Source organism: Eurytemora carolleeae, unplaced genomic scaffold, assembly GCF_000591075.1.
Source record: "Eurytemora carolleeae unplaced genomic scaffold, Eaff_2.0 scaffold447, whole genome shotgun sequence".
NCBI classification, from domain to species: domain Eukaryota; kingdom Metazoa; phylum Arthropoda; class Copepoda; order Calanoida; family Temoridae; genus Eurytemora; species Eurytemora carolleeae.
In genome coordinates, this window is record NW_019396336.1 from 1 (window position 1) to 67,991 (window position 67,991).

The 67,991-nt window shown below is 30.9% G+C and overlaps 3 protein-coding genes across 4 annotated transcripts; 2 read left to right on the plus strand and 1 right to left on the minus strand.

Annotated features, from left to right (window-relative positions):
• Positions 1-97: 97 nt before the first annotated feature.
• Positions 98-10,506, minus strand: LOC111701185 (MFS-type transporter SLC18B1; the record flags this gene model as incomplete). Its single annotated transcript, XM_023472358.1, is given in 10 exon segments — positions 98-255; positions 1,102-1,264; positions 2,431-2,554; positions 2,695-2,876; positions 2,948-2,988; positions 3,057-3,166; positions 5,034-5,107; positions 7,950-7,999; positions 8,660-8,705; positions 10,382-10,506. Coding segments are annotated over 10 exon segments (1,047 nt in total), but the record flags the coding sequence as incomplete, so codon positions are not given.
• A 9,358-nt stretch (positions 10,507-19,864) lies between these two features.
• Positions 19,865-30,568, plus strand: LOC111701187 (MFS-type transporter SLC18B1). Its single transcript, XM_023472359.1, has 11 exons — positions 19,865-19,918; positions 21,674-21,747; positions 22,418-22,527; positions 23,457-23,497; positions 23,558-23,739; positions 24,001-24,035; positions 24,469-24,557; positions 24,695-24,857; positions 26,143-26,300; positions 29,526-29,660; positions 30,187-30,568. Exons 3-11 carry the CDS (start codon positions 22,458-22,460, stop codon positions 30,253-30,255), a joined length of 942 nt encoding a protein of 313 aa, XP_023328127.1. The 5' UTR covers positions 19,865-19,918; positions 21,674-21,747; positions 22,418-22,457; the 3' UTR covers positions 30,256-30,568.
• Positions 30,569-39,501: 8,933 nt separating this feature from the next.
• Positions 39,502-58,890, plus strand: LOC111701177 (uncharacterized). Of its 2 annotated transcripts, none has more exons than XM_023472350.1 (9): positions 39,502-39,534; positions 50,398-50,943; positions 51,771-51,845; positions 52,249-52,295; positions 53,773-53,868; positions 54,441-54,472; positions 56,222-56,528; positions 57,251-57,319; positions 58,618-58,890. In XM_023472350.1, exons 2-9 carry the CDS (start codon positions 50,412-50,414, stop codon positions 58,699-58,701), a joined length of 1,242 nt encoding a protein of 413 aa, XP_023328118.1. In that variant the 5' UTR covers positions 39,502-39,534; positions 50,398-50,411; the 3' UTR covers positions 58,702-58,890. The 2 variants fall into 2 exon arrangements, with proteins under 2 accessions (XP_023328118.1, XP_023328117.1); XM_023472349.1 differs by having other exon boundaries at positions 51,765-51,845; positions 58,618-58,889.
• The last annotated feature ends 9,101 nt before the right edge of the window (positions 58,891-67,991 follow it).

Sequence of the window (67,991 nt, forward strand, 5' to 3'; positions counted from 1 at the left end):
CTACACATTAACTTACCGTTGTCTGATCTACACATTAACTTACCGTTGTCTGATCTACACATTAACTTACCGTTGTCTGATCTACACATTAACTTACCGTTGTCTGATCCGTGTGAGGGATTCCGCCTTGTTTCGTACTTTCCAGCATACCAAGAAGAGTTGCAAGGAATGCAGCTGCAGTACCTACGCCATGAATGACAAGCGCTAATGCCGCAATCGGAACACTCTCAAGGAATGTTAAACCCGGGAAAGGGCCTGTAAAAGAAAAGGTTTGTAATGCAGTAGTGCACAAGAGAATCAGTTAAACCACGTAGATCAGACTTATTTGAACCAGTTCTCTTTGACTTGAACCAGCGCTAAAGAGAGCTGGTTGAACCAGTGGTACCTGGGACCGAATTTAATGAATTGGCGAGGACGCAGAAAAACCTACGGCCGGTTTAAATCTTGAATCAACGATTCAAATCATCTTGATTCAAATTTGAACCGGCAGTATAGGTAATAGGTAGTTCAGCACCTAGCTTAAATTCAATACATTTTGTCCCCGGTTCAACTTCATCTCGCAATTCATAAAGTATGGTCCCAGCATTAAGATAGTATATCAGAAGAAAATGTCTTACATAAAAATTTCTTATGAAAGTTATTCTATTAAACCTTTGAACCTTTGCCACAAACTATGATTTTTTAATCCTTATATCTTTGCAACCCAATGTCGTAGACCTTAGATATTTCAAACTATGAAGTCTTTTGATTTTGATATCTTAGTTCGAAATATCTAAGGTTTACGACACACTGAGAAATAGACAACTTTGAAAGATTGTCACCAAATTTTTAGACACCCTCGATTTTGTTTTACATCACAAACTCACTTTAATTTTTTTGTGACCCTAGACATATGTATTTTAAAAGAGTAACGCACTTGTTTCTAGCTTAAATCTAAGAGAAGTCTTTTTCAAAATGCTGCTCGATATTTGGGTGAGATCGTGCAGATCTTGATTTGCAGTGGACATATATAGGGATTAGAAATTTTGAGTTAGTGGCAAAGACTCAGCTCCTCTAGCATTTTTTAAATTTTGTTAATAAAAATGAAAGTTTAAACCTCACCAAGTAAAAACATTGATAAAGAGATGGTAAGGTTTCCCATGAGAACTGCGACTATAGGAGTGAGACCGCAGTCCATGATAACTCCAAATATGGGAGCCATCACAGTGTAGGCAATAGAGAACCCCATGAGCAGTAGACCAACTTCAGCAGCATCAAGCTCATACTTTAAAGGGAGTGTCTGGCTAGACATGGTAGTTGAGCTGAGAGTGCAATATTGTAGAGAAATCTTAAACAACTAATTATTTTAATGTAGAATTTTTGTTACATTTTTGTAGTCTTCTTTTCATACATTTTTTAAAGTCGATTCTTAAAATTATCCCTCTAAAATTGACTATCCATGAGGATATTAAAACTTCCGCTTTTGCTAAACAAATATGCACTGTTAAAACGTCTGATAGGTCTCATGTCTCTACAATACTGCATTCTCAGCTCAACTACCATGTCTAGCCAGACACTCCCTTTAATCAACATATTTATTTAAACATTTATGCAAGTAAAAAAATCAGGAACAATAGATTTTTTAAAGTGACTGTAAGGGTAATTTCAAGTGACCCTCCATGCAAAGATGGCAATGCCCGAGTCACAACGGTATCCTCTAAACCTTAATCTGATAACAAATGTGGAAGTTTTTCTGACTCGGAAAGTGTTTAATTCTCATAATTCTCCATTGCTTTTTACAAGCAAAAAATACGCAAGTTACTTTCGAATATGAAAATGAAAATAAACAGTTTAAAGAAACAAAACCATGAACATCTAATTCATACTTGATCAGACAAAGCTTTTAATGAGGGTACTTGAAATCCCGCTTACAGTATCTTTATCATTACATAACATAACATTTCTGAAAGCAAAATATAAACCAAACTCGGCTGGATCAGCATTGACCGATAAGCAATTGTAAAGTTAAAATTTTTTTGATAAATTAACGGTGAGACTAAAACTTTAAGTACTGTAAGTGAATAATTTGTAAGAAATGGAAAGCGAGCATTGAAAGATCATTTTTTTGTGTGGAAAATGGTCTTAGAATATTATTGGGTTCTTCCTGTTCTATCAAGCCCAACTTGTCTTAGTTCATTAACTTTTCAAATATCGAACCAAACAACATTATATTTGTTAAAGGGACTGTATAGGCGTAATTTCAAGTTAATGTTCCTGCAACAATGACAACGCTGATTCAGATTCATAACAGCAGCCTTAAAACCTTTATCTGATCAATATTGTGGAAATCTCGTTGATTTTAAGGGGATCGAGTAAATCGGACATTGCCACCATTGCATGGAGGCCGGAGGGTCACTTAATCTTACGCTAACAGTCCCTTTAAGAGTGTACCTTCTCTACAAAGTATGGTTCAAGTGCAGCTGAATACCAGTTTGTGGCTGAACCAGCAATTAATAATCCGCAAATATTTGATTTCATCCCGGGAGCAGACAACAAGGAGCGCCAGCTTGTTGATCTGAAACATTTTTTGGTAAAATAAAATAAAAATAAAATGACTTAGTCCATACCCTGGACATTAAAGTCTCTTTTTCATAAAATAATCTAACAAATAATTTATTAATTTTTTCCTTTTTCTAAATTGAAATAATATTTCACCTTTCTTCCTCCTCTCTTGTATGAGGTTTCAGTTTGAAAAAGAAAACTGTCAAAATAACAATAAGAACCAGAAGAACACCCAGAAACCAAAATGGAGCAGCAAATCCACCAAGATTGTAAAGAAATCCTCCAAGCGCGGGACCAGCCACCATTCCAATTCCAAAACTGCATTCGATGACAGACTAAAATAATAATCAAAAATTTAATCTCATTCTCTAAAGTTATTATTTAGTTGAAATATTAAAATACTTACAATGGCTTTTCCTTGATTCCTATCAGAAACTTGCTGAGATCCTAAAAATAAAATATCCTTGTTGAAATATAAAATGGACTCAAAATTAAAAAATGGCAGCATGACTGACCTAATGGATACGCAGTCGGAGAAATGGCGGATTCTCCAACAGCTGTTAGGATTCTAAAGAACAAGGACAACCAGAAGAAAGCATCAGGATCTTGAATGTAGCGCAGCAAACTAAAATAAAATATGAAACCAAAAATAAAAAATAATAAAACTGAGAAAAGCAAGAATAAACTTAAGTTAAAATTAACTGTGAGAAAGCTTTAGATACAGAATATTTTTTTACAATGATGAAATTCTTTAAAAGTTTCTTTTAACAAAATTTGTCCGAACATTTTGTTTACCCAATGTGAAAGAAGTAAAATTGGAATAAAAAGTTCACAAAAAACTTGTTTATAAGAAAATAGAAATTACAATTTAAGAAAAATAAAAATGAAGTATTGTACTTTAATTTACTGTACTTTACTAATCTGTACTTCGTTCTACCATATACACTGTATAGTACCATTGATCTAAATTGTACAGTACTACAATGAACTAAATTGTACAGTACTATAAAAAACTAAAATGTACAGTGCTAAATGGACTGAATTGTTCAGTACTATATTGAACTGAATTGTACAGTACTATATTGAACTGAATTGTACAGTACTATATTGAACTGAATTGTTCAGTACTATATTGAACTGAATTGTACAGTACTATATTGAACTGAATTGTTCAGTACTATATTGAACTGAATTGTACAGTACTTTATTGAACTGAATTATACAGTTCTATATTGAACTGAATTGTGCAATACTAAAATGAATTACAGTGCTATATTGAACTGAATTGTGCAATACTAAAATTGAATTGTACAGTACTATATTGAACTGAATTGTGCAATACTAAAATGAATTGTACTGTACAGTGCTATATTGAACTGAATTGTGCAGTACTAAAATGAATTGTATTGTACAGTGCTATATTGAACTGAATTATACAGTACTAAAATGAATTTAATTGTACAGTACTATATTGAACTGAATTGTAAAGTACTATATTGAACTGAATTATACAGTACTTTATTGAACTGAATTGTGCAATACTATAATGAATTGTATTGTACAGTGCTATATTAAACTGAATTATACAGTACTATATTGAACTGAATTGTAAAGTACTAAAATGAATTGAATTGTACAGTACTATATTGAACTGAATTGTAAAGTACTATATTGAACTGAATTATACAGTACTATATTGAACTGAATTGTGCAATACTAAAATGAATTGTATTGTACAGTACTATATTGAACTGAATTGTAAAGTACTATATTGAACTGAATTGTACAGTACTATATTGAACTGAATTATACAGTACTTTATTGAACTGAATTGTAAAGTACTATAATGAATTGTATTGTACAGTGCTATATTGAACTGAATTATACAGTACTATATTGAACTGAATTGTAAAGCACTAAAATGAATTGAATTGTATAGTACTAAGATGAACTGAATTGTACAGTACTAAGATGAACTGAATTGTACAGTACTAAGATGAACTGAATTGTACAGTACTAAAATTAACTGAATTGTTCAGTACTAAAATGAACTAAATTGTACAGTACTAAGATGAACTGAATTGTACAGTACTAAGATGAACTGAATTGTACAGTACTAAAATGAACTGAATTGTACATTACTAAAATGAACTGAATTGTACAGTACTAAGATGAACTGAATTGTACAGTACTACGATGAACTGAATTGTACAGTACTAAAATGAACTGAATTGTACAGTACTACGATGAACTGAATTGTACAGTACTACGATGAACTGAATTGTACAGTACTAAAATGAACTGAATTGTACAGTACTAAAATGAACTGCATTATAAAAGCAATGTGCAAAATTTGTTTTGTTATTTTGATATCCATTAATTAAAATAAGTGTTTTGACTTGATCAGGGTGGATTTTTTCAGAAAACATTTTCAAAACTGACACACCCGGAAGGATTTACTCTGATAATATTTGTTGAGAATAAAAACCTACCCGAAGGCGATGTTACCCACGGCACAAACCAGAACACCGAGAACAAAAACCAGTTTTGCTCCATGCCAGCCTATCTAAGCAAAATCGTTTTTTTTTGCATCTATTTGCAGTAGGGGTTAAAGCGCAATGGGGAAATAGTTTCACAAAACATTAGCATTTGTTCGCATTCCGTTCGTAGAAAATATTTTCGCGTTAATCTGTTCAGTAAAATTTTAAGCCTTTTTCACGAAACAGATTAATCCAAAATTTCACGCAAAAAGCGATAAATTTTACGAAACAGATCAACGCAAAAGAAGCGAAATACGAAAGAAAATTTTCAGACACATACACACAAAAATTATGTAGCTCTAGAAATTTAGTTTAGTGCCAAATCTGGAATTGAACAATATACCATGTATTACGAATGTTATAAACTTTTGGAACCGACCAACAAGAAAATATGTTCTTTCTAACAATTCATTTGAAATCAAGAATTGATGTAGGAGTTTTCTGTTTGCAAAAAAAACATTTTTACTACAATTAACACCAGAACTTCAGAGACATCGAAATAATTTATAAAATGTCGTCTTGACAATTTTTCAAGGTTTTATACATTGATATACAAGAATATAGATCGTTAATGCAGACTATAAAGCTAAAAATTGTACAAAACCTTGTAAATCATGAATTCGACATTTAAAAAGTGCTTAGAACAATATGTTTATGTGAATATAACATATTTCTTGAATTATTTAGTTAGGCTAAGTTTGATCATATTTGTGTGGAGTTCCTTAATGTTATGCAAAAGTATTTGATTTAGGGTTTAAACGCTAAATTGGATTTTGTGGTCAAAACACTAAATTGGATCAAAGTTTGGGGAGAAAATAGCTTTGTTTTATAGAATTTTTTTATCCACAATTCTTGGAATTGCTGGCGCTTTTTTATGAATAACTTTTAGTAATAAGTAGACAAATAAATTTTTTTTCATAAATGTTTCTAAAAACATATTTGTTTGTTAATTTTCTTTCTAGTTATTGAGATATTTAAAGTAAACAAAACTCTATTATACCTAATTATTTTAAAACTAATGCCGTTTTTACAAGCGCTACAGATTTGAAATTCATATAGATCGAAAGATAAATACATTTTCTTGAATTTGAGCATCACTGAAATTGCTTTTTCTCATTGTAAACTGCATTATTTTGCTGGTAAATTAACTTCATGTAAATAATACGTTATCGCGTCTTCAAAACTAATTTCATGTAAGTTTATGCGCTTACGTAAATTTCTTTTTTTACAAGTTAAAGGATTTGAAGCTGTAGAAAATTTCAAATATGGAATTAAAAATCGTTAGGTTCCGAACGTTGAATGATGTTCTCAATATTGCTTCCGAACCTTGAGGGTTGGAGACAGTATGGGGATTCAGGGCAATGCCGCAAATCAAAACGAAACACAAATACAATTTCAAACAAAATTAACAAAGTTTAAGTTTTTTCCAGCCCGAACTTTGATTAAAAATATTATGCAAATGTTAAGCACTGCTAAAATATTAGTTCTTTTAGATTTTTTAAATTGTACAAAAAATCTTATCATTTTATGTTTTTCCTTGACTAAATGTTGATTAAATCACAGTGAGAGCTAAATCTAATTTGTACATCCAAGAAAAAGAAATACATAAGCAAAAATTGGCTTGGTTTGTAGGTTATTTAGCTTTATGCGCAAATAGAAATATGTTCAAAAAGCACATTTCAGCTTTTCCCACGGTCAGCTTTAGTGCTAGAAATTTTATAATGTTAGTAAATTATCTTAAAGCCATGATAAACACATTCACCAATTTATTAGCATATATCTTTATGGGTTTTTGAATGAGAGGCAAAGATGAAAATTATTTTTTCTATTTTTAACCTTTTTTTAACAACTATCGGTCGATTTTGTAGAAATTAGTAAAAACCCAATAGGAGCATTTACTAAACGAATTACCAAATCTGTTTATTATGATTATTAGATAAATGGGCTCTTGCATATATTTCTTTATGCGCATAAAGCTTAACATGAATACAAACCAAGCCAAATTTTGCTCTTGCTCTTTGCTATATTTCTTGAATGTACACATTAGATTCAGTTCTTAATGTGAATTAACTAATATTTGGCCAAGGAAAAACATAAAATGATCAGATTTTTTGAACAATTTGAAAAATATAAAAGACCTATTATTTGAGTAGTGTAAGGATACTTTAGATCAACTACCATACTTAAATAATCAAATTAATCCCGTTTTAAGTAGAAATTGACGATTATAAATGGAAACTCCTTCCGGCCCGGAGAACTGTTTGGGAGAGGTTGGGAAGCCCTCTGGGGACGTGCACTGCCGGAAATAGGTAAAATGAGGTTCGGAAGGTGTGCGTGGGAGGTTGCCTTCCCTCCCTATATCCACTTTAAGTGTTTTGACCCCAAAATCCAATTTAGCGTTTTAACCCCAAAATCCAATACTTTTGCATATACTTTAAGGAATTCTTACTTTAAAAACAATTTTAAACAAAATCAACAAAGTTTAAGTTTTCCCAGCCCGAATTCTGATTATGCAAATGTTAAGGATACTATAGATCGACTATCGTGCTTAAATAATCAAATTAATCCCGTTTTAAGTAGAAATTGACGATTATAGATGGAAGATTTTCCCTAAAGACTGTTTGGGGGAGGTTCGGAAACCCTCTGGGGACGTGCATTGTCGCAAATAGGTAAAATGAGGTTCGGAAGCTGTCCGGGGGAGGTTGCCTTCCCTCCCTCATTGGATAAATCAAGCAAGGAACATTGTTTTGACATTTGCTATAGGTTTGATTGATGGCGACAAAAAAACGATAAAACGATAAACTAAATGAAGGCAAGCATTGAAAATATATGAAAAATGCATGAAATGTACGCGTAAAATAAACTCACCAACTTTCCACATAAAGGAGTTGCAATAACTGTTGTTAAAAAAGCTGAACCTGAAAATTAAAACAAGTAAGAATTTGTTCATTCAAGTTCGTGGTTGAGTTACGCTCATGTTCACTGTTCGAGTTCAGTTCTAGTTCATTTCAGGTTCAGTTCGAGTTCCATTCAGATTCAGTTGAGTTCCATTCAAGTTAAGTTGAGTTCCATCTAGATTCGGTTGGGTTCCATTTAGGTTGGGTTGGGTTGAGCTCCATTCAAGTTCAGTTGAGTTTAGTTGAGTTCATTTCAGGTTTAGTTGAGTTCATTTCAGATTCAGTTGAGTTAATTTCCGGTTCAGTTGAGTTAATTTCAGGTTCAGTTGAGTATCATTCAGTTTCAGTTCAAGTTCAATTCAGATTCAGTTAAATTAGGTTAAAACAGGTTAAATCAAAGGCAATGTTCAGGTTAAGTCCCAGGTTTTGGTTTGGTTTAGTTTATTTATTTAAAAAGGAGGGCAGTTTTAGGCTTATTTCAAATTTAGAAAAAAGGTATGGATAACTTTTTGATTGTTATGTAAAATGTTTTCACTTTTATTAATTTATTTGGAGGATGAACCTAGAAGTATAAACACAACACTTCACATATCTATAGATACATATTTTCAAAAATATGTAAATAATACTTTTATATTGTTTTAAAATGTGAAAAATAAGAATTAAATTTTAAAAAAATACCTAAAACTATTCCGGATTGAGTGACACTAACTCCTCTTGATAATGCCTTAAAAAATCATTAAAAAAAATCTTTAACATTGGAAGGAGAAAAAATTGTCTTCTATTTAAGACTTAAAGTATCCATATTTCGCTAGTTTGTTTGTATCCAATAAACGTCAAAACGGCTGAACCGATTCTGCACAATTTTTGTACGTGGAAAGTCTGGTTTCTGGCCGGTGAGAAAACCACTTTTAAATAATCCCCAAATTAAAGAACACAAAGGAAAACACCTTGACGGGAATATAGGAGTAGGAATTTACCTCTGATGGGAATATAGGAGTAGGAATTTACCTCTGATGGGAATATAGAAGTAGAAATTTACTTCTGATGGGAATATAGAAGGAGTAGGAATTTAACTTTGATGGGAATATAGGAGTAGGAATTTACCTCTGATGGGAATATAGGAGTAGGAATTTACTTCTGATGGGAATATAGAAGTAGAAATTTACCTCTGATGGGAATATAGGAGTAGGAATTTACCTCTGATGGGAATATAGAAGTAGGAATTTACTTCTGATGGGAATATAGGAGTAGAAATTTACCTCTGATGGGAATAGAGGAGTAGGAATTTACCCCTGATGGGAATATAGGAGTAGAAATATACCTCTGATGGGAATATAGGAGTAGAAATTTACCTCTGATGGGAATATAGGAGTAGGAATTTACCTCTGATGGGAATATAGTAGTAGGAATTTACTTCTGATTGGAATATAGGAGTAGAAATTTACCTCTGATAGGAATATAGGAGTAGGAATTTAACTTTGATGGGAATATAGGAGTAGAAATTTACCTCTGATGGGAATATAGGAGTAGGAATTTACCTCTAACGAAATTTAGGAGTAGAAATTTACCTCTGATGGTAATATAGGATTAGGAATTTAACTTTGATGGGAATATAGGAATAAAATTTACCTCTGATGGGAATATTGAAGTAGGAATTAACCTCTGATGGGAATATAGGAGTATAAATGTACCTCTGATGGGAATATAGGAATAGGAATTTAACTCTGATGGTAATATAGGAGTAGGAATTTAACTTTGATGGGAATATAGGAATAAAATTTACATCTGATGGGAATATAGAAGTAGGAATTTACCTCTGATGGGAATATAGGAGTAGAAATTTACCTCTGATGGGAATAAAGGAGTAGGAATTTACCTCTGATGGGAATATAGGAGTAGGAATTTACCTCTGATGGGAATATAGGAGTAGGAATTTACCTCTGATGGGAATATAGGAGTAGAAATTTACCTCTGATGGGAACATAGGAGTAGGAATTTACCTCTGACGGGAATATAGGAGTAGGAATTTACCTCTGATGGGAATATAGGAGTAGGAATTTACCTCTGATCGGAATATAGGAGCAGGAATTCACCTCTGATGGGAATATAGGAATAGGAATTTAACTCTGATGGGAATATAGGAGTAGGAATTTAACTTTGATGGGAATATAGGAATAAAATTTACCTCTGATGGGAATATAGGAGTAGGAATTTACCTCTGATGGGAATATAGGAGTAGGAATTTACCTCTGATGGGAATATAGGAGTAGGAATTTACCTCTGATGAGAATATAGGAGTAGGAATTTACCTATCATGGGAATACAGGAGTAGGAATTTACCTCTGATGGGAATATAGGAGTAAGAATTTACCTCTGATGGGAATAGGAGTAGGAATTTACCTCTGATGGGAATATAGGAGTAGGAATACTAAACGATGCTCCTCCTAGCGCCATCCCAACACAAACAAACACGAAGTTTATAAAATTTCGAAAATTCATGTTTACTTCTGAAAACAGTTTTAATTCTAGAATAATTGATGCTTGGAATTGATGTATTATAAACATAAAGACATCTTAAAACTAAATCGAACATCGACACTTCAAGATGCACCTTAAAGAAACTGTTTTAAAATCTTGCCATTTTTATTTTTTTTAATTATTATCCTTTGCAAAAATCAATGATTAAAAAAATTATCTTCGTAAAATCTAAAAATTTATAAAGTTTTAAATAAGGTAAGCTTGACCCAGAATCGTAAACTATTACTTTAAATTGCATAGTAATGTCTCGAGAAAATCCAATATGAAATGAATTAGTATCTAGTTGTTAACCCATTTAATAAAGTGCATTTTAATGATTTCTAAAAAAAGGCAGAGATTAGAAAGTAGGGTCGGAGAAAACTTAAAATCATAAGAACCGCAAGAAAATTCACATTTTCTTATTTTTTTTCTGTATATTTCTAACTTTTTCCATATTTTGATGTCCAGCTAAGGCCGTTTTGCAGAAAAATGATTTCAATTTTATCCTTTTACAATGTAAAAACTCCGAAAATCATTAAGTTTCATAAATTGTTAAATATCATGTCTGTATAATGCAATGATGAATTCTGCTAGGCTTTGTACTGTGGTGTGCAAAAACCTTTACCATGCTAATCATTTACAGTTGCGCAACTAGGGGAGGGGGGCGACCGGAGTGCCACCCTCCCCTAGCAACTTAGGGGGTGGGGAGGGCATTCCCCTTGCATATTTGAAAGAAAGAAGGCGAATATTAATATCATAGGAAACTAAAATAAGAGAACTATTTCGCCCCCCCCCCCCTTCATCATGATAATGAATGTGAACAACATTTTTCTTTTTGAGCTTCTTTCGCAACATTTCTGATAGAATTTCCTGCTATTTTCTATTTTAGAATTTTAAGAAAGTCATTTGAACTTAATTTATCTCTCTCCCGAAAGGACTATACACATGTTACTTTTTATGGGTATTTCAAAACATGACATTTAAACAGAAAACCAAGAAATTGCATATTGCGATAAAAGAAAATAAGGATTATATCGACCATACAGGAATTTTGTAGGCTATAAGGGAAGTAAAGGGGTTATAGCCCCCCTTACTTGAAAACAAGAGTAGAGTTGGTTTGATTTCAATTTCCCAATAATTTCTGGGATTAACAAACTCTATCAAGTAGAAGGCTTCTTTTACCACCTTTCAGCTTTCACATTTCTTAATAAATACCCTAAAGGTTGTCAACTATAAATTAAGACTTTTTAAACAGTTTCTAAAATAGCAAATCTATCATGAAAAATCCGCAATGATCAGCCACCTGTCCCTGGGAACAAATTAGTTGCAGTGTTTTGAAGAATATACATCGTAAAGAAGATTAAGAACATGAAAGAGCACATGGATGAAAATGCTTTTTGGTAAGTTCTACACCAAAAACTACCATACCAATTATAATTCATAATTTTCCACTGAAAGTTAAGAGCTTTACTGAAAAAAATATTTCATAGATGCACAGAGACTGCCTTTGGAGCTATAGTGATTCTCATTAAATTTGTATTAAATGAAAATCCAATCACCTAGTGTAGATTTAAAACTGATGAGCTTACTAGTAACGGCTTTTTTTCTAAAGCCTCAATTTATAGTGGACACCTTTATGATATATTCACTTATTACATTGACTACATTTATTTCAATCATTGACCTTTAAACTTTTTATTTTTGCCCCCCCCCCCTCGCCGGAAGAGCTATTTTACCTAATTTATATGGACGGGTACATTCTGAATCGGACAAGCCAATCTATTAATAAAGTTGGGTAACTTGAAATAATTCGTATCCTAGAGTCTCTTTACAGGCAGAAAAAAAGAAAAACAAAAAAGAATGCAAAACAATTGTAGATAAATACTCGAGGTCTTATTCAGTGTACGTACGGTGTACTAATGTAAATGTTTACTTTGACACTTGAGCCCGAATCTTCCCAACCGTACGTTTTGCCAACATATGAAGTCTTCACTTACTCACTATGAAACACGACCCCTCTCGGCGAATACAAAAAGAAAGCATAGTAAAATTAGATTATGTGCTGACACCTATACGTTGTGTGGTATCCGGCGTCGACAAACACTGTAGAGGTCGGCGACATGCAATTAAAGTACGTCTTAAATAAGCCAGTTTTAGGAAGATTTGGCTTTTGTAAATCACGTTCTTGGTGTCCATTCGTCCCATGAAACATGACAGCAGAAGACAACCTAAACATCTCCTTTAATTTTTGACATAATTTTATGCATTTATTTGTCAACCTTTATGTTAGTAAAATTATAGAGAAAGTAGGGACAAAATATCTTAAGTCTGGACATTTCCATATTGTGGTTTACCTTTTTTTGTGCTTTCAATATTATGAAGAATTTCTGTCAGATATGGACAATGGACAGTGTTAGCTTTATTTAACAAAATTGAAATCTGAACAAAATTATGTTATATCTCCGGTTCTATTGACAGCACAAACAAGGCAGACCATATTTTGGAAATGACAAAACTAGGAGAATCTTGTGGTTATTGTTTCAAGCATCATACATGTGAAATTAGGTTGACGGCTGAATGTCACAAATAAATTCAAAGTTCTATGACGACTTTCGAAAGTCGTCATGTCACTGTCATGTTTAACATCATAAACAAACAATGTACAGGGTGTACATTGTTTGTTTATGATGTTATGTTTTTTTTAAACCGAACCATCACTACACATTAAAGAATTACTTTTATTTCAGAGAAACTCTCTCATAAATAAAATGTTTTCCATATGATTAGCAATATAGTACTCATAGTACAATATTGGTAAATCCGTGTTATGTAACTTAATCCTTATAAAAGGTTCGTTCACTACTGTATCAGACATATCATAACTACGCGTTATCACAGTTTTCGGTCAACTGACCGACAATATCTAAATCCCTACACTGGAAATATAAACCCCCTGGAAAGATATCTGAATCCCTCCAGTGGAATTGTAAACCCCCAGGAAGGATATCTGAATCCCTCCAGTGGAATTATAAACCCCCAGGAAGGATATTTGAATCCCTACACTGGAAATATAAACCCCCTGGAAAGATATCTGAATCCCTCCAGCGATATTATAAACCCCTAGGGGAGGGAGTCTCCAGTGGAAGTCAAAATCTTGGTACGAACTTCCGTGACTCGTAAAATATCACACTGTGCGACTAGTGAGTAAGGAATAGAATATAACTGACGCGGTTCGCCATGATTATACATGCTTTGCAGACGGGTACTTAACATTTAAATAAGAAATATTTGTCTGATGTACATTTACTGCTTATAAAATGGTCATTGGAGCACCCGTCTGCAAAGCATGTATAATCGTATGGTAGGGCGAACTGCGTCAGTTAAATATCTTTTCTATTCCTTACTCCCTGTGTCGACCCATAAAATTGGAAACAGAAAACGGCATTTGAATAATCTTAAGAAGCCAACAGTTTTACTAACTGAATAAAATATGCCCTGTACCACTGTACAGTAAATAATTGATGTGTTTTTTGATTGATTATTGAGTATAACTTTTTCTACCGTCCGGCATCCATCCATATATTGTTAGTGTTACTAACTGGTGTTTTATTTACATATGTAAGACTTTATTGTAATTTGGTACCAATTGTTCCGGAAACCGGAACGATTTCCCGGAAAATTTCCGGAACGATATTCCGGAAGGTTCCGGAAATTTCCGTTTTACGGAAAAAAAATCGTTCCGGAAATCGTTCCGGAATTCCGGTTTTCCGGAACCTTTGTATAGGCCATCAACTATACCGAGAGCGTACTGCATATTTGTTTATTATAAGTTGATTATGGCCTAACCTATAGTATATCGTTATAAGAGGACACTGTCATCCCCCCTCATCTTAAACTTTTCAGATACTTTAAATACCAACCATCATTTGCTTGTTATTCAAGTATAAACATTTTTCTTGATTTTATAATTTTGATTGAAAAACATTGTCTTGATTATGGTTTTATTATAGTTATGGTCTTATTGTAGAATGGCATGTCCAAGTGACAATGGTACTCTTTGAACATGTGCCTAATCAACATTTGTCCAATTGCATGAGTTGTGGTCCTCTATAAAATGACATTTTTTTCCTGTTAATCCGATGAAGGACTGGTTGTGAAGCTTCAAATTAAAGGTCTTCTGAATTCACGTCGAGAATCCATTTAATTTCCACTTGCAAGAAAAGTGTGTATAAAGGGGGGAGGCAAGGGGGCTTGCCACCCTCTAGTCCTGTGAATGGGGGGGGGGCTCTTAGAACTCAGAGCTTTTACACTTTTCAAATCTGAATCTGAAGAGTGAAGAACATAACAAGTAGTTTGCTGTTCTGAATTAGAGGTTTGAGCCCCCCCCCCCTTCCACACACACCACAAAAAATATATTAATGCAGTGCTGTAACCCAATTTTCCCTTTCAAGTTCATAGAGTTGAGTTGAGTTTACAGAAATTCATTTTCAAAAAACATATAATAAAATGTAGATTATTGAAAACATGTTTTTTTTTGCTAGTTTCTTAAAGGCGAGTAATGGAGTATTTGCAAGGTAATTTGTGTATGGGCAGTGTACCTTTAAAGGATCTTTTATGCCTAATATCCAAGATGCCAAATGTTTTTAATTTACAGTTTAAATTTTGCCTCCCCCAGGGGCTCATAACGAGGGGGGGGGGGGCAACATTTTTTGTTTTTATTTCTGTAGACGCCCTTGTGGCAAGATACTTAAATATGGGAAAGTCAGGGATAAGGAAGACGACATTCGTTTTTTCTACAGTGAAACCCTTTATAACGAAAACATCGAAAGAAATCATCAAATGTCGTATTCTTCACTTTCTGATAATGGAATGCTGCAGATATTTAGTTTTTTAATCAAATGATCATACGGAACTCTTCAAAACTGTTCCCGCATATTCATGGCTACTTATTTATTTTTGCAAATACTGAAATTTACTTAATATAGTAAAAAACTCATTGAAAAATTGTCCAGACGACATTTGATAAATTCTTCCGATGTATTCGTTATTAAGGGTTTCACTGTATGATATTTTTTGTTCAGCAGGTGTTTATCGATGCTTTTCGATATTGTGGGGAAGTGTCAAAATTATCAAAAAGGACAAAACTACCCGGGCAAAATATTTCCGTGCTGGGTTTTAACGCCACACCGCCGGCCCTGTTATTAATATATTCGTGTTGTTCTTGGATAAATTTCTCTCCATGATTTTCACAGTTTTCATTAAATAAATCAACCATTAAAATGTGACTTTTACTGCATCCTGCCGCCTAGTTTGCTCTGTGACTAAAATTTACATCTGTCTAATTTAAAATGTGGTTTTTAACGTATCCTGCCGCTTTATAATTTGCTCTGTGACTAAAATTTACATCTATCTAGTTCAAAATGTTATTTTTACCGTATCCAGTCGCCTAGTTTGCTCTGTAACTAAAATTTACATCTTTCTAATTTAAAATGAAGAAGTATTTTCGAAAACCTTTTCTTCGGGCTAGGGTTTCTAGTGAAGAAACGTTTCGCGAAAAAATGCGAAAAATATAAATATAAATGAAGCGAAAACGAGGCGAAATTTCGTGAAAATTGTTTTCGCGAAGTACGAAAATTTCGCAAAAATGCGAAATGCAAAAATATTTTCGTAAAATGTCAGATGTCTCCCAGTCGTTCTTAAAATATATTTATACTTTGTGTTAATCCACCAATTGGCTCGCGGATAAATCCCTCTTTGAAAATGAGTCTTGCATTCTCTAAATTTAATCTTTTTTGATGAATTTTTGCAACTTTTTCGTTAAAATTTTGCACTTGATTTTAAACATTATTTTTTTCTCGATATTTTCGTATTTTTTTCAATAATTTTCAATAATGCAAAATTTTTGCAGAAAGATTCTTCCATTACGCTGGAAACCCTAGTTCAGGCTCTCAGCAAAATTTGAATATCTCAAATTTATTTCTAGTTGAACAATAAATTTATTCAAAATCTTCAAATACATTCATGGAAATTCTTGTAAAATATCATAGACGAGAATTCCGACTATTTTGACAGATTCTTCCCACCTTTATTCAATTTGTTCTAAAAGATTGTTTTGTTTTCATTAACTTGATTTTATTTTAACAAACTAGAACTTCATTCCAACAAAACCAGCCTTTTTATCAAACAAAAAAATTGGAATCCTTTTTCTTTTACGATTGTATTTTTACTCTAAAAAACTGTAAAATGCGCAGGTCTGTAAAAGGGGTTATCATGTAAATTATCCAATGCGAAAACGTCTTGGCATATTTTAATATTCTGTGTGAATAGATTTTAAGGTTTTCTATTCACTGCATTAAGTGTATGAGAACCCAACATGTGCATGTATGATATATATTGCATATATATACCCACACCTAAAAGGGAGTGTCTGGCTAGACCTGGTAGTTGAGCTGAGAATGCAGTATTGTAGAGAAAAATTTTAGGATTAGTTTGAGGTGCATATTTCTTTAGCAAGAGTGCAAATTCAGTCTTTAAAATCATAATAGATTGCTCATTTTGGATGGATAATTTTGAGAATCTTTTTTTGAATTATTCAATAATGACGACTAAAAATGTAACAAAATGTCTACAGAAAACTAATTAGATGTTTAGGAACATATATTTCTTAATAAAAATTTGTCAAAATATCAATGATAGAATCAATTATTTCTTTTTCATTTTTATATTTAATTTCTAATTCTTTGTCTATTTGTTCGCAGATTTCTTTAAATTCTGTACATGTCGTCTTTTCAATAAAATTTCAAGGAAATCTACGTAAAATGTATATGAAAAATGAGACATTACAGAAACCAAAAACTAAATTAGATTACTTAATTTCGTTTATAAGAGATAATTTTGATTTTCTAAATCTGTTCCTATACATTTAATTTGTCGAACTGTTGATACATTTTTCGTGTCCGTAATCGAAACATTAAAAACACGATTATCATAATCATCCCTCCAACATCATTAAGGATTTCAAAGATTGAATTTGTACTCTTAAATATGTACGTTTCATAGGTCTTTATTGAATTCAAAATATTTCTCAACAATGTTGCATTATCAGCTCAAGTCTATCCAGACACTCCCTGTATATATATACAATTTTTGCATTATGATCAAATTAATATCTTTGTTTTTTACAATTTATTTTTTTATGAATTTTTATAAATTGGGTACAGTTAATACAGTTAATACAAAAAAAAATCTAATTTGATTAAATCCTTATAATCATTTCTCTCCTTCTTTCTTTTTTTTCTTATTCTTCTGTTGAATGTCTCTGATTCTGATAATTTTGAAAAAAAAAAATTTTTGTCGCAACGAATTAAAACTATAGAGCAACTGCTAGGTCACAACGTTGTAACAGTGGAGTGTGATCTTTGTAAATCTTTGTTAGCTAATGTTGCAAACCTTTGGTATTTCAAACTATGAATTCTGCTGGATCAAATAATCAAAGTTTGAACTATCAACTGTTTACACCATCAAGTTGCAAATGTTTAGAGATAAGAAGAAACGACTTGGAGACAATCGTATAGTTCCTTTTCTTTTGATGTGTAATATTTGCAAAATTTATATGAAATTTTAGAAAGATAAGAATGCAAATATAATAATTTCCAGTATTTTAAATACGTTTCTTCGACCACATTCCATCCGGATAAGAGATCATTGGTCAATTAATTACCAGTTCCTCTAAACCCTTCACTGAATAGCATAGAAGCAAAGTGATTAATTGATTTATCATATCTTACTCCCATATCATATTGGCTTATCATATTGGCTTATCTCCAAGCTTTAACACAAAAATATGCATATAATACTAGCAAAACCTAATATTTTCTGCAATTAAATTTTCATATGAACATTATACAATTTCTTTATATGATTTCTTTTAAAATTTTCTGATCAGTGAAGAAAACCCCGATATAAAGCAATACACGATCCAATTTGATGTGTTACTACTGCACCCTGTAGATGACACATACACATTCAGGACTAGAGATCCAGTCTTTCTTTAATGTGACCCTTGTTTGGCCAGTCCGAACCTTACACAGTTTCTTAATGACCAAAAAGAAAAGAGATATCCATGTTTTACTTTAACATTTCTTTTCTTTAAATTTCGGTTTCTCTATAAAGTATTTTTTCAAATTTTTGCAACAGAAACAAAAAGAAACTGATGAAAGCTAAAAAGACAAAATTTTCATTTTTGAGCGGTCATAAACTTTACATGACCCAATTCTGTTTTTTTGCATATTACGTTTATTTGCAATACAATTTATTATAGAAGGTGATATGACTCCGCAAAATGTGCTCAACTTTGTTCTGGTGTGCTTGGGAATGATATTTTCAGGGGCATCATTCTCAATAACAACTCCTATATACCCATCAGAGGTAATACTAGGAACATACTTCTCAATAACAATAATGATAATAATGCAAATAATAATGATGATAATAATATCGAAGAGAATAATAATGTTAATATTAAGGATGCTATAATGATAATATTGCAGAGAATAATAATGGAAATAAAAATAATAATAGTTTAAATATTGCAGAGAATAATAATGAAAATAAAAATAATAATAGTTTAAATATTGCAGAGAATAATAATGGAAATAATAATAATAATAGTTTAAATATTGCAGAGAATAATAATGGAAATAATAAGGATGCTATAATGATAATATTGTAGAGAATAATAATGAAAATAATAATAATAATAATAGTTTAAATATTGCAGAGAATAATAATGGAAATAAAAATAATAATAGTTTAAATATTGCAGAGAATAATAATGAAAATAATAAGGATGCTATAATGATAATATTGTAGAGAATAATAATGGAAATAAAAATAATAATAGTTTAAATATTGCAGAGAATAATAATGAAAATAATAATAATAATATAGTTAAAATATTGCAGAGAATAATAATGGAAATAATAATAATAATNCTTGAACTTCGAGAGCTGCAGTTTATAGTTAAAAACTATATTTTATAACCTAAATCCTAGTTTAGGGTAGGGGTGAAAATTCTAAAACTAGCATATTTGAAAAGCAATAAAAATATAGAATTTTTCACTATTTTTTTAAAGATGTGTCCCACTCCCATACTTGCATAAGAAATTAAAATTCAAAAGGCATTTTTTACATTTTACTACTAAATTCTATCATCTTTTTTTCCACCTAAAAATCTGAACCATTATGGCATTAAATTTCACTACTGGGTTTTGGTTTATTTTGGTTTATTTTCAGGCCCCTGTTTAGGTAGAATTGATGCTTATAAATCAGAAATAATTTGTGAAAAGTAATATTTGTCTGATTGTTGTAGGATCTGCATACTTTACCTCAGTAATTTTTACCCCGCTCACAGGAAAACTGGTAAATATCATATCATACTTGTGTGCATCTTTAGTGGTCGTAAACCAATAGTGCACAGAATATTCAGAAATATTCATAGATGTTCATGAATGTTCAAAAATATTCATGAATGTTTATAAATGTTCATAAATATTCATAAATTTTCATAAATGTTCATAAATGTTAATAAATGTTCAAAAATATTCATAAACGTTAATAAATGTTTATAAATATTCATAAATGTTCATAAATGTTCATAAATGTTCACAAATGTTAATAAATGTTTAAAAATATTCACAAATGTTCATAAATATTCATAAATATTCATAAATGTTTCTAATTCATAAATATTCATAAATATCCATTAATGTTTATCAATGTTCATTAATATTCATAAATGTTCATTAATATTAATAAATGTTCATTAATATTCACAAATGTTTATAAATGTTCAAAAATATTTACAAATGTTCATAATTGTTCATAAATATTCATAAATATTCATAAATGTTTATAAATGTTCGTAAATATTTAAAAATGAATTCTGCATTTGTTGTGGGTAACCCTGTATTCAAAATCCTAAACATTTATCTTCCATGAATTTCTCTTAAAGACATTTCGATCTGAATAAATGCATAAAATTATGCTTTTCTCCAGACAAAAGTAAATAAACACAACAAAATAGATTTATTAACATAAACAATAACATACACAAACTTCAGAATTGGATACCCTGAGTATTCACTGCAGGACACTTTTGATTTATGTTTAATCCGTTCTTTTGGATATTCATACCGAATTCCGACCAATATCTCTCATTAAATTGCGCGATAAATTGCGCGGCTTGCGTACGCCATGGTTTAATTTTAGACACTTTTCTGGATACAAACTAAAGCGGAGATCATGCATTTAAATCGATTATAAAGTGTTCACCTCTCTGGACGATCATAATACACAAATTCGACGACGAAAAATCGAAAACAAAACGATCGATTTTAAAACGATAGTTTTTATAAAACTCGTCATTTCGTTAACGATCGTTAATGACGACCCTTCGTAAAAGTTCGTTAATGACAACCATTCTTTAACGATCGTTAATGAAGAGAGGAAACAAAAACAATCGTTTTTCCAAAAGAAATGAAAGTGGGAACATTTTTAAATGTACGTTGAAGGTACTAGGTACACGTACCGGCCTTTATATTTGCAATATTTAATATTTATCTTTGTAACGACACAGCTACCCATGTTTAGCTGAATTTTGTCAGGTTGTTCTCCTCGAAATCTAATATTGCCAAACTTGAAACAAATTCCTGATCTTTCAAATTTTAACTGAAAACTTTTTTAGCAGGAGAGTTTTTAGCTCTGACACTAAACTACTATTGAAGAATATACAGAGGAGGGTTATAATGCCCAGGAGGTTAATGGAATTAATTGCAAAAAGTCTAGTTTCTGTTCTTTAACCAAAAGACAAAAATACAAAAATAAAATAATAAAAAATAATAATTCGAAACTCAAAGAAGTACAGATCCAATAGAAATTTATTTGACTCTTGTGAAGTTGTAGGCACAATTTTCTCTGCCAACCTTACAGTCATATCCTTGTTTTACTGCAAACAGATAATTTCTACTTTTGGTTTCTTTATAGCGGATTTTCGTGGGCAAAGACAAGGAAGAAAATTGACGGAATTTTTTGATTTACAAAATGTAAAAAACGATGATGTCTTCCTCATTTGAAATAACACTGACAGTGATTTTAAGAACTATTACTTATTTCTAGATTGGGTTGACGAGTGCTAAATCTGTATTTGTTTACGGATCCCTTGTCTGCGGTCTTGGAAACCTGGGTTTTGGGTAAGAAGACTAAAGCAATCATTTTAGATAACTCCAATTTCCAATCAAACTTTCGGAGAATATTTTTTATTTTAGTTTTTCCGCCCCCATGTGATTTCGTTTAAACTTTAAACGGAGTGACCTGCAATGTATGGTAGTTTAGCTGAGAATGTATAGTCATGTGGAGAAATTTTTAAGGATTCCTTTGAGACATGTAAAACGTTTTAATGATGTATAATTACTGAGTTTGAGCGCAACTTCGACAATTATAATCATCCATAACGACGACAAAAAATGTAAAAAAAATCTACAATAAATTTAGTAACCGAATAAAGTGCAATTGGGTAAAGGAATTGAGTTTTTGCTTAAACTCAAATCTTCTGATCCCAATATCTTTGTAACCTTATGATGCAGACCTTTGATATTTCAAACTTAGATTATTTTATCTATACGTATTAATAGTTTGAAATATCTAAGGTCTACGACATTGGGTTGCAAAGATATTGAGATTAGAAAATCAGAGTTTGTGGCAAAAACTCAACTCCTTTTATAGAATATTTTCATCTTTTCATCTTCTTAACCATGAATATAAAGATAGAACACCAAGAATATAAAGATAGCAGACCAGGGATATAAAAATAGCAGTCCAGGGATATAAAGATGATATAATCTGACTCTATGCTTACTTTAGATTTGTTTCCTATATTGAAGATGGGGGAATATATTTCTGGATGTCCTTATTATTTCGTATAATTGCTGCTGTAGGAGAATCTGTGGTTGCACCAACTGCTTACCCTTTAGGTTGTTGCAATATTAAAGGGACTGTACACGTAATTTCAAGTGACCCTACATGCAAAGATTCACAACGGGACACTTGAAAATTTAGCTGAACAATAATGTGAAAGATATTGTCGTAGTTCCTATATATTTTCCTGCAAAAGAAATGCGCAAGCCCCTTTTGTCAAGAAATAACAATTTAAAAAATCGGTTTTTTATTAAATTATAAACATTGATATCTAATTCATACTTAATCATACAAATCGCTTGAAATTACGCTTACACTCCATTTAATACTTTCCTCCTAAACACATCCTTGCAAAATACTAAATTATATTTTTCATTTTAAAGCATTGAAACACATATAATTATTTGTATAATGTTTCTAGTACAAAATCACTAACATTTTATAATTACTGTTACCATTTGAAAGTGGTAATCTAAAGCCTGGAACTGATGCCAGTAAATCTACAGAGTATAGGAAAAATGTATTTACAAGTAAGAAAAGAACAAATAAAATGATACTAATGAATCATGGAAAGCTGGAGCTTTCTGGCAGGCATTTTTTATGTTGAATGATTAAATGATGTGAAAAATGTTGTTCATCTTTACTTTTCTTTCCTTAGCAGGTGGGGCTATTTGTTTTCAATAAAATGTTCAAGCCATTCCAAGTAATTCTTTATTTTTAAATCTTAAGTCAAGTAAATAACTCCTCTAATGAGAGATGGGTAGACAATAAACACTAAAATCTGATCAAGTTAGAGTTTATGTGATAGCTTTGAAGTTGATTAGCCCATGTCAAACAAAGTATTAAAAAGGGGTTTTCAATACAAAAAGTTCCAGTCTCCTGAAACTGGTTCCTATTTTATTTTCTCCAATCTTTGCCTTGGACTGAGGACAGTTTATATGTTTGATTAGAACAAAGAAAACCCTTGATATCTTTTATTATTTAGGAGCACAACAGTTTTCGGAAAAAAATCAAGGGAAAGCTATTGTAAGTATCTTGTAAGTAATGATAAGAAAATCTTTTATTAATAACAAGCATCATTTCCAGTCAGTAGTTGAGTGCTGCTTTGGAATAGGGATGGTATTTGGTCCATCACTAGGTGGAGTAATGTACAACGCTTTCGGATTCTCAGCTCCAATTTGGTTATTAGCAGCACTTTTACTCTTAATATTCGGCACATCAGTTATCTTCTTGGAGAAGAGAATAAAAACTCAACTGAACACTAAAGAGTAGGAAATTATTAATATTTTTAAGGTTAAACGTAGCAAATCAGGCATGAAATTACAACAACACAGTCATGTTAAATGCTTATGTAATATGCAAAAAGTCTCAAATTATCATAAAAGTTGAAAAGTTTCTGAATGCTTGATCCTAAATTTATCATTTCTTAGACTTGAGAATTGTCTTTCATCTTGTATAAAAACAGAATTTGAATTTTCTTAAAACAATTCTATTTTCCATTATATGCTTAAACTGTTTCCAATGTTTAGAGAGACCCTGTGGAGGGACCTGTTCATGTGTCCTGGTAGAGATGGGCAAATTTGACTTCTTTATTTTAATGTTTTTTTTAATTGTTAAAAAAGAATGATTCTTTCGTTCTTAAAATTCATTTTCTTCTATTTCTTTAGTTTTTTTTTCTCAGAAACATCGTTCAGTAAAATGGATTGCTACGAAATTTTTTACAAAAAAAAATTGTTTAAAAAAATTGTTGGTTCAGTAAAAAAAACTATTGTTTTGTAAAAGTTTGTTACACAAAATCATCTGTTAAAAAAAAACAGATAGTTTTCAAGTTTTTTTAAATCGTTTATAGTTCTTTGTTTGTTTTTAAAAAGCAATAATTTTTTCATTTCTCTGAATGCTCCATTTTGTTCGTTCATTGTTCGTTTTTTATGAACGACACCATTTTTTACAAAAAAATTTTGTTCGTTCAAAAACACAATGCCCATCGCTATGTCCAGGACTGATTCCAAATGTCATTGGATTAATTATTGCTGGAACAGCATACAATTGGTATTCAGCGTCACTAGAACCTTACCTTGTACAACAAGTAAGACCATTTTCAAACATTTTATACTCAAAAATATATGAAGGAAGGGGGGGGGGGTTAAGAAATATAACCTCCTACAAGTTCAGATACGAGTAGAAAAAAAATAAACATTTGTCAAAACTTTTTTTCTTGTTTAGTTTGGTTTTAACGCTGGACAAGTTGGATTGATACTGGTTGGATTTTCTTGTGCTTACACCTTCCTTGCTCCACCGTTTGGTGTTCTCTTCGACTGGGGATTATCCCCGCTATATGCAGCACTCATGGGGAATGGTGTTATCATGCTATCCATGTTTTTATTAGGTTAGTCAAGGTCATCTTTATATGTATAGGATTTCTGTGGGCCTCTGTTTGTTTGTATCCAATAAACGTAAAAATAGCTGAAATGATCGGTCTTAAAATTTATAGTGCTCTTATATCCACACCTAAAAAAAAGGTTTATATTCAAAATGAAAATACAAGGAAACCTGCAAATGGTTTTATGACAAACGATAAAAAGTGGTCACAAGAGAAACATAATATAAAGCTAAAATTAAATTAAATTTTACTAGAAAAGGACGCAAAGGCCTAAAAAGCAGGGGCATAAATGATGATCCTGTAGGTGAGGTAAAGTTTTTTTAGTTGGCGCGCAATCCGCGCCAATTTCCACCCCTTCCCCCAGAATTTTTTTACCCCCCTCCCCTAGAAAAATATCATGATGTATATCAAATTATTGGTTTTATTTGGGTTTGGTTTGAATTTTCCACTCATTTCTGGGATTAACAAACTCTATCAAATAAAGGTTTCATTTCTTACTTTTCAGCTTTCACCTTGTTTTATATCCTTCATTATAGTCATTAATTTTACATTAACTACCAAGATCTGTAAAAATACTGGATTTATTTTACTCTGTTATTACTGTTAAAATACATATAAAGTAATTTTACTCTAAGAGGAAAAAGATGTTACTTTTTTAAATCTTTAGAAACGATACTCTGCAAAACTTATTTTTGTCTCTGTTATTCTAATCTTTAAAAAAAGTACAAAAAGCGTTTTCTTGGACAGAAACAACGATTTGTTTTATATTTATTTTACAATAAAATTTTAAAGCTAAGGAAAAAATAAAAATCAGCAGATTTAGAGTCTTAGCTGCAGGCCCAAACAAAACAAAAAATATGCATCACCTCTCCAAATGAAACTACAAAATAAATTTACTAAATAGTAATTCTGTTTTTTTTTAATAAAGATTGAAGTTAGATAAGTTCAATTGTTGACTTGACCTACAAAAATATTATAATCATTATCATGATATATGATGTATTATATAACAAGTTGTGTGTGAATGAGCCGGAGTTTAGGAATAGGCAGTCTGCTAAATGCCGCAAAAAGTTCTACTTTCATGAAAATAGTCGTCTTTACACATGTTTTTTAAAAGGTGTTAAAAACAGACTAATCAATTGAGAATAATTTTTTGGAGGGGGCAACTTTGCGAAGTTGTAACTCTTCAGGATTCTAGGGGGGAGGGGAAACCCCCGATAGCCCCCCTTNGATTGACTTTAAAAAATAATATTTGCCAAGTTGTTTATTTATAACATAATTGTAAATATAGGGCCTATCCCTGGACTAGATGATCTAAACAATATCCCTGTAAAAGCTACAGCTCTGGTTCTGCATGGAGCTGGAACATCTTGTACTTATCTAGCAGCTCTCCTAGGAATGGTTGAGAGTATTAAAGCTGGGGGACTACCTCAAACAGAGCAAACAACAGTATGTATTCCATGGGAATAGTAAACTAAGGCTAGATACTCTGAATGTGCTCCGAAAGGATGCGCTGTTGGTGAAAGGGGGAGCCCTTTTACATCTGACATGCAGAGAAAATCCTTCCCCCTCTCATTATCAGTTCATCTGCCGCCATTAAAGTAATGAATTGTATGAGGATTTTGAGGGCCGCGGCAAAACTACATTACTTGGGAATGCCGCAATGAATAATAAGACAGAGAGAGAGCCAGTTCTAGCCGTGGCGCTCGGCCCCCAAGCCTGTCCTGGCCTTGGCGCTCGGCCCCCTAGCCTGTCCTGGCCTCGGCGCTCGGCCCCCTATCCTGTCTTAGCCGCAGCGCGCGGCTCAGAAAGTTTCTAAACCCAGCCTAACCCTAAAATAAATACTAATCTCTCTCTTTCTCATCATTCATTAAGGCATTCGCAAGTAATGGAGTTTGACCGCTCCCAATTTTGCGGTCAATTGCAATGAAGGAGACTTTTCTAGGATATTGGAGCGCATCTAGAGTATCTAACCTTACTATACGACCTTGATTTATTCTATTTATGCATTTTTATATTTGGCTTGTCTTTATGTTTGTTGTTTTGTTTCTATCATATAAATGGCTGAACGGATCAGATTCAATTTATCTGTGGCAACTCACAGTTGATATAAATTTCATTAGAATTTCAAAAAAATATAATGTACATAAAACGACGATTTTTTGGCCTTTAGGTGTCCCTCCCTAGCAAAATCCCTGAAATATTGAAAGCAGAGACACCTAGCGGCCAAATAATCTAAGGTTTATAAAGTATATCGTATTCAAATAAAAAGAATATTATTAAATATCAACTTTATATGAATAATAATTCGACATGTATAGGCTGTAATATTTAAATGATCAATTTTAAACTAATTTAATTTTTTTACGATCTGAGTGGAAAAATGCGACTCCGTGAATTTGTGTTGGTCATACGCTGTTCGGTATGGGTCGTTTTTAACCCTTTTCTTCTTATAAAGGCAACAGACAAGTAAAATTAGATGCGATTGATATCGAATTTAATTCGATATCAGCCTATACTCTCTTTGATTTTTCCCACCCCTTTAACGAAAGTGGGTGTCAAGTCTTAACTTTTTAAAAAGCTTTTAAAACATGTCAAAATATTAAACCAGTCACTTCTTTCCATAACCGAAATTCATTTATTGAAGACTGGATCATATAATAAAAATTAAAAATTATAAACAATTTTTTGAGGGCTCGGATGTATTTCCCGAATCATTCAGTAAGATATAATTTGTTGATTTCTGTAAAACACTGTTCTGCAATTAAATAAGATTTAATTTCTTAAATTAAAAACTTTAGCAATTAGAAATCTTGAAATTCATTTTCTCTCAACAAAATCATTTGTTCCCCCACCTTCAATAGTTTCTTACAAGTTACATACTTTTGTTTAAACCCTTAACTTTCAAGGGATATATCAAACCCATTATATTCGAGAGGGGGTTGGATTAAAATGTCCCCCTCTCTCCCCCTTTACAATTCTGTGTATTATGATGTAATATGAAAAGTATTATTTTTTTGCAAACTCAAAGGCTGAACTAATTTGCATTCTGAATTTGTTGTGCTGCAAAAAAAATGTAAAAACATAGTCAATGAAAAAGAAAATTTTTCAAGACAAAATATTTTTTTTTTTCGTAAACATAGTTAGTTTTACAACATTTTACATATATTGTTACTAGTTATAAACGAAAAAGGCATTTCATTTTACAATATAATTTGGCTATTCTTTCATAGATAGAAATACAGTTAATAATGTTCGTGATATAATTATTTTATTATAATTTTTATATGATGAAAAAGAAAATGTTCACATTTTAACTTCAAGGGGTTTTTGTTATTTGCTTTCATAATAGCTAAAAATTGTCTTGAAAGACAAATGCCAATATATTCCTTATTATTGAATATTTAATGGTTTTAAGGGTACCGTTGTGAATCGGGCATTGCCATCTTTGCTTGGAGGGACACTTGAAATTTCACTAACTATGAAAACAATTGGTATGGGTTATTTGGGATCTTACACCTATACTTTTGGAGTGCACATCAATTATTTGATGTTTATCATTATAATTTAAAATCTATCAAAAGTGGAGTGTCTAGCTAGACATGGTAGTTAAGCTGAGAATGCAGTTTTGTAGAGATATTTGTTAGGATTCATTTGAGATCAGACGTTGTTTTTAATAGTCTTTTACGTTAAATTTAAATATTGTATTCTAAAAATCTTAAAATATTTGATATTTTATGATTTTACAATATAAGTTTCTAATTTCAACATAATTTCTAAAATTTAAAAAGAAATGAAAATTTTCTTATTTCATTCAATCCTTGGAAACATTCCAAATAATATGAGAAGGAAGGATGTTGCAGCCTGAGCTGAGAAAATGAACAACTTGTCAAAAGTTTGAGAAATGATCATGATAGTATAGATATATGCTTCATATAATATGATGGTGTAGATATAAGCTTATATTATACAGTAATTACCAGAAAACAATGGAATAGGAAGACGACATTACAGTGATAATAAAGTGTATTTGATGTTACAAAAGAAATAGTTTTACTAAACACTAATAAATTACGTGGAATTGGTCTGGTTACACAACAAAAATTGGTTTGCCTAATATGCTCATTGGATTTTGTGAAGTTATAACTTGCTTCTAAAAGTCATCTTCCTATTTCAGAGTTTTCTGATTATCACTGTATTATGTTAGATGTATACTTCTACTTCCGGTTTTTTGGATTCATAACAATGAAATTAGCTTTTTGGAACATTAAAGATAACTAAAAACTGATTTCACGCCTTTTTGTTAAGAAATGTTACACACTTTTTGTTCATACTTTTTTATTTAAATTTTCACATTTTTTGTTTTAATTTCTTGGGGCTTTTCAAAAACATGCATGTAATTTATTATCCATGGAACATTTTTTGTTTGCAACCTGCTTAAACTTTATTTCAGCATAAAATGCCCCGAATTCAATCTGACATACAATGCATACATTACTTGTTATATCTTAGTAATTAGTTTTAAATTTAGAAGACTTATTTTTGGTTTGGTGGAATGGTAACTCCGTAAATTAATATGGAATCTACTCTCTTGGTCACATGAGATTAGACTATACCCCTTTTCATTTTTCGCGAACACTCCCTTTAAACTTTAAATGATGAATTTATTTCAAGGGAATGGTGACTAGTGTATGGTTAATGAGCCTAAGCCTGGGAGCTTTCCTTGGATCTTTGATTGGAGGATATTTATACGATATTATTGGGTTTTCTTGGCTCTGCTCAGTGGAAGGGATAGCAGTTGGATTAACTGTAAGTAGAAATAATATATATTTTTTTCTCATTTTATTAGAATAGAATTTTTTTTTATGCGGATCAATTTAAAACATAGCCAATGAATGAAGGGTTGACGATACAAAGGGTTGTGAAAATTTTGAATTCTGTCACGATTGAGAATACTTCGGTAGATATAGTTTAATTTTTATCTGTTTGTTCTTACGAGACCCATCAATAAAGAGATCGTTCAATAAAAAAATATCAAAAAATCATTCGTTGAGTGAAAAACGATTGTTTTTTTTTCCAAAGTTTTTGGAAAATTCGTTTGTTCAGTAAAGGAATGTTTTTTAAAGTTCGTTCAAACGATTTTAAATTGTTCGTTTTTGTTCGTTAGTTTTTAAAAAAAGATAATTTTTTTATTTCTCTGAACGATCCATTTTGTTGGTCCATCGTTCGTTTTTTTTCTGAACGACACACTTTTTCACGAAAATTTCGTTCGTTCATAAAAACGATGTACATCTCTAACCCTGGCAGACTGGTAATTTCAGTTTCTATTTTCTAGACAATATGCTTGGTGGGAGCTGCACTTCTTGGAAGAAAGACAGATGATAACTATCAATCATTTGAATAGTTAGGTTCCACGCCAGACTAAAGTAAATTGCACTTTAACTTGAAATCATATTTGTTTTCAAACATAACTATCTTGTTGCAGAGCTATTGAGAAGAACAAGCATATTTTAAATTTTCCAATATGACGGATAAGTTTGCTATTCTTGTCAAATCAAAACAAAGGAGCTAGCTACAAGGTTACAAAGTCGTATTATTAATTTCGCGTAATTTTATCTTATCCTTCTATCAAGTTCAGTTGTGTATTTGATGCTGTTAATTTACCTTAGGTCGAAATTAAGAATTTGAGCCGCGGCTTAAATTTGAGACTCGGCTCAAAAATGGTTGGTTCCACTTAAAATTGTATTCATTGTTTCAAGAATGAAGAATTAAGCCAGCGCTCAATTGAAACCGGTTTTAGGCGAATTTGAGATGCGGCTCAAATTCATTAAATTCGGACTCTAGCTGCAGTTAGGAAAAAATCAATTTTATTATGTGAAATGGGATTGTATACAGTACACTGTACAATCCCAATTGTGTTTCATGTTTATTAGAATACTAGAAATTCAAGGCGCTTCACGCCCTTCTTTCTAGGCTTTTAAGGCGCTTCGCGCCCATCTTCTATTTAAATTGTGAAAATGTTTTTTTTGTTTACATTTGTTTTAAAACAAAGAAGAAAAAAATTCGCGGTTTTCAAGAATTTAAATTTTTTTACAAAATTAAAAACCTTTAAAACACATTGTTTTTTATTTTTATCATTCATAAACCTTCCCTGTGGTCACGTGATATCCCACAAAAAATTTGGGCCCGATCGGTTGAGCCGTTTTGACGTTTATTGGATACAAACAAACAAACAGACACCAATACAAACAGACAGCCAAGCCAAATTTATATATAGATTCAAAATCAGTCTAGCAGTCGACTTTTTCTTCAACTGTTTCATGGGTATTAAACTATATAAATCTATTTTTACCGTTATTATTAATTTGTTTAAATTAAGCGCTATGTATTATTTTCATTGTCAGAAATAAATCCTTTTTTACTGTTAATTGTTAAGAATATTGTATAATTTTGGTATAACAATTCTTTAGAGATGTATCAGCTTTGTATATTAACAGTTATTTACAATTTAAAAATTCTAAGCAGCATTCTTTAATAAAAAGAAAGAACGAAGGGTATTCAATATTCATTCTGTCTATTTATGTTTCATCATTCTAAGTCTAATTCTAAGGAACAATTCTTTTGTCATTTTCGTCATTATTGTCGTTATAAGAAGTAAACTTCATCCACTGAACAGGTAGCATTATTGACGCGGACCGCCCTGCCTGAGTGTCCCAAAAGGGATTTATTAATAATACTGCAGCAGCATTTAATAGGTGTGGATTTATGAATAATCAATCAATAGTTTGGGGTCATTATATTGTGATTATTATTGTCTGCAAAAAAACTCCAAATGTTGGTCCATGCAGTGGTTCCGAGGAGGGAGTGTTTGCTAAAACTAAGTCTTAGTAATTATGGAAAACAAATATTTTCTGCGTGCTAAATGAATTTGTAGAGAAATATTTTATATTGAACCAGGAATATAGGAACAAAGACTGAATGGAATTAGTACAGTCGTCTCTAAATTCTCATTCTTAGTGGTTAACCCTGTAACTAGACGTGTATACAGGTATCTGCAACATTATCTTTAAAACAATTTTCCAAGCTGTACCTATGCTTGCTGGATTGAAACTTCGTATAGCTCTTGACATGGACTCTGATAAACATGAGAAATATAAAATTGACATAATTTCTGCCATCTATATTCTCACTGTAGTGCAAGTTTATTACTTTGGAATGGATGCGACTGTAATCTGTATATATGCACAATGTACATCTGTAAAATAGTAATCTCTGTTTATGTGTCTGTTTGTTAGTTCGTTTGTACTTCTAATCATTATCATGATTGAGGAATAACGAGTGTTATTTTTCTTGGTTTAAAAATTCTAGGCTAAGTTTAGTTCACTTTAATATAGAAATGTTAGTTTCCAAGCAAAGCAGGGTTCCCAAGTTAGTATTTATATCAGTGTATATAAAAATGTATGTCAACTTTTGTTTTTCATTTTTTAAATTGACTCTTTGTTAACGACCGTTAGCGATCTTTTATAGAGGAAATACATTTTTTGGTCGGAAAATCCAAGGTCCGAAAACATTTAAGTTATTGGTCTCGGAAAAAAAAATTTAAGACAACATTCATAACATTATCTTTCTAAAAAATATGAAATTAACTAATTGTCATAAAATTCAGATTTTATTTTTTTTTATTTTTTTTTTTATAAATGATCGTTTGTAAAAAAAATTGGTTTTTGCTTTTTGAAAGTTCAAAACAAAAGTTCGTTTTCAAAAACAATATAGTTTCTTTCCAAACACGAATCATTCGTTTTTAGAATCGTTTTTAGAAAAAACCGAAACGAAAACGATCGTTATTTCGATCGTTTTTAAAAACTAGATTAAGATACACAAATAAAGAGAATAAACCCCTGTAAAGAGAATAAACACCTGTAAAGGCCGAAAGCAAAATTATTTAACTACATGGTGTCTAAAAAACGGGGAATAACAGACTCGTTTGTAATTGGATTTTCAAGATTGAGACCATTTTAAAATCTGCATACAATTACCGATTCAATGAGTTCAATTTTAGGCTTGTAAATTTAAAAATGACAATTTAATAGACTCCTTGAGAGTAAATTTGGCAATAATAAAGATAATTTTCATTTGGATTATTTTGTACAAGACTTGTTTGGAATCGGATTTTCAAGATTGAGACCATTATTTTAATTTATAAGTACAATTTCAGATTTAATGAGCCTAATTTTAGGCTTGTAGATCAAAAATTATTATTTAATAGACTCCTAAAATTTCCAACTTAAGCTCTAAAAAACAAAAAGATAATCTGCTTTTGAAGAATTTTGTATTCAATGTTAGTTTACAGTTTATCACAATCTTATTCAAAATGTCCACCATTAGCAGCAAGATTCTTTTGGGCCCCTGATCTAACTTCAAAATTAGCCTGTTGGGAGACAGTTGGGTCCAGGACACAGTTATTTCTCTCCTAATTTTGACCCTAACTTCGTAAAGTGAATGATGCTGTGGGGTGTAGGAGCCTAACAAATTGTTGTTTTTAAATCTACAAACCAAAACTGGGGCTCATTAAATCGGAAATTGTAAGTAGATATCAAATATGGTCTCAAGCTGAAAATCCGATTACAAACAAGTTTGTAGAAGTAGACCCTTTTAAAATATTGTGGAAACGGAGATTGTCTTTATTTTTATCAAATTTACTAACTCCAGTTGGAAACTTTGGGAGCCTTTAAAATTGTTAATTTTAAATCTACAAGCTTAGAATTGGTCTCAATCTTGAAAATCCGATTTCCGGTTTGTTTTAGACACCCTGTATATTTGTATAGAAGGATAAATAAATCTGTCACAACTAGTCAAGTATGCATAATCTAAAAGGGAATGAAGGGTTCGATTGTTAAAAAGTATTTTATTTTCAATATTTTAATATTCTTTAGGGTTAAATCTCAATTTCCCGCGGGGAATTGTGTCACTGTCAGACTTCATAGTAAAAATATATTTTATTATTTCCTCTCAACTATACTTTGGTAAATACATAACTCACGGTTCTCTCACTACAAATAGATTATCAAGTACAATATGTGGCAACAGAGAAATGAACCAATTATACACGACGTCGTGTCAAATATAACAAGAAAAACGAAATTTTCTCACATTAGTTGACATGTTTTTAAAGATTAAATATAAAAGTGTAAAAAAAGAAAATAAGGAATATATTAAATTGTACTTATTTTACTGTCAGCACTTTATTCTAAAACTTTCACTATTATTAATAATTTTGTCGGACACAAAAACTGAATTGACATTTGTGACGTCAGAATACAGCTGTACTGAGAGTTTACAAATTCTACGTTTCCATGTATTGTAACTAGAATCTATTTGCTCTGACTACAGTTTCAGAATGAAGACGACTAAAACAAAAATATGTGATTACATTGCAGAATTGTTGAATTGCTGCAAATTCACGAGGACAAGCCAATCTGGAAATTATATTATGATATTCTACATGTTGAATCTTATAATCGATCATAATATATAAAGCTGTGATGTTAATGTTTATGTCTATTAACTATTATTGATTTTGCTTTGTTCAGAAGAAAGGTCTAAATAATATTATTTTATCGCTATAACCCCTCAGATTTTAATAAAATCCGCAAATAATATTAAAGGGACGGTAAAGGAAAAATGAAAGGGGGTAAAGGATGAAACCTGATACAGACGGAAATCACGTTGGACTATATGTAATTATATTATCAATTATATCTAATAATATAATAATATTATCAATAATCTATATAATAAAACAAGACATTCGTGTATATATATGTTGTGTATAGCCGCCCAATCGGCTGGACCGATTGGGATGAAATTTTTTGTGGACACTCAGGGGTGGTCGGGGGGTTTTATAGGCTAAAAAATTCTAAATAATTTTTTTCTAAATTTTTTCTACGGGCAACGCCGGGGCCTTCAGCTAGTATCTAATAAAAATACAAAATAAAACTTAGAAAATTATGGGAGCATGCCTGAGATTCTCAGGCTCCTGTGAGATATAATCGTTTTCAGATTGGTTGCGTATTTGCTGAAATCTGTTAAAACCTACTACTTTTATACAAAATTGTATATATATTAATTTTCCCTTTAATAAAGATCCACGAGTCTCCCTTTAGTACATTACCGTATAAGTATCTTGCAGTGAAATCAAATTGAATACCTGTTTAATCATTATACTGAATAATGATAAATTTACTTCGTAGGTCTGCATGAATATCAACGCTGCTTGATTTGATCCCGAGATTAACATTACAAAAGTTTTGACTTCTAAACAGTGAGAACCAGAAAACCGTGGAATAGGAAGACGACATTATTGCAATATTTTGTATATTTGATGTTGTTATATAGAAAATAGTTTTTCTGGGAACATATAAAATACATTATCGAGATAATGGAGTCTGTTTAAACTGCTTAACTGCTGTGTCTTATGTTTATTGGTCTAATAAAACTTGAAGGTAAAAGTCGTCTTCATATTCCAGAGTTTTCTGGTTCTCACCGCATAAGTAAAAAACTGAAAAACGGTCGTTTATAATTTGTTGCTTTATTTATGTTTTTAATGAACAATTTCGACCTTTGTAAATCTTTTCAATTTTTCCGAAACCTTTAAAATGCAAAACTTTAAAATTCCTTTTTTTAAACGTAAAAAGTTAAGTTACTATATATTAAAATTAAAAAGAGTGACACGTAGATATATATCTGCTCATTTTTAATGTTTATTTATTCCAAGTTGGGATTTATATTTTCATCCCCGGCCATATAAATCGAATATTCCGTGGAGGCTATTTAAAATATATTTACATAAATCCAAACCAAACCGTTTCAAGAATATTCATTCTTCGCAAATAAATTTAAGACACATCCTAAATCAAAAATATCATAATATCAGGAAATTAGCCATTTTGATAGAAGACCTGAGTCTTTGCCACAAAATTTGATTTTCAAATATCTTTGATATTTTAAACTTAGAGTAATATTTAATCAAACTGAATTTATAGTTTTACGTAATTGTAATTTGTAAATATCTGAGGTCTACTACACTGTGTGGCAAAGATAAAGGGATTAGAAAATCTGAGTTTGTGGCAAAGACTCAATTCTTTTTATACAAGATACAAGAACATTTAGTTCAATTCTAAGCTTGTTTTAGCAGACTTATTGCCAATTAAAAGTTTACAGTTTAAAGAACTTTTATCATCTTCACGGTTTATCCTTTAAACTAGTATCTACAGTATGTAGAGATAACGTTAAGTGGAATGATTTTCGTCTTCTTTCCTTCTATTTATTATAAAATGTCACAATATATATATGATTGTGTACTTTTTAATATTTAGAAATATATCACTTATTACAAATTTTTAAATATTTAGCTCTGCTACACTTCTTGTTTAAGAAAAATAAAAAGACACGAATTCTAGAGTATTTTGACAAGAATAATTAGAGATATAAAATCTTTCAACGTTCCAAGAATATTAGAAAATAAATTTCCATCAGTCTTTAATTTTCGGATGTTTTATACTTTATGTTGCAACGCCGTGGCTATTGATTTTATCTTACTAATTCAATTTTTTTTTTGTAGCCCTATATACGTTTTGTGAGAGAGCTTTGTATCACAGTGATCTAATAACAGTCTATTATAAACCAAAGCGTTAGAATCTAAATATATGACCGTTATATTTTGAAATGTTGAAAACTTTTTACTGAATTGATTACAGACTTTTCAGTTTCCTATTCAGAGATGCAGAGAATGTAGAGAACAGAGAATATTCAATAAAATACTATTCCGATATGCTCTATGTAATCTATAAATATGCATTACATGAATAGATTATATGTTTTCTTTATTCTTTCCTGATCTAGGAACTCTTGTATTTCGGATTTCGAGATCAAGCATTGATCTTAATCTTTTATTAATCTGCAGAGGAATCTTTATTCGATATCCCACATGGTATTCGTTTTCAGTCAGGGGGAGTCAGGGCCGGGGTTGAAGAGAGCTTTAATCAGAGAAGATATAACTAAAATGAAGATGTGGAAAGTTCCCAGCTCTGCCCGCTCAATAATAGAAAATGAAATGACTTCTAAATAATTAAAATTAAAAATATTATTGAATCTGCTTTTCATCAGCTGTTGGTCAGACATCTAAGTAACTTTAGTTAACCTCGAAGTTATAGAGTCGCTTGTCTAATTCACAACGGTACCGGTCCTTTCAACTTTTATCATATAAAGTAAGTAAGATGTTGTTTTAGAATTCAATTCAATTTGTCTCTTGCCGAATAAATCACGTTTACAGAAAATGAACAATTTTTATAATTATCAATGTTTTAAGACAAAAAACAGATATATGTCAGCCAAAGGTTTAAAAGGTACCGAAGTTGTGAATCGGAAATGCAGCTCTTAAAATGGAGGTGTTAATTAAATGTGTGAGCAATCATTTGGATGATTTTAAGAATTATTTGTATAAGGATGTACAATATATAAGGATCTATTTGAATTTTTACTTTATGAATGATTAATTTTCAGTTTTTATTAATGGTGTTTTTTTTTGGCATTGACAAGTTTTAAAATGCAAAATTATTCTATAAAGTTTTAATTTGCAAGAGAATGAATGAATTGTTTAAGGTTTAGGTTAACTTTACCTATAATCAACTTAATAATTAACAGCCACCACTGTTATTCAATCCATTGTGTACTTACAGAATTTTTTATTCAAAAAAATGGTAGATCTGCAAAGTTGAATACAAGGAACACAAAGAAAAAGGCACAACACGGAATTATGAATTATAAGCTATGAACCGTGTTTCCGTTTTATTAGATCATCAATCGATTATTCCATATTTTTCAAAATATATTTTAAAATTGCCAGAAACTCTCAACAGTTTTCACGCTTTTCATGCCTGATTCACAACGATACCCTTTTAACCTTTTGATTGTTCATCAAGCGAAAAGAACTTGTTTTGTATATCTCCATGGAAAACCACTTGAATTCCTGTAAAATCCAGTGTACGCGGCGTACAGTGTGAACTCAACACAGCTGATCTGTTACTTGTGTCCCATGAAGCGGTTTTCAAATATAAGAAATAAAAAAAACATGTTTCTACTTCTTCTGGAAAATTTTAGTTAGTATTTTTTAAATAAAAACAGTTTGCTAACATAGCGTTTAACAATTAACAGGATACGTCTGACAACCTTGATTAGTAAAACATTTGAAGAGTATTGTTGTAAATCGAACACGCCATCTTGTTTTCCTGTCTATAGCCTCTATTTATTCATTTTTCATTTTCATTTCATTTCATTTTTCGCAAACACTTCTTTTAAAGTTAAACTTTCTAGCGACTTCTCTAGTTTCGATTTTTCGCACAAATGTGATTACAAACTAGTCACGTCAAACTAAAATAAAAAAATAACAAACTATTTATGTCAAACTAAAATAAAATGAAATAAAATAACAAACTAAAAAAATAACAAACTAATCATGTCAAACTAAAATAAAATGAAATAAAATAACAAACTAGTCACGTCAAACTAAAATACAATAAAATAACAAACTAGGCACGTCAAACTAAAATATAATAAAATAACAATCTAGTCATGTCTAACTAAAATATAATAAAATAACAAACTAGTCGTGTCAAGCTAAAATATAATAAAATAACAAGCTAGTCACGTCAAACTAAAATATAATAAAATAACAAACTAGTCACGTCTAACTAAAATATAATAAAATAACAAGCTAGTCATGTCAAACTAAAATATAATAAAATAACAAACTAGTCACGTCAAACTAAAATATAATAAAATAACAAACTAGTCATGTCAAACTAGAATAAAATAAGATAACAAGCTAGTCACGTCAAACTAAAATATAATAAAATAACAAACTAGTCACGTCAAACTAAAATGAATGCTCGTAAGATTGAGTTCTGATATGCTTGTATTGTAACACCTCTGCTCGAAAAGATATTGCATTTTGAGAAGAACAAAAAAATGATTAAAATTTACTAGGTTCGTACTTTACTGTAAAGTTTAGAGAAGCTACGAGTTGACAAATTCGGAGCAGTAATGTCGAATAAATTCTATCGTTTCCTACTTTCTAGTTTGCAGTGTAGTAATTCTAAAATAATTTGTTCTCAATAGCTCTTCAGTAAGAGGAGTTAAAATACATTTAGAATTTAAAGGGAGTGACCAGCTATGTAAGGTTGTTGAACTGAGTATAAAGTATTGTGGAAAACTTCTTTCGGATTCATTTGAAACATAAAATTTTTAAAGATTTGTAAATCCTGAGTTTGAGCGCAAATTCGACCTTCAAAACTCCTACTTTGGGGGTGGATACGTTTTTAGACTTAGTTTTTTTTAATTATTAAATAACGACAACGAAAAATAAAGTAAAAATTATACAGTAATCTAATTAGAGGGTTAGGAACATATTTCCCAAAAGAAATTTGTCAATAAATCAATGCTAAAATCGATTATTTCGTTTTCATCATTATATTGAATTTCTTATTCTCTTTGAAGTTATTCGCAGATTTCTTTAAATTCTTCAAATGTCGTCTTTTCAATAATAATTCTAGAAAATCTGCAAAAATCTTTGTGAATAATGAGAAAACAGAAACTAATAATTGAACAAGATTACTTATTTTCGTTGGTAAGATTAATTTTTATTTTCTCAACATGTATACATGACGTCTGTAGTTTATTGTAGAACTTTTTTACATTTTATGTCGTCGTTACTTAATAATTTAAAAAACTAATTCTGAAAACGTATCCAACTCCAACGTAGGAGTTTTAACGTCGAATTTGCGTTCAAACTCAGGATTTACAAATCTTGAAAAAGCTTAATATGTCTCAAATGAATCCGAAAGAAGTTTTTCACAATACTGCATACTCAGTTCAACTACCTTACATAGCCGGTCACTCCCATTAAATCTAACTTGAAACTTTCTTTAATTTGACGCTTCTTACATTTTTAAATTGAGATCAGTATTGTTTAGAGTCTCTGAACAAACAGGAAAAAAAATATAATTTTTGATCAAAGGTTAGAATTTTAGTTAGCTGTTACTGCTGACTGTTAAAAGTCATTAGTTATACTTTAAAAATGTTTTATCTAAAATTTTGAATTTTTTTTTGACTATTATGAAACGGTTATTGCAGTAAAGGTCTGTATCAGGGGCGTATTCAGGAATTTGTCCAGGGGAGCTTAAATTTTTTTTTCTTTTCAGGGGGGGGCTCAGCACCCGTTGGGGCATGAAAACCCCTTGAAATCTATAGATTTTACTGGTCCAGGGGGGGACTTAGCCTCTATAACCCCCCACCCCTGAATACGTCTCTGACGACATTAATGTATTTAAATATTTATTCCTATTTATTTCTTTTTATTTCTATTTATTTATCTATTCTGTATGGTTTACGGTATTCTATCTATATTTTCTAGTAGCTTTCTACATAAACTGCAACCCCGTGATCAGAGATAAGATTTAGGATATTTCCATTATCAATACTTTGGTCATTAGTTTTAAAGGATACCTTTGCAAATCCTTTATAACGATCTTGATAATAAAGTTTCTAATTAGAATAAGTTATACTAAAGTACGAAAGAATTACTTTTTTTCCGACATTATCCGGTCAATTCTAGTTTGTGCACCATATATGCTTATACCTGCCTAAACTTCATTATCAGCCTGAGACCTGGTGCCTAGCTGCCTGAATAATACCTTAGTTCATTATTACGTCANCGGTTCCTGGTCTATATATTTCTTGGTTTTGACAATTTATTCTAAAATAGTTTTGACACAAATCTTAAGATTAACAGATATTTGAGATTATCTTGCCACATATTGCATTGGTAGCAAAATCAAAAACCGAAACTAACAGAAAAATTACAATTTCTTCTTTTTTAAAGAAAATGAGTTATTCTGATAATTCACTTTAGATCGTTTTTAAACAAATCCCAACCCTACTCTCTAGCACTAGAATTATATCATTTTCTTCTCAATATATTTCGCCAAAAACTATGGCATCATCAGGAGTTAGTCCTTACTCTTTTGAAGAGTATTGAATGACTGATAATTCACTATAAATAAAAAAAATATGAGCAAAGTTCTTTAATCTTAATCTCAACCTTATTCACTGAACAATAAAATAGAACATTTTAAGAAAAATATTTTAAAAACTTAATATTTTGAAATTGAAAATATTGATATACTGGGATTTTTATTTATCTATATATTTTTACATCTTATGTGTTTCAAAGTAAAAAAGAATAATCGATAATCAATTACTTCAGTTCTGTCATTTCTTTTCTTTATTTTCTTCTGCTCTGCAGTTTTTATCCTCTCATTTATATTCCATTTATGTTCCAGACTTATTATCTATGCAGCCATTCATTTCTTTTATGCCATTGGATAATTTCAGGGAGCCTTTCCAGCTTATTTTCTTAAAGGAGGGGGGGGGAAGGGGTTAGAACTAGATTAAAGGAGAGGGGTGATTAGAACTAGATAAAAGAATTTTTTTTTTTTACAAATTTTATAGAAGGGATGATAAATTATTTAATGTGATAATACATTATATAAACTTCAAAATAATAAATAGTTCTCCCTGCTTCTTGTTTCTAATGTTTGAAGTTTTTGTGAAGAAGATATTATACAGGGGGATTTTTAAAAGACGATTTTTTTCAGTTGTGCCTTATTGGATGAAAAATCCGCAATATGGAATAAGAATTCAGAATATCTCCTAATTGCATACTTACTGTCTGACAATTTAAAATTCCCAAAGCAACAATTTTTACACTCAGCGAAAAAGATGGACGACTCTAGCTTTTAAAATATTAAATTCATCCTCCATCTGAACTTCTAAAGGAACAAAGTCGAATTGTCCAAATATCGGGTTCAAAGTTTGGAAGTAGTTTGAGAGCCTCCCTATAGCAGAGAAAGATTAACAATGCGGAAATGATTAATTTCTTAATCAAATGTCATATAATAATATACATTATGTTTGGGAAAAGTTTAAAAATGACCCTGTACAATGTATAATATACATTATGTTTGGGAAAAGTTTAAAAATGACCCTGTACAATGTATAATATACATTATGTCTGGGAAAAGTTTAAAAATGACCCTGTACAATGTATAATATTCAGTATGTTTGGGAAAAGTTTAAAAATGACCCTGTACAATGTATAATATACATTATGTTTGGGAAAAGTTTAAAAATGACCCTGTACAATGTATAATATACATTATGTTTGGGAAAAGTTTAAAAATGACCCTGTACAATGTATAATATACATTATGTTTGGGAAAAGTTTAAAAATGACCCTGTACAATGTATAATATGCATTATGTTTGGGAAAAGTTTTAAACTTATTTTCAAGATAGACTGAAACTTTATACTATACGTCCTCTTAAATTTTAGGGTATAAGAAAGTTTTCAGCTCTGTAAATTTTTCTTAGTTTAGATGAGTTCTAAAAGAAGATAACCAGGCTATTTGTCAAAAATAGTTTTAACATAGACATATTTATGTTCTCTTACAGTTGATAAAGCAAAACACAAGCACATTAACTGTAGGGTTAAGTGTAAATAATTAACTGGAGTCTTCACTGGCATCTTTCCTCAAGTCATTCCTGGAATCTTTCCTGGAATCTTTAATAGAATCTTTCCTCTAATCTTCAATGGAATATTTCCTGAAATCTTTCATGGAATCTTTTCTGAAAAGTTTCATTAAACATTTCATGGAATCTTTTATGGAATTTTTCCAGGAATCTTTCCTGGATTCTTTTCTGGAATCTCTCCCTGGATTCTTTTCTGGAATCTCTCCCAGAAAATTTACTAAATCTTTCCTATATTAGTCCTTGAAACTTTTTCCCTGAAATCTTTCCAATTGAATCTTTTCTTGAACCTTTCTTGGAATCTTTCCTGGAATCTTGCCTGAAATCTTGCCTGAAATCTTTCCTGGAATCTTTCCTGGAATCTTTCCTGGAATCTTACATGGAATCTTTTCTTGAATCTTTCCTGGAATCTTACATGGAACCTTTAATTTAATATTTCATGAAATCTTTTTGGAATCTTTCCTACAATTTTACTTGGAATCTTTCCAGGAATTTTTTCCTGGATTCATTTCAGAACTATTTCCTGTGATCTTTCCTGGAATATTTTCTGGATAGTCAACGGATAACATATTGGAATTTTTTTTCTTGATGAAATCAAAGTGTCAGAAATCAAGTGCAAGTATTTTAGAAATGCAATGTTAGGAAAATCTTATTATTTCGGAAAAAAATTATAGATATGGACCATGACTATGTCTGCATAAAAGTGCTAAAACGATAGAGTATAAAAGGGGCAAAAAACTTGACTAAAAAGTCAACTTAGAAGTTGACTTAAAAGTCGACTGAAAAGTCTACTTAAAATTTGACTTAAACTCGACTTAAAAAAGTCAACTTACGCTAACTTTTAAAGTCAACTTTAACTCAAATTTTTGCAGTTTCGAAAAACCATAAAAATGTGGTAGAAAATCTCTGCTTAAAGTCGAGTTATGGAACGACTATGTGCGACTCAAACTCAACTTAAAAAGTCAGCTTAAACTCGATCTAAAAAGTCGACTTGAACTTTACAATTCAATATCAACTTAAACTCGACTTTAAAAGTCGACTTTAACTCGTCTTTAAAAGTTAAGTTTTTGCAGAGTTGAAAAATCTCGTTCATAAGTTGTATAAAAAAGGAGTCTAAAAGTGGTGGTAAATCTCAGCTTAAAGTCGAGTTTAACAAGTACTATTTACAAGTTAAAGTCGACTTCTGGAAGAAAAAAGTCGAGTTTCCGCTGAGTTTTGTTCGTTGGGTCATAGAACATTTCCTGGCAGCTTCTTTCCTAGAACCCTTTCTGTAACCTCTCCTGAAACCTTTCATGGAACCTTTCCTGGAACCTTTCCTGGAATCTTTCCTGGTACCTTTCCTGAAACCCATCTTGGAATCTTTCCTGGAACCTTTCCTGGAATCATTCCTGAATCCTCCTCCTTGTTTTCTCTGCTGGAAACCTGTTGCTGGAGAAAACACCGAGGTTGGACCTCCAGTTTCTTCTCTCCGTCCTGTTTCCAGTTCTCATCCCAGTTCTCATCCATCCTTATACTAGTTTTCATCTATACTCATCCCAGTTCTCATCTATACTCATCCCAGTTGTCATCTATACTCATCCCAGTTCTCATCCATCCTTATACTAGTTCTCATCTATCCTCATCCCAGTTCTCATCTTTACTCATCCCAGTTCTCATCCATCCTTATACTAGTTCTCATCTACACTCATCCCAGTTCTCAACTATACTCATCCCAGTTCTCATCTATACTCATCCCAGTTCTCATCCATCCTTATACTAGTTCTCATCTATCCTCATCCCAGTTCTCATCTTTACTCATCTCATTTCTCATCCATCCTTATACTAGTTCTCAACTATACTCATCACAGTTCTCATGTATACTCATCCCAGTTCTCATCTATACTCATCCTAGTTCTATATTGAATGAATGTCCTAACTTCTTTAATCTGATGCTCTGTCTTAGTTATTCAAAATTCTCAAATAAAACTTCTATTTTACCAATTTGTTTTCTCTTCTGTAGATTTGGCAGAAACTTGGAGCTAAGTCATCAATATATCAGTCAATCAATCAATCCACCAATCAATCAAGTAATGTACCTACGGCCTGATAAAAGGAGTATGAAAGAGCTTTAGAACTGGGCTCTGCATTATGATGTATAATGATAAATCATTGTTGAAAAAAAAGGCATTCGAATTTGATGTTGACATTGACAGCGCATTTTATAAAAAAAAAACCTAAAAATATTTCAGGATAGAAGAAATAAGAAAGGTCTGTTGAACCATTTTCTTTCTTTAATTAGCTCTTTATTAATACCCTATTAGCTATAGCTGGCCAAAAGACTGGACCAAGATGGCTGATTTTTTTTAGGCAATCCTTGCGTACCCTGGAAGTAACATAGGCTAAAAAGATTAGAATTTTTTTTAATAACATTTTTTTCAAAGTTCGAAATTTTATTTTTCCAAAAGTGTTTTCAAAATTCTACGGGCAAACCCTGGCACTTTAGCTATGGTCATTATTATGACTTAAACTATTACTTAATATTTATTCTTCAGACATTGTACAGGGTGTCCCAATAAACATGGGAATTCAGTGACGAATTCGATATCGTCTTTTTAAATAATTCTTTGATTTAGTTTAGTGATACCTACTGAGAAAGCTGTAATCTGTAAGAGTTTCGTCTGCTATGTTTGCATTTTGTTTGTTTATTTTTTGACTGCATACGGTTGTACTTAGTAAAACAAGAAAATTGCAGTATACAAACAGTGTAAACTTGTCCGTCTTCACTGTTCATCTTGCGGAAACATTATAGACACATCTTTACAGCCATTTACCGTATTCATAAAATAAACTCTAGCAGACATAATAATGTTATGGCTTTTGAAATTAGGTATTACAATGCTATTTCATAACAAAGACGATATCGAATTCGTCACTGAATTATCATGTTTTTTGGGACACCCTGTAGAAAAAATAATAATAAAATAAATCTTTAAAGATGATTAACCAAAAGTTGAGAAGAATCAAATAACATTACACAATAAGCTTACGGCGCATTTTAGCAATTGAAAATTGCTTTTCTATACAGTGGTAAGTGAATATATTAATACAATAAAGACGACGTTTCATTTAAGCTTAGGTTGTTAACAAGCTTTTTTTGCATTTCAAGTTAACAAGTAATCAAAGAGTTGTAAGATACCGTATAGACATGTTAGTTGAGCTGGAGTTGAAGTACTGTAGAGAAAATTTTTGGATTCATTTGATACCAATACTGCACTTTCATCTCAACCACCATATCTAGCCCAAGAAAACTGCCATATCTCATGCGGTAAATCTGTGTACTGCAGTGGGAGGAGATCAAAACAAAGAATCTATGGGCAACGCACCATTTTTGAGGGGAAAGGGTCCAAGGGGTGGAATAAAAATATATTGCTATTATATTTTTCATACTGACAAGAAAGCCAAAAATCATAAATATTCGCTCTAACCTGATATATTAACTTGTTTTTTGTTGGACTGTAATATCACATCAGAGCTTTAGCCCTTTCCCTTCAACTTCTGTGGGGGCACTGGGTTTGTTTACATTCCTCCCACAGTGTACAGTACATAATATACGTATATCTGAGTTGGACGTTCCTGTATATAGTTCCTTGGTCTAATCAGTCTTTCCCTAAACTTGGGAATAGATTCTGCCTCACTTTCTAGAGTAATCAATTAGAATGCAATACCTTAAGTGCTTTGTCTGAAACAAAGCATCCAGGCTTACAGCCACCAGTTTCTAATGGATGAAGGAGAACTAAAAAATAGAATAAATTATAAAAAAGGATGAACATTTTTTTATGTTGAATCTGAGACTAATTCACCACGCTCGTTAAATACGTAGTTATAAAACATTGCACATGACAGATTGAATCTGAAATATTTTTTCAATAAAGAGCAAATTTATGTCCAAAAACTTTAGAGCACTGCGAGCTTAATCAATAGTGATACTTATAAATAGTTATTGATTTGTTCGTTAGGGGGGGGGGTTAGGTTTGTTTGGGTGTTGGGGCCTCGTAACCCTGTTGTGGGATGTGCAATATTGAAATTTCAGACTTTCAAACTTACAAATAATTTTTCCTCCTTTAAGGTTTAAGAAAAACTTTAACAAGTCGTTTTTCCAATCTCTTTTTTCGAATCCCAATATCTTTGCAACCCAATGTAGTAGACCTTAGATTTTTCAAACTATGAATTATGTTAGATCAAATTATCTAAGTTTGAAATGTCAAAAGATTTCTTAATCAGGTTACAAAGCTATAGGGATTAGAAAAATTGAGTTTGTGGCAATGACTCAGTTTCGTTTAAACCTTGACTTTAGTTGTTTTTGCAAAGATTATCCACTTGGAAAATTTAATCTCGAAATAGTTTCAACAGAGTTAAAAGTTAAATTGCCTCCAAGCAAGCATCAAGATGATAGGGGAACATTTGCTCTGTTCACCCGGCAATATTATTCCTAGATATTTATATTTATCTTTTATATTAAATATTAAATTCAAAATTCATTTATCACGAGATAAAGGCGTTGCCCGGAGATGGAATTTAAAGAATTTGAGCCGCGGTTTAAATCTGCCAAACCCCGGTTTAAATTAAGCGCCGGCTTAAATCTTGAAGCATTTGATACAATTTAAAGTGGAACCAACCATATTTAAACCGTGGCTTAAATTTAAACGGCCGCTCAAATTCTTTAAATTCGGCCACAGGTCACTCATAGTTACTCCCACCGTTTACCCGCGCTTGGTCTTAAATCATGATTTTAGCAGTGCCCGGGCCGGGTTGTCCATGGAATTTTTAAAAGTTCTTTGATTTTTTTAGCCTTTTTCACTCCCGGGATAACCCAAGGGTTTCCTCAAAATATTTCAGCCAATTTGGTTCAGCCGTTTGATCAGCTGTAACGAACAAATAATTCAGCGAAGAGCTTATTATAAATTTATCTAACATTCAATATTTATCAAGGTTTGAAATTGTTTTCTATCAAAATTTCCACTTCGTAAAATTTTAAAAACAATAAATTTTGTTATAGCTTATTGAATGAATAAGTTCATGAAATTGAAAATAGATATTTCACATTTTTGAGAAGTATTGTACGTGGAGTTCTAAATAAGAAATTATTTTTATAATCAAACACCAAAATAAAGATGCATACAACTGTTTCCACTAATCTGGCTCATTCAAAAATGTTGACAGACAAGTAGAGTAGAGTAGATGATGATTTACCAACTACTAACAAATAACATTTTTCTATTAGACATTGAATTTTGCCTCTTCTCATCCAACCCCGTCATACAAAACGCATTATGCATGCAGATAATACAATATCGCCTTAGTGTTTAGAAATTGTCTTGTATATCTTAACAACGTCAGCTGCAAATCCCCCAGAGAGAGATTATACTGGATACCAAGATGTTCACGTTCTCACCGCACATAATCGAGCAGTATTTTGCCAATTTATCCTAATAAACTTAAGCTAGAAACAATTGCTTGTTGCATTTTAAGATTTGAATGTTTAGGGCTACAAAAAAGATTGAGTGAGTTTGTGAGTCTGTAGTCCTCTGTAACCCTGTGTAAGCTTATGTAGTCTTCTGTGACTGTTGTCCTGCGTAAGCGTAAGTAGCCCTCTGTAGTCCTGCGTAAGCGTGTGTAGTCCTCTGCAGTTCTACGTAAGCTTATATAGACCTATGTAGTCCTGTGTAGGGTTATGTAGTCCTCTGTTGTCTTGTATGTAAGCTTATATAGTCCTCTGTAGTCCTGTATGTAAGCTTGTGCAGTGCTCTGCAGTTCTTTGTAAGCTTGTGTAAATCTCTGTTGTCCTGCTTAAGCCTAATTTGTCCTTTGTAATCGTGTTCTCTGCAGTTCTACGTACGCTTATATAGTCCTAAGCAGCCCTATGTAAACTAATATAGTCCTCTGTAGCCCTATGTAAACAAAATTACAGTCATCTGTGATCCTTTGTAGGCTTGTATAGTTCTCTGTCTCTTTAAGCAATTATAGTCCTCTGTAATCCTGTGTAAGCTTGTGTAGTTCTCTGTAGTCCTGTGGCAGCTAATGTAGACCTCTGTAATCCTGCGTAAGCTTTTTTAGTTCTCTGTAGTCCTTTGGCAGCTAATGTAGTCCTCTTTAATCCTGTGTAAGCTTGTGTAGTATAACTCTGTAGTCCTGTGTATACTTGTGTATTCCTTTGTAGTTCTGTTTAAACTTGTGTAGTCCTCTGTATGTAAGCTTGTGTAAATCTCTGTTGTCCTGCTTAAGCCTAATTTGTCCTTTGTAATCGTGTTCTCTGCAGTTCTACGTACGCTTATATAGTCCTAAGCAGCCCTATGTAAACTAATATAGTCCTCTGTAGCCCTATGTAAACAAAATTACAGTCATCTGTGATCCTTTGTAGGCTTGTATAGTTCTCTGTCTCTTTAAGCAATTATAGTCCTCTGTAATCCTGTGTAAGCTTGTGTAGTTCTCTGTAGTCCTGTGGCAGCTAATGTAGACCTCTGTAATCCTGCGTAAGCTTTTTTAGTTCTCTGTAGTCCTTTGGCAGCTAATGTAGTCCTCTTTAATCCTGTGTAAGCTTGTGTAGTATAACTCTGTAGTCCTGTGTATACTTGTGTATTCCTTTGTAGTTCTGTTTAAACTTGTGTAGTCCTCTGTAATCCTGTGTAAGCTTGTGTAGTCCTCTGTAGTCCTGTGTCAGCTAATGTAGTTCTCTGTAACCCTGTGTAAGCTTGTGTAGTTTTCTGTAGTCATGTGTAAGCAATTGTGTAACAATCCCCTTTAGTCCCTTATTATAAAAACACCTTGTTTAAACCTGTGAAGTTCTGTGTTTCTTTAGTCCTCTGAAGATATCTCCGGCCATAGATATTTGTGATGTTCTGAATATATATATGCGTGGTTTAGAAAAATGAATAATAATTGTATTAGAAATGAATCTATTGATAGATAGATAGACTGGTGGGATATAGAGATATAGCGGAACTTGGGTTTTACACATCCATTATATTTTGATCCATTAAGAGCTAGAGATATATTATGAAGAATATAGAAGATAAAAATATGATATACATAGAAAAAAAGTAACAAAAAGTTTAATCTATCAAATTTGTTTAAATATTAATGTATAATCAGCAGAATATAAATGCAATGCAGGTTTCCAACGCAAGTAGATTTTACTTCCGCGAAATTGCAAACCCTTTAATTTCGAATTCCGAACGGAAACCTTAAATGCAGATGCACTAATCAGAAATCACAACAAAAATTGCACTTTTATTATTTTTATTTTTTAAAAAGAATGACGACATATTGGAGATGGTCTAAGCTGTCAATATTCTGGCCGCAACCCTTATCTTGTTCCTCGAAACATCAAACTTCAGCAAATTGGGAATAAACTAATCTCGACTTTTTAATAACTTTTATAATTTTAAAATTGAGAAAAAAGAAAAATGACTTGGCAAATTTTATCATGTTTCTCCAGAGGGTCATAAAATGAAGCCAAATTTCTAGCGAGCTTGACAAATGATTATGAGAAAAAGAAATAAAAACACAAAAATGTTATGAATTTTAAAGATGGTTAGTCAAAAGTACGCATTTCTGGTTAAATTACAAAAGAAGAACTGCAATTTTTGAATCTCTTTGTTATTTATATATCCCAGAATTTTTTTTTTATGCTTATAGCTCGGAAATCCAGCTTTGCCTAGCTGAAAATTAAGCTTTCCCTTTAAAAGTCTGTCCACTCAACTTAAAACTTTTTGGTCAAACTAAGAATAATTACGAATGGTTAAACCGAGTTTGAGACAAATCAGTCTAGTGGTTTCTGAGTTATGCTCGAACATAAATACAAACAGAGATTACTAACTGTAGTTGATGTTTGGATTTATTTTGTATTAAAATAATAATGATTTCAGAAAATGATGAAAGGATGAGTTTATCTAAACCTGTTCCTAACCATCCATCCCACCCACACTCAGTAGAACTTACCAACGAGCTGTCCCGCCTACAGTTCACAGTGGAACCAGTTCAGCTGCACACCGCTGACCAACTTCAAAATGGCGGAGATAATTATCAAACCAAACCAGTGGTTCTTTCTATTGTGAGTTCCTTGCATGAAAACATGGTTCAGACAGTTGATGAAGTTGAAGAGTCAGCCTGGGACATCAGTAATTCCCATACCGTTCATCACCCGGCAGATAATCGTCCAATTATTGAATTAAAATCCATCCGACTTCATAGTCAGCCAATTTTTTCCATTCTTAGCTCATTTTGTCTGAAAGAAAATGATTTTGACAATGCTATAAAAGTGCTAGATAATGAGCTAAGCAGTGGTCAGGATGTTTCTTGGGACTCTATAACAACAGAAAAGCAGTCAGCTGACAGTCAGCAGTCAGCTGACAGAATAACTTCTGACAGTGTTTTAGCTGTTACACAAAACATGGGGCCGGAGAAATTTCAAGGTAGAATTTGTCTTCTTCTCTAAATATTATAAACCCAGAACTTCGGAGACATCAAAAGAATTTATAAAATATCGTTTTCTAAACCTACTGATAATAGTATTTCATAGCTATTTTTTTTTAAATTATTTAAATTTATGTAAATCAGAACACACAAATTTAAAAAATGTAAAGACGACATTTTATAATTACTTTCGATGTCGCCTAAGTTCTGGGTTAAACTGTATTAAAATGAATTCCGAGTCTAAAACTAAAGAATGCGCGAATTTTAAGTTCGAGGTTAAAAGTTCTGTAAAATAATGAATAGCTACTTAAATATTAAACTTTCTCAATTTTAAATTTGAATTTCCCGGGAAAAATCTGAACCAATCAGAGAAAAGGATTTACGGAGAATATTACATAACCATCGCTAATCAGCTGTTATTACGTAACCGAAAACAAAACATATTTCGAGTTACAACCGTTTTTTGGGTTTACATGCAAAAATTAATTTATCTAAAACGTGAATTTTCTTTAACAAGGTTTTCACTTTTAAATATATCGTAAAGTTAAATGCCGCTAATTCTCAGCTGAATGATGATTGAATAATAGACTATAGGGAAAATGCCGGATTTCAAGATTTTAAACCTGTGTTTTAATTTTAACTCGTCGATTTCGGCGAGTTAAATATTTAACCACAGGGTTAAATATTTAACCTCACGGTTAAAGTTCAGGTTTAAATTAAGTCAGAAGTGGCATTTAACCATGAACTTAAAATTTAAGTCAGAACTTTTCGTTCTTTAGTTTTAGACTCAGGCTAATAAAAGGAAGAGGATATTATTTAGATAAAGAAGTGAGTCCGGAAAATCCTCCAAGAAATGAAAATATGGAAACAATCAGCTCAATCAATCAATCATATAGTTCAGGTACGGGAGGTAAAATAAAGAACCTAATAGACGACTCTACAGAATTGGTTTATCTTTCATCTGTGATTACCTCAGCTACCAACTTTAGATCGTTATATTTAAAGAATTAGGCTTTCAGAGCGCTTTGCGCACATCTTCTATTTCAATTGTGAACATTTTCTCAAAACCAAACAAAAAGTTCGCGGATTAAAAAAAATTGGGGTAGTTTTGACGTTTATTGGACACAAACAAACAGACAGACACCCAGACAAGCAAAGTATATATAAATAGATTTCAAGTCAACATTGCAAGTCTTATCCTGTGGGGGCTGGTATAATACTGTATAAAAAGTGTTTAAAAATGATGCTGTGAGTACGAAAGAATAATTCGATAACAAGACATAAAGAGAACTTTTCTATTCTAGATTCTGATTTCTCTACTGATGATTCTAAGAAAGGATCCAGAGTAAAGGTAAGTTATATTTATATAGCTACTGTTTAGAACAAATTGATCATTTTAAGAAAAGAAGAAGAGAAGAAAAATCTTAATTTTAAATTTGCAACAAATATTTATCTAGAAGCTACGTACCCTCAATCATTTTTTTAACCTTACAATGTATTTTTATTGTATACAGAGATGATGAGTATTTTTATAAAAAGTTTTTGACACATTTTTTCATTTCAAAATTTAAATATTTATCTTGAATTAAAAAAGTCGTTATTTTGTTCCAGGATTTGTATTCTAGGATTTGTATTATAGGACTTGAATTCTAGGATTTGTATTCTAGGATTTGTATTCTAGGATTTGTATTCTAGGATTTGTATTCTAGGATTTATATTCTAGGATTTGTATTCTAGGATTTGTATTCCAGGATTTATAGTCTAGGATTTATATTCTAGAATTTGTATTCTAGGATTTGTATTCTAGGATTTGTATTCCAGGATTTATATTCTAGGAATTGTATTCTAGGATTTGTATACCAGGATTTGTATTCTAGGAATAGTATTCTAGGATTTGTATTCCAGGATTTATTTTCTGGGATTTGTATTCTAGGATTTGTTTTCCAGGATTTGTATTCCAGGATTTATATTCCAGGATTTGTATTCTAGGTTTTGTATTCCAGGATTTATATTCTAGGATTTGTATTCTAGGATTTGTATTCTAGGATTTGTATTCTAGGATTTGTATTCTAGGATTTGTATTCCAGGATTTGTATTCTAGGATTTGTATTCTAGGATTTGTGTTTTAGGATTTGTATTCTAGGATTTGTATTCCAGGATTTATATTCTAGGATTTGTATTCTAGGATTTGTATTCTAGGATTTGTATTCTAGAATTTGTATTCCAGGATTTGTATTCTAGGATTTGTATTCTAGGATTTGTATTTAAGGATTTATATTCTAGGATTTGTATTCTAGGATTTGTATTCTAGGATATGTATTCCAGGATTTATATTCTAGGATTTATATTCTACGATTTATATTCTAGGATTTGTATTCTAGGATTTATTTTCTAGGATTAGTATTCCAGGATTTGTATTCTAGGATTTGTATTCCAGGATTTATATGCTAGGATTTTTATTCTAGGATTTGTATACTAGGATTTGTATTCCAGGATTTGTATTCTAGGATTTGTATTTCAGGATTTGTATTCTAGGATTTGTATTCTAGGATTTGTATTCTAGGATTTGTACTCCAGGATTTATATTCTAGAATTTATATTCTAGGATTTATGTTCTTGGATTTGTATTTTAGGATTTGTAAACCAGGATTTATATTCTAGAATTTATATTCTAGGATTTACATCCTAGGATTTATATTCTAGGATTTATATTTCAGGAATTTATTCTAGGATTTGTATTCTAGGATTTATATTCTAGGATTTATATTCTAGGATTTGTATTCTAGGATTTATATTATAGGATTTATATTCTAGGATTTGTATTCTAGGGTGCATTTGTAAATCTGTCCGTGATGTCTAGTCCTGTTCGTGCAATGGCGAGTAGAAAGTATTCAAGAATAGAAAATAAAGAACAAAATAATCAGGTTACTTAATTTTAGTTGCATAGTTTTTTAATGAATTTTAGGAACAAACAATTCAAATCTTAATAAATGTTTCGACTGAAGCAAACTTTTCTCTTATTTTGAAATCCCCTTTTTAATCAAGTTGGTTCAATATCAAATTAACCAGACTCGTGATCAGTAAGAGATGCATTCGGTGCACTGTCCCGTAACCCCTTTTTCTGAGTTTTTGCTGCAAACTCAAATTTTCATATGTCTATATCTTTACACCCTGATGGTGTAAACCTTTTATATTTTTAGCTTATATTATTTGGTCTAACATAATTCATAACTTGAAATATTAAAGGATTAATTGGATTGCAACGATATAGGGATTAGAAAATTAGAATTTGTTGCAAAAATTCAGTTTTTTCTAGTACTTCAAAAAAATCTTAATTTACAATAATTGATTACCATGTTTTTTGAGGCTTGCAAGGTAGCTCTACAAAAAGTGAGATAAAAATCAAATGTGAACTGAGCCCAAAATGATTCTAAATTGCAGAAATTTCAAAAATATCTTTTTGTTTTTGCTTTAAAATATATATTTTATTTGTTAGGAAAAGGTTCTCTTTTGCTCTCCGTTCCGAAGGTAACATTTAAATAAACTTTGATGACTCTTAAACCTTTTATTGTGCAACTTATTAAAACTAATACATAAATGTCAAATGCAAAAAAATGCATGCAAATATTTGTTAAACAGATTTACGTATAGAAATTGACTTTATAATCCCGATATCTGTGCAACCGTATGAAGTAAACTCAGATTTTTTGATCCAAAATAATTCATCGTTTAAAATATCTAATGTTTACGAGATTGGGTTGCAAAGATTTAGGGCTCAGTTCAGAAAATCAGATTTTGTGGCGAAGAAACAGGCTTAAAAGTCGTCTTTTCTTCCTTCTTATTACAAAAGTATAATTGCTACTTTAAAATTGTACGTTTTCAAATATCAGATATTTAGTATTAAGTATAATTTTAACACACAAGAAACACTGATTTAAAAAAAGTGAATGAAACCGGTATTTTGTCATCCCTCCTTCTATTCTTATAATGGTATATTCATCCATTTTTTTTTGAAACTAAACTGTAGTGTTCTTTATCATTCTTCCTCACTTCATCGTGGATTTCATAATAAACGTGCTATAAAGTTAAATTAGCTGTACAATATAGCACGTGTGCTATAAAGTTTTGATTAGTTCCCAGATTTCCTCAAAAAAAATTAGGATATTTCCAAAATATTTTTTTTCGATTGAAATGAGAAGGAAATTGAAATCAACTTTATATTTTGACTTCTGCTTTGTTTCAACGCTTATTTGATCTAGAAATAGCCATTGAAATAAGACAAGTACACAAACGTTACATAAAATTACCTATAACACTATTATTTTGGCACGACGTGCTATAAAGTTTTTGGACTTAAATTAAGTCATTTGAATATAAATTACATTATTTTATATATCTTGGAGATCCATGTAGTATTTGTATTTGTATTTTTCCCTATATCTCGAAGGTTCTCACCTTTTTAGATTATATTAAATCTAAAAAGACTGGAACCTTCTCGATATAGGGAAAAAGTTATAAAAAACAACTTTACAATACTGCCAACCAAAATAACAGTATTATAGTTATTTCTGGATAATACAAATACTACATGGATCTCCAAGATATATAAAATAATGTAATTTATATTCAAATGACTATCCTTACAGCAATATACAAGATCTACAGAACGGGAATTTTATTTCTATAATTTGTAATTTCATCTCCGAGTTTCCATATAACGAATATTTCAACTATTCTCTGAAATCCTCGAAAATTTAATCAACTTCTACAGTTTAAGTTTGCAAATTCCTTTGCTGAAATTTATTGAAGGGAAGAAGAAAAACAAGATTCTTTCTTCAGTCTGAAGCCATATTGTTTTCTAACTTGGCAGTCGCCATATATTCTATCTGAAACTTTTATTTTCCCTCAATTTTTTTTTATTTAAATACAGGGTGTCCCACATCATATTAGACCGTCAACGGGTCTAAATTGCGATTTTCGGGACTAATAAGAAAATTTAATTCGAATAAATCATTTTGAAAAATAACATAAGGCTTATATAAGAATTTTCTTGCGGAAAATGAAAAGTTCTTCGAGTATTAAGGGTTTATTTTGTCGTTAAAGATTAGAGATAATCTAATGTGATATGGGACGCTCTGTATATAAAATATTTTTCTGAAAAGAATTAACTGCAGGAATTTTAGTTAAATCATCTGAATCTGAAACAACCAATTAAAACAAAAAATCCGCGAAATATTTCTAGGTCAGCCAATGAAAACACTCTATTTTTATTATTAGGCGGAGGGCACGACAAGCTAACAGAGCAATACCGGACCGGACTGACAGGATCGTGGAGAAGGGGAAGAAAGGGAAGGCGGAGAACAGGAGGGAAGAAGAGGAGAAAGTTGTCACAACTATTTTGGACAGTAGGATAAGTCTAGAGGATGAGGGAATTAATCAGATCCGTCTACAAGATGAGGGAATAAATCTACAGGACGGGGAAAATCAAATGGAAGATGCGGAGATAAGGAAAGAGAAAAACAATGGAAAAGATGACACAGTTTTAGCTGAGGAGTTTAAGCGGATATATTTGGAGAAATTAGAGGTTATTATCTAGAGGTTTATCCCAATTGGACAAGTTTTTCCCTTAGATTTAATTAAGATGGGGAGTTGTGATACATGTCCCTAGTCTAACTTTTCAAGGCCTGCTCATTAAAAAATCATACTCTATCTGTAATGGTTAGGTTACAAGAAAGGATTTTTTAAAAAGTTCAAAGAGTACCTCGGAAAATACTCAAAATAAATATTTTTACTGACAAGTATTAATATCCATTTTAAGGGCCTCTTAAATAAATATAAATTTTAGCCCTGTAGCTTAATTAATAAAAAAGTTATTAACCATTTCTAATTTTTTAAAACACTGACCCGGCGTTTGAATGTCCTCTACCCTATCCTATGCATCAAAAAAAATGTTAAGCAAAATTTGTTCAAAATATTTTAAGTTCTAACGTTCTAACGTTATAAGTTGTTTAGAAAAAAACACAGGGGAGGGGGTGGAAAACACCCCCCCCATTCAACATAGAAACAGCTTTCATTATACGTTAAAAGAATTATTAACAAAATTATGTAAAGAAAAAAACATATTTTATCAATCAGATTATTAACTATAAACAATCATTAAAAAGTACTGATGAGTGCTTGGCAATTTACTAAAATTTGCTCAAAATTCCATTTTAATTTTTTTATTCCTCGCCTTCAAAGTTTTAAAAGTTCATTTTTGGGCAAAACTTAATCTTTATGAAAAATAGAAAAATCTTTGTGTTTTAGTCGGAAGCAAATTACTTCAAGTACGAGGATAGCGAGGATGAAGAAATATGTACCTGCCAAGCTTGTTTGGTGAGATTTTTAAACGTTAATCTTGTTTGTTGAGATACTCTAAACTTTAATCTTGTTCAATGAGATATTTTAAACATTATTCTTGTTAGGTGAGATATTTTAAACATTATTCTTGTTTGGTGAGATATTTTAAACATTAATCTTGTTTGGTAAGATATTTCAAACATTAATCTTGTTTGGTGAGATATTTTGAACATTATTCTTGTTTGGTGAGATATTTGAAACATTATTCTTGGTTGGTGAGATATTTCAAACATTAGTCTTGTTTTGTAAGATATTTCAAACATTTGTCTTGTTTGGCGAGATATTTTAAACGTTAGTCTTGTTTATGAGATATTTGAAACATTAGTCTTGTTTGGTGAGATATTTATACTTTATTCCTGTTTGGTGAGATATTGTACACATTTGAGATACTCAGCCATAAGTCCTGATACGTGGCACATTTTAGCTACAAGTCTTATTCGGGGAGATTTATTATTCATGTTTGGTATGCATATGATTTCTTAATAAAATTCTTGTTTAGTGAGACATGTAATTATAAAACATTTTATATGTCTTGGTTTATTTGTTTAATGAATTAGTTTTGTAATGGCTTTTTAAAGAATTTAAACACTAAAGGAATTGAGTCTTTGTCACAAACTATGATTTTCTAATCTTTATATCTTTGTAATCCAATGCCGTAGACCTTTGATATTTCAAACTATGAATTCTGTTAGATGAAAAAATCTAAGCTTGAAATATCAAATGATTACACCATCAGGTGGAAAAAATATAGGTATTAGAAAATCAGAGTTAGTTACAAAGACTCAATTCCTTTGCTTTCATTTGCATAGAAATTAATATGCATATGTTGGTATTTTCATTCCTTGTGTAGAATGTAAAAATAAATTTAAAAATGGTAACTTTGCGAATTTTAATCCAAACAAAGCCACACGCGAAATTTTGTTTAAATGGATAAAATCAGTTAATCAAATTCAGGAAATTTAAAGCCGAATCCCCGAATTTGATCAATGAAATCTTAAACAGAAAGAATTAAGCTATTTCCGTTCAATTAAAAGTTTCTATATCATGGGGTTAAATATAAAATAATAAAAAAATAAAAAATAAAAAATGTCCTAAAATGTTGTCAACAGTCTTATAAATAAATATCTTTATTTAACAGATAAAATTTGAATTTTCTTTAAATAAAAATAACTAATTCTGTTAATTTTAAGTTATATAATTCTAGCTATAAACGGTTAATTAGTAATAATTTGCTAAATTTACTTAAATTCTAATATTTGTATAATCTATTTTAGGAATCCTATGAATCTTTGTACTCTGACTATCAAGAGAAATATGAGAAATTAGAAACACAAAATAGATATTGTAGTATTATGTGATCAAGAATATTGCAGTATTATATGATCAATGATATTGTAGTATTATGTGATCAATAATATTGTAGTATTAATGTGATCAATAATATTGCAGTAATATGTGATCAATAATATTGTAGTATTATATGATCAATAATATTGTTGTATAATGTGATCAATAATATTGTAGTATTATGTGATCAATAATATTGTAGTATTAATGTGATCAATTTATATTGTAGTATTATGTGATCAATAATACAGTAGTATTATGATCAAAAATATTGTTGTATTATGTGATCAATAATATTGTAGTATTATGGGATCAATAATATTGTAGTATTATGTGATCAATAATATTATAGTATTATGTGATCAATAACATTGTAATATTAATGCAATCAACAATATTTTAGTATTATGTGATCAGATCAATAATATTGTAGTATTATGTGATCAATAATATTATAGTATTATGTGATCAATAACATTGTAATATTAATGCAATCAACAATATTTTAGTATTATGTGATCAATAATATTGTTGTATTATGTGATCAATAATATTGTAGTATTATGTGATCAATAATATTATAGTATTATGTGATCAATAATATTGTAGTATTATGTGATCAATAACATTGTAATATTGATGCAATCAACAATATTGTAGTATTATGTGATCAATAATATTGCAGTATTATGTGATCAATAATATTTTATTATTTAAGATAAATTATAATGTAGTATTATGTGATCAATAATATTGTAGTGTTATGTGATCAGTAATATTGTAGTATTATGTGATCAATAATATTGTAGTTTTATATGATCAATGATATTGTAGTATTATGTGATCAATAATATTGCAGTATTAATGTGATTTATAATATTGTAGTATTATGTGATCAGTAATATTGTAGTATTATGTGATCAATAATATTGTAGTATTATATGATCAGTGATATTGTAGTATTATGTGATCAATAATACTGTAGTATTATGTGATCAATAGTATTTTAGTATTATATGATCAATGATATTGTAGTATTATGTGATCAATAATATTGCAGTATTAATTTGATCAATAATATTGTAGTAATATCATTTTTCCCAATCATATATTTAAGTATCTTATTCTCTAAATTTATATGTAGATATAAATATAAGATATATAAATATAAATGTAAATCTTGACAAATAAATTTTAAAAAGCTGAAAAGTCTCTGAAAATGTATTTTGATTCAGATTTGTATTTATGCAGATATTTAGTGTAAGAAGAGGCTTAATATGTGCTTCTAATAAATTAGGGCGGAGTACAGCAGAGTCTTCAAATAGGATTAATAAAGCTGAGTAGAAGTAGAGACATTAATTCTAGAATATCTAGAATATATTCAACCATTAAACTAGTTTAATTCTAGAATATCTAGAATATATTCAACCATTAAACTAGTTTAATTCTAGAATATCTAGAATATATTCAACCATTAAACTAGTTTAATTCTAGAATATCTAGAATATATTCAACCATTAAACTAGTTTAATTCTAGAATATCTAGAATATATTCAACCATTAAACTAGTTTAATTCTAGAATATCTAGAATATATTCAACCATTAAACTAGTTTAATTCTAGAATATCTAGAATATATTCAACCATTAAACTAGTTTAATTCTAGAATATCTAGAATATATTCAACCATTAAACTAGTTTAATTCTAGAATATCTAGAATATATTCAACCATTAAACTAGTTTAATTCTAGAATATCTAGAATATATTCAACCATTAAACTAGTTTAATTCTAGAATATCTAGAATATATTCAACCATTAAACTAGTTTAATTCTAGAATATCTAGAATATATTCAACCATTAAACTAGTTTAATTCTAGAATATCTAGAATATATTCAACCATTAAACTAGTTTAATTCTAGAATATCTAGAATATATTCAACCATTAAACTAGTTTAATTCTAGAATATCTAGAATATATTCAACCATTAAACTAGTTTAATTCTAGAATATCTAGAATATATTCAACCATTAAACTAGTTTAATTCTAGAATACCTACCATTAAACTTGCCAGATGAAATTAATTTGCAATAAAAATTTATTTTGAAACTGTGACTTTTAGAGGAAAATGCATGAATTCAAGGGTTAGAAATGGGCACAAATTAAAAGACCGGGTTTTTAAGGAATCCGATCCATTTCGAGAGTAAAAGTGTATAATTTAAACTATAACCAACATTTTATTAAGCATAACGAGGACAACAATTCCCAATTTAAAACTATTTTCTGGAATAAAAATTATAAAAGTAGTATTAAACCCCTTGACCGTTTTCAAGACAATGTTAGGTTTTCCATTTTCAAACATATCCTGAATTTGAATCATTGTCGCGTTTTCGAGACAAATCCCACTTTCCCGTTGAATATAATCCTCAATTCAGAACAAAACTCACTTTCATAACTTGCAAAATAAATCACTGAAAGTGAAAAATATCTTATGAAGACTAAATGAATTGCTAAATTATTTCTAAAATCTTTATTTCCCTATTTTATTTGTTATATAAGAGAATAAAGTTTATTTAATTTCCTGCATTTTAAATAAACAATTTCCCGGATTTAGCTAGTTAAATTTATGTTAAAAGAACAAAACAATATTAAAATTTCGATATAATGACTTTAAAATAAAAATGAACAGTATTTTTTTCTATTTTGTTTATATTTTACCTAATCAAAAAATCTTGTTTTTTTTACGTTAATGCGTAAATGCATGAAAATTGACATTGATATGAATTCGAGAAACCAGGATATGTTCCAAAAACGCGACATGAGCTGAAATGTTGAAAATGTTTCAAAAAAGGGATATGTCCGAAAATGAAAACCAATATCATCAAAAACTAATTCTCATACCTTATTATCAGTTTAACGTTGACATTTCTTGTTTCAATAATTAGTTTTAGCCCTTTTTTTAAATGTATGGTGTATTTTTGTTCAACTCGGCCTAGATTTAAAGATATATACGCTTGAAAAAGATAACTTTGCAGATGCGGCCCATTTCTAACACTGAGTGTTAGAAAAATGGGCCAAGTGTTAGTTTTTTTTAAATAAAAAAATAAGTTTTAGGTAATTGTCAAATTTGAATAGTTTTAAGCCATTTTTGTTGGCAGCACATTTTGGCCTGAGTAAAAGGATTTTTAGAAATATTTTCGGAAAAATTCCACAATATATAGACTTTATAAAAAAAAAAATCTAAATTTAGATTACAAAATTGGCGGGTTTCGCTCATCCCTTGACCACTGTGGACGGGCCAAATTTTTTGAAAATAATAAAAGGTCAACATTTTTTCATTGTTCCGGTCCTTGAGAAGGCTTAGTTTGTTGTCAGGACGAACCTGTAAACAACCATTGCTGCCATTAATTAAAGTAAAAAAGAAGGTTTTTAGGAAAAACTACAAATCTCTGTCAACTTATATTAGAGATCACAACTGTTACTAGTAACTTAGCAAAGCAATTTATAAGTGAATTGGGTCTATTCGCATTGCACGATTGCTATGTCTAATGTTCATTGAACAAGTTTAAGTCCTAAATTAAGTATAAAAGTCGTCTTCCTATTTCAAAGTTTTCTGGTTATCACTGTATTTATATGACCCTAAATAATTGGACACAACAAAGTTTCCTCCAGAACTTTTAACCTCTCAAGCATCATAACCAGTAAATTTAGAAGTCTATGAAATTTCATACCTATTTACTGCAAGGTCTTTTTCTATAGCTTTATATTTATCCAGACCCCCACCAGTAAGATTTAAATATAAGAAATTCTATTTAGTAGATTAAGAATTCTAAATAGAAATGTTCCAAGTATCTTGTATCTTGTATTATAGGAGCTATAAAACTGTTGTAAAACTTAAACTACCAATGTTGTGAATGTAGATATAGATAGATAGATAGATATTAAAGATATTCTAGTTTTTCAGAGTTTTAAGACATTCCAAGTTCTTTTTTATTATCTTCTAAATGAAATGGCTTTTTGCTCAAATAAACATATATATTTGTATGCATATGTGTTACCTATAAAAGCTGGCCAAATGGCTGGACCGAATGGGCTGAATTTTTTGCGGGAACCTTTGAGTACCTCAGAGGTAACACAGGCTAAACAAATTCGAAATTTCTTTTCCACGAAATTCTAATTTTTTTAAAGTTCGATGTTAATTATTCCACGGGCAACGCTGGGCACTTCATCTAGATATTCTTAATTTTGCTAATAATATTAGAATAAATACATTTAAAAAAATGTTTGTTCAAAAATAAGATCCTAGATTTTTTTAATTGAAAAAATGAACTCTGGGTTAAAAAACAAGTTTGAAAAATATGGAAAAAGTTAATCTTTGTTTTTATTTAATTTAAAATCTGAATGAAATCTGTTTTGAAGTGCAGGCCTTGCTTTAATAGTTTTCCAGAATAATTTAACTTCACAATACAATTCAACAATGGGACATTTTCGCTGTCTCATAAATACATAAAATACAGATATTTAGAAATAGAATACACAAATATAAAATAAAGTTTTCCCATGCTTGTTTATTGTATTATTGGTTTATCCTATACATACGGTAGTAGTCTGTTTTCAACTATTTTAATAAATATCTTGCGCTTGGTCTGAAATTACGATTTTAGCTATTTTTCCCGATAAAAGTCGACCCACTCATTTTAGAATCTAAAAAAAAAGTTAAGAACACTACCGTGGTTCTTCCAAGTTCCCCAATCAAAATTTGAGGAAACTCGGTCACGGGGTTCCTGAGTTATGATCGGAAACAAAAACAAACAAACAGACAAACATAGATACTTCTATATATATAGATGTAGAGTTCACCTTTTTATATATTCTGAAATATTATCTTGGATAATATCTATATCCAGCTTATCTTGTCTTTCCTATCTTCCTATCTAAACAATATTCCTTAAATCAAAAACAAATATTTTGTTAGAAAAGAAATTTTTTAAGAATTCTTTTTGCAAGACTATCGTTTAAAAGAAATCATAGCAATTAGAAATCAAAGCAATTAGAAATCAAAGCAATTAGAAATCAAAGCAATTAGAAATCAAAACAATTAGAAATCAAAGCAATAAGAAATCAAAGCAATTAGAAATCAAAGCAATTAGAAATCAAAGCAATTAGAAATCAAAGCAATTAGAAATCAAAGCAATTAGAAATCAAAGCAATTAGAAATCAAAGCAATTAGAAATCATAGCAATTAGAAATTTCGCAAATATTTCCCTTTTCACTGACGGACTTCCAAAACTTGTAAAACCTAATTATTTTAAGGAAATTTCTTTTGCTCTAAACCGCTTAAAACCTTCCCTTGGGTCAATTCCTTTCAGTTGTTTTGATGTTTACGGGATACAAACACACAGCACATATGAACACCCAAGTCAGAATGGACCACGTAAAACTGACAAAACTATACTATACTAAATGCATCCTGTTTTGTTTCTGAAGAATGTTCAGTCATATTTTGATATCTTTTTTAAATCAGTCAAAAGAAAAGCTTGAGGAACCTTTTTAGATTATATAATCCAGCAACAAATATAAAATAACAAATGGAAAAATCTGCATGTTGGGTAGACATTGGTTCTAATGTTAAAAGACTTACAAGATGTTTAACTAGGACCTCTAGATTACCGTGAGATTGTCCATTAATTCTATGTATGGTTGTCTGAACTAGGACCTCTAGATTACCGTGAGATTGTCCATTAATTCTATGTATGGTTGTCTGAACTAGGACCTCTAGAGTACCGTGAGACTGTCCATTAATTCTATGTATGGTTATCTGAACTAGGGCCTCTAGATTACCGAGAGATTGTCCATTAATTCTATGTATGATTGTCTGAACTAGGACCTCTAGATTGCCGTGAGATTGTCCATTAATTCTATGTATGGTTGTCAGGCACAAAAGGTTGAAAATATGATGAATCAGGTATAATAATATATATTTAATATATGGGACAAATATATCATAATATATCAGGTATAATAATATGTAATATATGGGACAAATATATCATAATATATCAGGTAGAATATTGTGTAATATATGGCACAAATATATCATAATATATCAGGTATAATAATGTGTAATATATGGGACAAATATATCATAATATATCAGGTATAATAATATGTAATATATGGGACAAATATATCATAATATATCAGGTAGAATATTGTGTAATATATGGCACAAATATATCATAATATATCAGGTATAATAATGTGTAATAAAAGGGACAAATATATCATAGAATAATATGTAATATATGGGACAAATATATCATAATATATCAGGTAGAATAATATGCAATATATGGGACAAATATATCAAAATATATCAGGTAGAATAATATGAAATATATGGGACAAATATATCATAATATATCAGGTTGAATAATATGTAATATATGGCACAAATATATCATAATATATCAGGTAGAATAATATGAAATATATGGGACAAATATATCATAATATATAGGGTAGACTAATATGTAATATATGGGACAAATATATCAAAATATATCAAACCAGAATCGGGACCATTTGTTTGGAGTATCCTTATTCTTAAACGCTTGATCTCGAGATTCAATGTAGGCACTTTGAGATATGGAGATTAATGCAGCAGATCCCCTTCTCATAGACATCCCTGCAGGGCAGAGGAATATTATTGGAAGGGTTTGAGAAGATTTTTCTAAAAGAAAATTAGAAGAAAAAGATATTTCTAGAAGAATATTGGAAGAAAATGATATTTCTAGAAGAATATTGGAAGAAAAAGATATTTCTAGAAGAATATTGGAAGAAGATACTTAGAAGAATATTGGAAGAAGATATTTCTAAAANCTAGGCTACTGTAGTCTAGTTCTCTAGTCTAGTGTAGTCTAGTTCTCTAGTCTTGTGTAGTCTAGTCCTCTAGTCTAGTGTAGGGTATGGTAGTGTAGGTTGGGTTGAGTAGAACTAGAAATGAACCAGATGTTATGAAAGCCAATCCAAGAATCTTATTTCTAAGTTCTGACCGAACACTCAGTACTTTCTTTCATCTTTCTTAACTTGTTAACTAGTTTACTCTCTAGTCTCTTCCTAAACAACTGATGGAAAACATTATTCATCTTAATGTCTTAAATCCTTGTTAAAAATATCTCTTCAAAAGTTGAATACTTTTATTTTGCAATCCTATTAGAGTTTCAGGGGAGGGGGGTTAGATACGTATATTTACTTACTGATATCTTCTCCTCCTTTCCTGCATTCCCATTCTTGTTTTTACGTCTTAAAACTTCATGAATTACTTTTTTAATACATAAGTTATGGCAAGGATTGCCGGAAGGCCGGTCGGTGTTAAAAATAAAATTAAAAAAGCCACTAATTTCTTTTATACATTCCTTTTTAAAACACCCGAAGCGCATCAATCATTCAAGTTAGAGGTCTGAATTCTTTAACAATGAATTAAACTAACCTTTACAAAATGAACATGTATTGTATTTATATAAAATCAGACCCCCCCACCCCCTGGCCCAATCCTATTTTCTAGGTGTATCTATTAAAAATTCAAATAAAACAATAACGGAAATTGCAATATAAGACTATTTATGTTAAATAATTTTGAAAATTTTTATAATTCACATAATAGTTTCCTATGACCAGAATATTTCATTGATTTTTTTGTGAAAGATGGATCCCATGTCAGGCTTTGACATCCGTCTTGTGATTACATAACCGCCCAAAGACAGTACACTACAGTACAAAAGATGCGTACACCTCTGAAATTTCCCTTGCATTATAACCTTGGCGGTACACCGATTATGACACAGCAAATATGGCGGTTCCTGGTCTACATATTTCTTGATAAGATTTTAATAAATAAATAGATAGAAAGATCCTGCCACCGGTGCAATCTCTATAGGTTCTGAATATTCACCGCGCGTGAGTGAAGCCTCATTGAAAAAGACAATACCTAAACTTTATAACAGACGAGCTGTCCTGCTTGTAAACCATTACACCTGATCTTTAGGTTTCTGGAACATTTCAGAAATATTATCAAGAAACTTTCTTTTTATCTACTTTTTAACTTACAAACTTTGCTCCTGATTAGTTTTAGAAAAATCTTGGAAAATGTTTCCAAATGTTAAACCGTATTCAGGCTTTTCCCAAAATAGTTTGGGGGGGGGACCCCTGCTTTGAGTCTATTTTTTACTTTTCTAACTATTACATGCCCCAATGTAATAGTTAGAAAAGTAAAAAAAATTTAAACAACCTCAGACCAATTCTTTTGAGTTATCTCCAAAAAACGTAAGGTGGATGAACTGTAGCAAAAATCCTGGAAACATGATATTCTGTAAAACTGCAGTACGTTGTACATATTAATGATCTAATGTTGTAAACTTAGACATAATGACGTTATTCATTAAAACTGTGTTTCAATTGAATACTTAACATGATTAGCTTAAATCGTGCAACATACTTAAATTACGCTATAGAACGTGTGAGGAGATAGCTTAACTGCATTATATCTATTCTCTCTAATCTTATAATTACTTATATTAAACTTCAACTTTGTGATAAATATGAAATACAATGGTCTTAATCAAGTGATAACGCTAACATTGTAGGAATTGCAACTACAATTCCTTTGTGACATAGGATAATAAATAAAGTTAGTTGATTGAGACTCTGCTTTGATTACGGTATTAAAAATAATTTGGTTCTTGTTGAAACACACGAGTGTAGATCATACCTTGAGTATTGGTATTGATCTATTAATTGCTAGTGTCTGTATTGACATTGATAGCTAACAATATCGGGTCCTGTATAGTGGCACTGATTAGTCATGGGATTGTAGCCGTGTGAATCCTGTCCTGCTTGAGACATTGATCAATTGATTGATAGTGTCTGTATTGACATTGATAGCTAACAATATTGGGTCCTGTATAGTGGCGTTGATTAGTCATGGGATTGTAGTGGTGTGGATCATGTCCTGGTTGAGACATTGATCAATTGATTGCTAGTGTCTGCATTGACATTGATAGCTAACGAGCTCATGCAGTGTATAGTGGTGTTGATTAGTCAGGGGATTGTAGCTGTGTGGATCGTGTCTAGGGCTGGGCGCGTTAACGGTGGAACGATTGTTCTTTGCCGAGAACGAACGGAACGATCAAGAACGATCCCATCGTTCCGAAAAAAAAAATGAACGCTTAGAAGGCGTTCTTAAAAATATTGGAACGATTAGTAAAAGAACGGAACGGAACGGGAATTGCTTGAAAAG

Coding starts and splice junctions, on each gene's coding strand:
- LOC111701187 (XM_023472359.1), top strand. CDS start 22,458: ATGTCCTTATTATTTCGTATAATTGCTGCTGTAGGAGAATCTGTGGTT. Junction 24,558..24,694: donor AACCTTACCTTGTACAACAA/GTAAGACCATTT, acceptor TTTCTTGTTTAG/TTTGGTTTTAACGCTGGACA. Junction 29,661..30,186: donor GGATAGCAGTTGGATTAACT/GTAAGTAGAAAT, acceptor TCTATTTTCTAG/ACAATATGCTTGGTGGGAGC.
- LOC111701177 (XM_023472349.1), top strand. CDS start 50,412: ATGAGTTTATCTAAACCTGTTCCTAACCATCCATCCCACCCACACTCA. Junction 51,846..52,248: donor CAATCAATCATATAGTTCAG/GTACGGGAGGTA, acceptor TTTCTATTCTAG/ATTCTGATTTCTCTACTGAT. Junction 54,473..56,221: donor TTTTGCTCTCCGTTCCGAAG/GTAACATTTAAA, acceptor TTTTATTATTAG/GCGGAGGGCACGACAAGCTA.